The sequence below is a fragment of the Spinacia oleracea genome, chromosome 4, assembly GCF_020520425.1.
Source record: "Spinacia oleracea cultivar Varoflay chromosome 4, BTI_SOV_V1, whole genome shotgun sequence".
Taxonomy (NCBI): Eukaryota; Viridiplantae; Streptophyta; class Magnoliopsida; order Caryophyllales; family Amaranthaceae; genus Spinacia; species Spinacia oleracea.
In genome coordinates this window covers 36,199,898-36,271,986 of record NC_079490.1, presented here as the reverse complement: position 1 = coordinate 36,271,986, position 72,089 = coordinate 36,199,898, and the positions used below count along the sequence as shown (strand labels likewise).

Sequence of the window (72,089 nt, the reverse complement as noted above, 5' to 3'; positions counted from 1 at the left end):
CTCAAAAGTGATAAGCAGGATGTGCTTATGGTGCGTGGGGGCAAGTTCAAGAAATCTGGAAAGAAGAGGAATGCTAAGAAATGTGGCGACAAAGCCAGCCCAACTAAGCATACTGGCGCCAAATCTGTAAAGAGGAAGGTCAGTCAACCCACTTCTGAATCCGAATGCTTCTACTGCAAGAAGAAGGGGCATTGGAAGAGAGATTGCTTGAAGCTAAAGGAAGATCAGAAGAACGGAACAGTCGTTCCATCTTCAGGTATTTTCGTTATAGACTGTATACTTGCTAATTCAACTTCTTGGGTATTAGATACAGGTTGTGGCTCACACTTATGTTCCAATCCACAGGGACTAAGAAGAAGTAGAAAGTTAAGCAAGGGTGAAGTCGACCTACGAGTGGGAAATGGAGCACGGATTGCTGCATTAGCTGTAGGAACTTACTATTTGTCGTTGCCCTCCGGGCTAGTTTTGGAACTGGAAGAATGTTTCCATGTTCCAAGTCTTACTAAAAACATCATTTCAGTTTCTTGCTTAGATGCTAAGGGATTTTCCTTTTAAATAAAAGACAATAGTTGTTCGTTTTATTTTAAAGAGATGTTTTATGGATCTGCTAGATTAGTCAATGGACTTTATTTATTAGATCACGACAAACAAGTATATAACATAAATACCAAAAAGGATGATTCAGATCTCACCTATCTGTGGCATTGTCGATTAGGCCATATAAACTTGAAACGCTTAGAAAGACTTCAAAAGGAAGGAATTCTAGAACCATTTGACTTAGAGGATTATGATAAATGCGAATCATGTTTACTTGGCAAAATGACAAAGCAACCTTTCTCTAAAGTTGGAGAAAGAGCAAATGAACTATTGGGTTTAATCCATACAGATGTATGTGGACCAATGAGTACAAATGCTAGAGGTGGTTTCAGCTACTTTATCACTTTCACTGATGACTTCAGTAGATATGGTTATGTCTACCTAATGAAGCATAAGTCTGAATCCTTTGACAAATTCAAGGAATTTCAGAGTGAAGTAGAGAATCAATTAGGCAAGAAGATTAAGGCACTGCGGTCTGATAGAGGCGGTGAATATCTGAGCTATGAATTTGATGACCATCTGAAAGAATGTGGAATTCTATCAGAATTGACTCCTCCAGGAACACCACAATGGAACGGTGTGTCGGAACGGAGGAACAGAACCTTGCTAGACATGGTCAGGTCAATGATGGGTCAGGCCGAACTTCCATTAGAATTTTGGGGACATGCACTAAATACAGCTGCACTCACTATAAATAGAGCTCCGTCTAAAGCTGTCGAAAAGACTCCATACGAATTATGGTTTGGAAAGCCTCCAAATGTGTCTTTTCTTAAGATTTGGGGATGTGAAGTATACGTCAAACGATTAATTTCAGACAAACTTCATCCAAAATCTGACAAATGTATCCTTGTGGGCTATCCAAAGGAAACAAAGGGGTATTACTTCTACAATACATCTGAGAACAAGGTGTTTGTTGCTCGAGATGGTGTCTTTTTGGAGAAAGATCACATTTCCAAAATGACAAGTGGGAGAAAAGTAGACCTCGAAGAAATTCGAGTCGAACAACAAACTCTAGAGAATGCTCAAGATGACATTCAGGATGAAACTCAGAGATCTTTAGAAGAATCTGGTGAGAATCATGGTCAATCTAGAAATGTTACCCCGCGTAGATCGCAAAGATATAGATCTCAACCGGAAAGGTACTTAGGTATTTTGACGAACGAGAGCTATGACGTTCTATTACTTGAAAGTGATGAACCTGCGACTTACAAACAAGCTATGACGAGCCCTAGCTCCAAGCAATGGCAAGAAGCCATGCAATCTGAATTAGACTCCATGTCTGAAAACCAAGTATGGGATTTGGTCGATTTGCCAGATGGCTACCAAGCCATTGGAAGCAAATGGGTTTTCAAACTGAAAAAGGACAAGGATGGGAAACTTGAAGTTTTCAAAGCTAGATTGGTTGCAAAAGGGTACAGGCAAGTCCACGGTGTGGATTACGATGAAACCTTTTCACCAGTTGCAATGCTGAAGTCTATTCGGATAATGTTAGCAATCGCTGCATATTACGATTACGAAATATGGCAGATGGATGTCAAAACTGCTTTCTTAAACGGCGTTTTAACAGAAAATGTGTTTATGACACAGCCTGAAGGTTTTGAGGATCCAAAGAATGCTAAAAAGGTATGCAAGCTAAAGAAGTCAATCTACGGATTGAAGCAGGCATCCAGGAGTTGGAATATACGTTTTGATGAAGCAGTCAGTGACTTTGGTTTCATCAAGAACGCGGACGAATCTTGTGTATACAAGAAGGTCAGTGGGAGCAAAATTGCTTTCCTAGTATTATATGTCGACGACATATTACTTATCGGAAATGACATTCCTATGTTGAACTCTGTCAAGATTTGGCTTGGGAAATGTTTTTCGATGAAAGATCTAGGAGAAGCACAATACATATTGGGCATCAAGATTTACAGAGATAGATCTAAAAAGATGATTGGACTTAGTCAAAGCACTTATATCAATAAGGTGCTTGATAGGTTCAAGATGGCGGACTCCAAGCGAGGCTACCTACCCATGTCTCATGGAATGACTCTAAGCAAGAATCAGTGCCCAAAAACACTTGATGAGCGTAGACGAATGAATGGGATTCCATATGCATCATTGATTGGTTCAATAATGTATGCTATGATATGTACACGCCCGGATGTTGCGTACGCACTCAGTGCTACGAGCAGATACCAGTCAGACCAAGGAGAGGCGCATTGGACTGCTGCCAAGAACATTCTGAAGTACCTGAAAAGGCACAAAGATGACTTCCTGGTCTATGGTGGAGATGATGAATTAATTGTTAAAGGCTATACGGACGCAAGTTTCCAAACCGACAAAGATGATTTCAGATCACAGTCTGGGTTTGTCTTCTGCCTCAACGGAGGAGCAGTAAGCTGGAAAAGTGCTAAGCAAAGCACCATTGCGGATTCTACAACTGAAGCGGAGTACATTGCTGCACATGAAGCAGCAAAGAAAGCTATATGGCTAAGGAAGTTCATAGGTGAACTCGGTGTAGTCCCCTCCATTAAAGGACCAATAGCCCTGTATTGTGATAATAACGGAGCTATTGCACAGGCAAAGGAGCCTAGACACAACCAGAGAGTCAAGCATGTACTTCGTAGATTTCACCTTCTACGAGAGTTCGTTGAAAGAAAAGAAGTCGAGTTAAGCAAAATTGGAACTGATGACAACATATCAGATCCATAGACTAAACCTCTGCCGCAAGCGAAGCACAACTCGCACACTGCAGCTATGGGAATCAAGCATATTGGAGAATGGCTTTGATGTCTCTGTTTAATGTTTTAAAGTTTTAGAGTTTAAATCTTTGTAAAACATTATTGGTTAATCATTCACAGTAAATGAAAAGAATTCATTTTTCCATTTAATTTGTGGTTTATTAAATGATGAGTCCCTTCAATTTGACGATATATTCAAGATAGACTGTCAGGACCAGTCCTGTGACTAAGAAATGTCTATCAAGTGAACTTGAATGTCAAAGGTTGAAAATGGTCCCTAGTCGGAGTTTTCTATAAAATTGGACGCATAGAAAACGTTAGACGATTAGAATGCAAGATGACTAGTAGTTCTGTTTCTTGAACTATGTGGACATGGCAATGTCATAATCATTTGCATAGATACTTACTTTGGGAAGACTAGTATCGGACAAGACCTATGAAACTTTACTGTAAGAGATGAAAATCTGTCATAAGTAAATTTCATTAAAATTATTAGACACTAAATCCTCAATACCTGAGTGATTTGAGATTACTTGTTTGAGAACTGGTTGCTTTGACGTTGACCAACCGTCGCACCGTAAAAGGAGGCTATAAAGGCAACGCTCAGGTAATCACCTATCAAACGAAGTCTAATCTCAAGATCGCAAGATTGGGATTGTCCTCCCATAAATCGGGATGAGATGCTTAAAAGTTGTACAAGGCCACTCGGAGAGCTAGAAACTGTGAAATGCATGGCCGTGCTCGGATGAATCATAGGCTATGATTATCTGTTTATTTGATCAGTTGAACTCTGAAACCGAGAAACACCTCTGGACATAATAAGGATGACAACTCTTACCTTATGTTCAAGAGCAAGCATCGAGCGACAAAGGAATTAGGAAATGCACACTTGTCCCTAAGGACAAGTGGGAGACTGAAGGAAATAATGCCCTTGGTCCAAGTATGCATTCAATGTTAAGTCTAATAAATGCGGTTCAGTATTAATTAACAAGTTAATAATTCAGTGAGATCAAGTGAGCTGAATGCCTAGCTAGAGGCCGCTTCAGTTCAAGTGGAATTAATGATATTAATCCACAGCTTACTCTTGACTGAACCCGTAGGGTCACACAAATAGTACGTAAACGGATCAAGTATTTAATGGCATTAAATACTCCATCTATGGACATTCGGAATCGACGGATCTTGGTTTCAGTGGGAGCTGAGATCGTCACAGGCAAGAAATGAATACTCCGGAAACGATGATATTGCCGGAAACAGAAATATGGATCGTATCGGAAATATAAATATTATCCAAGTCGTAGATGTTGCCGGAAACGAAAACATGGTACGTATCGGAAAATATTATCGGAAATGGAAATATTGCCAGAATCGGAAATATTGCCGGAAACGGAAATATTGTCAGAATCGGAAATATTATCGGAATCGGAAAATAATTCCGGAAACGGAAATATTAAATATTTGTTCGAAACGGAAATTGATTCCGGAATCGGAAATATTAAATATTGTTCGTATCGGAAATGAATTCCGGAATCGGGAATTTAATCGGAAGCGTATCGTACGAATTAGCATCGGACGAGGCCCGCTAGACGAAGGCCCAGCACGAAGCCAGGCCGTCGCCCAGCGAGCCAACGCGCACCATCGCACGCCAAGCCTCGACCAGGCCCAGCGCAAGGCCAGGCCCAGCCAAAGCCTTGGGCGCGCGCGCGAGAGCACAGCAGTGGGCCGAGCGCTGTGCGCCTAGCGTGGGCCGCAAGGCTTGCGCGGGTGTACGGTGCTCGTGCAATGCTTGTGCGGGAATCCTGAAGCAATCAGGATTCGAAGTGTGATTAAATCCTAAAACTATTAGATAATGATTATTTAATTAGAGTCCTAGTAGGGTTATAATTAAATAAATTAGTATCCTAATAGGATTCCAAAACCCTTTCCATAACTCTATAAATAGGTGCCTAGGGTCACATATTTTGAGAGATAATTCAAGTATTCAAAGTGAGTTTTTGAGAGAAAATTCAGACACATTCCTTGACTAAAAGTGCCGAAAATCTTTAGTACCTTAAGGGCGATTCTAGTTGGTCAATCTTAAGGCGGATCCGGACGTGCTGTGGACTATCTACGGAGGGACGACACTTGGAGTCCTAAAGACTTGTTCTTGTTCGGTTCAGGCGCAGCTAGGGAAGGCACGCAACAAAGAGTATGCATCTAAACTATGCTATATGATTATGTGTAAATAAAATGTATTCCTGGCTAAATGGTTTTTCCGCATGATTTATGAATTGTCATATGTATCATAACCTAACAGAACTCTCGTAGAAGGTGAAATCTACGAAGTACATGCTTGACTCTCTGGTGGTGTCTAGGCTCCTTTGCCTGTGCAATAGCTCCGTTATTATCACAATACAGGGCTATTGGTCATTTAATGGAGGGGATTACACCAAGTTCACCTATGAACTTCCTTAGCCATATAGCTTCCTTTGCTGCTTCATGTGCAGCAATGTACTCCGCTTCAGTTGTAGAATCCGCAATGGTGCTTTGTTTAGCACTTTTTCAGCTTACTGCTCCTCCATTGAGGCAGAAGAAAAACCCAGACTGTGATCTGAAATCATCTTTGTCGGTTTGGAAACTTGCGTCCGTATAGCCTCTAACAATTAATTCATCATCTCCACCATAGACCAGGAAGTCATCTTTGTGCCTTTTCAGATACTTCAGAATATTCTTGGCAGCAGTCCAATGCGCCTCTCCTGGGTCTGACTGGTATCTGCTCGTAGCACTGAGTGCGTACGCAACATCCGGGCGTGTACATATCATAGCATACATTATTGAACCAATCAATGATGCATATGGAATCCCATTCATTCGTCTACGCTCATCAAGTGTTTTTGGGCACTGATTCTTGCTTAGAGTCATTCCATGAGACATGGGTAGGTAGCCTCGCTTGGAGTCCGCCATCTTGAACCTATCAAGCACCTTATTGATATAAGTGCTTTGACTAAGTCCAATCATCTTTTTAGATCTATCTCTGTAAATCTTGATGCCCAATATGTACGGTGCTTCTCCTAAATCTTTCATCGAAAAACATTTCCCAAGCGAAATCTTGACAGAGTTCAACATAGGAATGTCATTTCCGATAAGTAATATGTCGTCGACATATAATACCAGGAAAGCAATTTTGCTCCCACTGACCTTCTTGTATACACAAGATTCGTCTGCGTTCTTGATGAAACCAAAGTCACTGACTGCTTCATCAAAACGTATATTCCAGCTCCTGGATGCCTGCTTCAATCCGTAGATTGACTTCTTTAGCTTGCATACCTTTTTAGCATTCTTTGGATCCTCAAAACCTTCAGGCTGTGTCATAAACACAGTTTCTGTTAAAACGCCGTTTAAGAAAGCAGTTTTGACATCCATCTGCCATATTTCGTAATCGTAATATGCAGCGATTGCTAACATTATCCGAATAGACTTTAGCATTGCAACTGGTGAAAAGGTTTCATCGTAATCCACACCGTGGACTTGCCTGTAACCTTTTGCAACCAATCTAGCTTTGAAAACTTCAAGTTTCCCATCCTTGTCCTTTTTCAGTTTGAAAACCCATTTGCTTCCAATGGCTTGGTAGCCATCTGGCAAATCGACCAAATCCCATACTTGGTTTTCAGACATGGAGTCTAATTCAGATTGCATGGCTTCTTGCCATTGCCTTGAGCTAGGGCTCGTCATAGCTTGTTTGTAAGTCGCAGGTTCATCACTTTCAAGTAATAGAACGTCATAGCTCTCGTTCGTCAAAATACCTAAGTACCTTTCCGGTTGAGATCTATATCTTTGCGATCTACGCGGGGTAACATTTCTAGATTGACCATGATTCTCACCAGATTCTTCTAAAGATCTCTGAGTTTCATCCTGAATGTCATCTTGAGCATTCTCTAGAGTTTGTTGTTCGACTCGAATTTCTTCGAGGTCTACTTTTCTCCCACTTGTCATTTTGGAAATGTGATCTTTCTCCAAAAAGACACCATCTCGAGCAACAAACACCTTGTTCTCAGATGTATTGTAGAAGTAATACCCCTTTGTTTCCTTTGGATAGCCCACAAGGATACATTTGTCAGATTTTGGATGAAGTTTGTCTGAAATTAATCGTTTGACGTATACTTCACATCCCCAAATCTTAAGAAAAGACACATTTGGAGGCTTTCCAAACCATAATTCGTATGGAGTCTTTTCGACAGCTTTAGACGGAGCTCTATTTATAGTGAGTGCAGCTGTATTTAGTGCATGTCCCCAAAATTCTAATGGAAGTTTGGCTTGACCCATCATTGACCTGACCATGTCTAGCAAGGTTCTGTTCCTCCGTTCCGACACACCGTTCCATTGTGGTGTTCCTGGAGGAGTCAATTCTGATAGAATTCCACATTCTTTCAGATGGTCATCAAATTCATAGCTCAGATATTCACCGCCTCTATCAGACCGCAGTGCCTTAATCTTCTTGCCTAATTGATTCTCTACTTCACTCTGAAATTCCTTGAATTTGTCAAAGGATTCAGACTTATGCTTCATTAGGTAGACATAACCATATCTACTGAAGTCATCAGTGAAAGTGATAAAGTAGCTGAAACCACCTCTAGCATTTGTACTCATTGGTCCACATACATCTGTATGGATTAAACCCAATAGTTCATTTGCTCTTTCTCCAACTTTAGAGAAAGGTTGCTTTGTCCTTTTGCCAAGTAAACATGATTCGCATTTATCATAATCCTCTAAGTCAAATGGTTCTAGAATTCCTTCCTTTTGAAGTCTTTCTAAGCGTTTCAAGTTTATATGGCCTAATCGACAATGCCACAGATAGGTGAGATCTGAATCATCCTTTTTGGTATTTATGTTATATACTTGTTTGTCGTGATCTAATAAATAAAGTCCATTGACTAATCTAGCAGATCCATAAAACATCTCTTTAAAATAAAACGAACAACTATTGTCTTTTATTTAAAAGGAAAATCCCTTAGCATCTAAGCAAGAAACTGAAATGATGTTTTTAGTAAGACTTGGAACATGGAAACATTCTTCCAGTTCCAAAACTAGCCCGGAGGGCAACGACAAATAGTAAGTTCCTACAGCTAATGCAGCAATCCGTGCTCCATTTCCCACTCGTAGGTCGACTTCACCCTTGCTTAACTTTCTACTTCTTCTTAGTCCCTGTGGATTGGAACATAAGTGTGAGCCACAACCTGTATCTAATACCCAAGAAGTTGAATTAGCAAGTATACAGTCTATAACGAAAATACCTGAAGATGGAACGACTGTTCCGTTCTTCTGATCTTCCTTTAGCTTCAAGCAATCTCTCTTCCAATGCCCCTTCTTCTTGCAGTAGAAGCATTCGGATTCAGAAGTGGGTTGACTGACCTTCCTCTTTACAGATTTGGCGCCAGTTTGCTTAGTTGGGCTGGCCTTGTTGCCACCTTTCTTAGCATTCCTCTTCTTTCCAGATTTCTTGAACTTGCCCCAACGCACCATAAGCACATCCTGCTTATCACTTTTGAGCGTCTTTTCAGCGGTCTTCAGCATACCGTGAAGCTCAGTGAGCGTTTTGTCCAGACTATTCATACTGTAGTTCAGTTTGAACTGATCATACCCGCTATGAAGAGAATGGAGGATGGTGTCTATAGCCATTTCCTGAGAAAATTGCTGATCCAGCCGACTCATATTCTCAATGAGTCCAATCATTTTGAGAACATGTGGACTTACGGGCTCGCCTTTCTTAAGCTTGGTCTCAAGAATTTGCCTATGAGTCTCGAATCTTTCGACTCGAGCCAGATCTTGGAACATGTTCTTCAACTCACTGATGATTGTGAAAGCATCTGAGTTGATGAACGTTTTCTGCAGATCCGCACTCATGGTGGCGAGCATTAGACATTTCACATCCTTGTTGGCATCAATCCAACGATTGAGGGCTGCCTGAGTGACCCCGTCGCCTGCGGCTTCGGGCATCGCCTCTTCTAGGACATACTCCTTTTCTTCCTGCATAAGAACTATTTGCAAGTTCCTTTGCCAGTCAAGGAAGTTCTTCCCGTTCAACTTCTCCTTTTCGAGAATTGATCGAATGTTGAATGAATTGTTGTTTGCCATATTAAAAACTACAATTGAAAAGAATAAAAAAATAAATAACCATTCACAGTTTCTCTTAATAAACTTAAATTCTAGCATACATGCATAATTCAATGTTCATTAAGCATTTTATTCAAGTTATGTGTTCCGGCAGGTGTGAATAAAATGATTCCAAGATCCTAAAATCATTGAAGAACTAAGCACAGTTTGTCGACTTAATCCTAAAACATCTTAGGTAAGCAAAAGCCTTTTGCTAATAGTCTAGAAACTATTCTTGGTTGATAGGTACGTCTAAGAACTTATTAGGTAAACCTATCGATTTTGCCACGACATAAAAGGACTCCTTACTTATATCGTTGAGTTTCACCAAAATTAACATGTACTTACAATTATTTGTGTACCTTGCCCCTTTAGGACCAATAAGTAACACCTCGCTGAGCGAAAACTATTACTAGATTGATGTAAAGGATATCCAAGCAAGTGTATATTTTGGCATGGCACCTTTTAACTCAATTTTTAAGTTTGGAACTTAAGGCTCTTACTATGTTGGTTAGATTTTAAGTGAACTAAAATCCTTAATCATGCAACATAATCAAGCTTTTGATCTCATGCATTTTAAGACATATTTAAAAGCAATAAATAACTTAAAACATGCATAAGATAAATGTGATCTAGTATGGCCCGACTTCATCTTGAAGCTTTAACTTCAAAGTCCGTCTTGAAAATCTCCGTGGGAGGCACCATTTTCTTCAAATAGAATAAGCTATAATTAAAACTAATTACAACTATTTGATGGTACGCAGACCATATTTGAATTGAAAAACGACTTTGGTTCTTTAGACCAATTACATTCAAATTAATGGTACGCAGACCATATTTTCTATCCTATTTGGGCCATACTAGTCACTTCATAACCTGCAAAACAGTACATATACAATATATACCATTCACCCATTCATTATCATGAATGGCCCACATAGCTGGTTAGTAAAACACATTATGCATCACGTAAACATTTGCAGCAATTAATCAAGGGCACCAATAATCTACCAATTATCCAGTCCTTATTAATTCTAATCAAGTTGTTTTAACCTTAAGGATTTGTAGACCTAATCAAGAGTTTATGACTAAAAGGGGCTCCCACTTAAACCAATAAATTCATATGCTTTACTAATTTTAAACATAAAAATGTATTTCTAGTCTAACCGGAAACATACAAATTTAATTAAAATTTAAAGCTCATATAAATTTATAATTGAATCCAAAAAGTTTAATTTAATTTCAGTCGTATTTAAATTAATTCATGATTTTAATTTTAGTCAAATAATTAGAATAAATAAAATTTATTATAATTACAATATTCTTAAACCATTTAGGTTATGATACATATGACAATTCATAAATCATGCGGAAAAACCATTTAGCCAGGAATACATATTATTTACACATAATCATATAGCATAGTTTAGATGCATACTCTTTGTTGCGTGCCTTCCCTAGCTGCGCCCGAACCGAACAAGAACAAGTCTTTAGGACTCCAAGTGTCGTCCCTCCGTAGATAGTCCACAGCACGTCCGGATCCGCCTTAAGATTGACCAACTAGAATCGCCCTTAAGGTACTAATAATTTCGGCACTTTTAGGCAAGGTATGTGACTGAATTTTTCTCTCAAAAACTCACTTTGAATACTTGAATAATCTATGTAAATATGTGACCCTAGGCACCTATTTATAGAGTTATGGAAAAGGTTTTGGAATCCTATTAGGATACTAATTTATTTAATTATTATCCTACTAGGACTCTAATTAAATAATTATTATCTAATAGTTTTAGGATTTAATCATATTTCGAATCCCGATTGCTTTAGGATTCCCGCACAAGCATTGCATGAGCACCGTACACCCGCGCAAGCCTTGCGGCCCACGCTAGGCGCACAGCGCTCGGCCCACTGCTGTGCTCTCGCGCGCGCGCCCCAGGCCTTGGCTGGGCCTGGCCTTGCGCTGGGCCTGGTCGAGGCTTGGCATGCGATGGTGCGTGTTGGCTTGCTGGGCGATGGCCTGGCTTCGTGCTGGGCCTTCGTCTAGCGGGCCTCGTCCGATGCTAATTCGTACGATACGCTTCCGATTAAATTCCCGATTCCGGAATTCATTTCCGATACGAACAATATTTAATATTTCCGACTCCGGAATCAATTTCCGTTTCGTACAAATATTTAATATTTCCGTTTCCGGAATTATTTTCCGATTCCGATAATATTTCCGATTCTGACAATATTTCCGTTTCCGGCAATATTTCCGATTCCGGCAATATTTCCATTTCTGATAATATTTTCCGATACGTACCATGTTTCCGTTTCCGGCAACATCTACGACTTGGATAATATTTATATTTCCGATACGATCCATATTTCCGTTTCCGGCAATATCATCGTTTCCGGAGTATTCATTTCTTGCCTGTGACGATCTCAGCTCCCACTGAAACCAAGATCCGTCGATTCCGAATATCCATAGATGGAGTATTTAATTCCATTAAATACTTGATCCGTTTACGTACTATTTGTGTGACCCTACGGGTTCAGTCAAGAGTAAGCTGTGGATTAATATCATTAATTCCACTTGAACTGAAGCGGCCTCTAGCTAGGCATTCAGCTCACTTGATCTCACTGAATTATTAACTTGTTAATTAATACTGAACCGCATTTATTAGACTTAACATCGAATGCATACTTGGACCAAGGGCATTATTTCCTTCACTTCCCTTCCCTTCCCAGTTTATTTTCTTCTTGTTCTTCGTTTGTTGTCCATGGTTATATTTTCTCCCAATCTTGATAGCAAACACAAGGATAATTCTACTGTTATTCCCATTTTCTCCATCTTTCTACTCTATTTGGGCTTTTCTGTGTGTCTCGGTGTTATTTGAAGTCTTATACCTAGAAATGGCAAGAGATGGAAATTGAGGTGGTTAAGGTATACAAATTTCATCTTTGTCTTAATCTTTCTTCACTGCCCGATTTAAATTATATATTTTTATGGTTTTTGGATTTTGTCGATTTTTTAGATTAAATCTAGGGTTTAATTGATTGCTTCTTAATTTATATATTGATTACAATTTGTGATTTTAATTGACATTTTGTTGATGTTTCGACTGAATCTAGAGTTTCATGGGCTATGCAGGTGCTTTCCGTCTATGAAGGGGAAGCTTGGAGCTGTTGGTGTTGTTATTATGTTACTTTGAGAAGTCTAAGCTTGATATGACTCAAAAGTACACCCTATCTACCCCTGAGGTTTAGTACTCACTCCCTCTTTTTTACGGGTATGAATTTTTAGTTGGTGTTAAGAAATTGAATCTGTGGGATTGTTCTACGTTGAATTGCTTGAGGCCGTCTATTGTTCTTGATTTTTATTTGATTGTATGACGTGTTGCAGCTATTTGATTCTATTTTGTTTGTTGGAATTGTTCAGTGATTTTTTTACCCAAGTTTATTTTCTGCTTCTTTGAAGATCTGAACCATATTGGAGATGTAAATATACAATGAATAGACGCAGAACTGAAAATAGGTGAAATGCCAGTTTTCAGCAAAATGATAATTACCCTGTTTTATCATGTTGTTGAATGTAAATTTTATGATACCGGTCTTAGAGGGTGAGGCAATGTATTCATGTATGGCATGGAGATGGAACATTTCATTTGGCTTTCCCATTTCTAATGGTATAATTTAGTTTCAGATATCAAAGCTCGTTGAGGCAATGGGGTAAGGTTGCGTACGTCCAACCCCCTTGACCCTTGTTCTTGCGGGAGCCTCTTTGAGGCAATGGGGTAATGATAATAATGATATCAAATCCGTATGTTTAGTATTTGTTTGGTTAGTTGAACGTTTGATTTTCTTATTGTGTTGAAATTATACCCCAACTCCAGATTTGAGGTAATATTGCAGGGTTTATTCCAATTGTTCTTGCTGATACTCCGTACTATAGTTTTGAAATATTAAACTTCGTATTTTCAACTCATTGCATATTTTTATGGAGACAAAATGCCACTATTGCAATATCCAGACATTATAAAGGCTTTGATATTTTTGAGGAAGTTGAAGCGAACCAAGCTGCTGCAAAGAATGACAATGCCTCCATTGATTTCCAGATGATTTTTACAAAAAGGAAGGATTGACGCCATGTTCTTTGGCTAAGCTTCCGGATGATGTTGAGTTTCGTATTCATCCCCCTTTCCCTTTCGGCCTCCACTAACCTTATACTTTGATTTTAATCGAATTTAACTTTTTGTGATTTTGGGTTGGTCTAATGTGCAGGTTCTTGAACTTGTATGATAGAGACAGAGTTGAATATGTTGGATTGGATGAGGCTGCCAGTAAATTAGGTAAAGTATACCTGATAGTTCGTATTTTCCTTTTTTATTTTTCATTTTTCGTCAAATTTCACCGGTTTATGATTCTTGTTGGGTTCTGGCAGGAGTTGAGAGACGCGGGATCTATGATTTTGTGAATGTCTTATAAAGTGTTGGTTTAAGATTGATTTTCTTCTATACTAGTGATTTTCTTTAATTATTTCGCATATTTTTGTGGCTCGTCAAATTAGATGTGTGAAATTAAATTTTTTGAAGGTATCTAACTAAGACAATTGGCATCCACCTAAAATGTCATTTTGAGTAAGTAGTTAAAATAAAGCGCCTTGAGTTTGCATGTTTTTACCTCATTATCATTGATGGGTGTTAATTGGATTTAGGTACTATGCGTGGAAGGGGTTTTAAAGGAATTCCCAAGGCTCTTGCCGCGCTAAAGGTAACAAAAACCTAACATTTAATTGTAATGATCATCTCTGAAACTTAAAAAGGCGTGGAATATTAAATGCTTATCGATTTTTTGTTCTTATATTCTATTACTAGGAAGAGGGTTTGAGGGACTATTGAAGTTTTGAAAAGTACACAATATGATATGGAGTGAGGTATATATTGAGGTGTGCATATGCACTATGGCTTTTTCTATTCTAGATATTATTAAGGATGTGGTTAAACATTGCAAGATGCTGTCTAGGGTTTTAACTTGATTTTAAATTTTATAATTTTTCTTAACAAAATTTTAGAGGGACATAATTATAGCAGAAAAGTTCTTTTAGAGTTCATTCTCACCTATTGTTTCGAGCTTTCTCCAACTTCCTGTTCTGCTCCTCTGTTTTCAAGTAGAGAAGGCATCGAGGGTACAAAACCATTCCGCTTCTGTAGGGGGTATTTTTCCTCTCGTACTTTTTTGCATTTCCCCTACGAGAGTGGCTTTAGAACTTTTGTATTTTTGGATTTCGAAGGAGTCGCCACCAAACATTTTAAGGGTCCCGTTTGGAAAGACAAAAATTGACTCTATATTGGATAAGGCATTGAATCTTAGAAACGAATGGGTGAAATCCGGGCAAGGGAATGAGATGCTTATTCCGCGAGCCTTAGAAATTATATTCGAATGCATGGCACAAAACATTTTCGAACAACCCTAGTCGTGACACTATGTGGGTTTGGATTTAGTACTTGAACAAATAGAATTTCTACTTTGTATTGTGACCACTTCGCTTTAAAGTTAATTTGAGGGAACCTAAGACCGGTTTGTCCAAGAAATTATCTTCGTTAAGCATGGTGTAACCTTGCATTTTATTGTATTTAGCATGTGAGGTGATGAAAGCAATAAACAAGTAAAGCAACATCACAATAGAAAATAAATGCGTAATTAGTAAAAATACATCACCACCTAGAAAAGGACTAGGTGGGAAACCAGATTTCCTAGAAGGACTAGGCAAGTAAAGTTGCATAATAGTAAGTGCGGAATTGAAAGGTGCAATATATAAAGGCATTATTGAAATTGCGATATTGAAGTGCTTAATTGAAAGGCGTTATTGAAATTGTGATATTGAAGTGCATAATTGAAAGGTGCAATATTGAAATTGAATTATTGTATTTGAGATCCGAACGCCAAACGGTTTCTTAAGAATAAGTGCGTCTGACACGGATTCAAGTCTAAAAATCTCAACTTTAGGACAAGTTGCTCATCCTAAAGTGTCTTAGATTTTGACATAGAAATTGAACTTGAAATATTGAAACTTGAATATTGAACTTGAAATATTGAACTTGAATATTGAACTTAAAAGTCTTGAATCTCAAAGATTAGACCTTTTAATGTTGAAAAGGCTTCATCTTTGATATGCTCCATATGTTGAGATGCTTCTAGTTTAGGGAAGTGATTACAAACAACCCTAAACATCATTGAATCTTGAAACTTGTACTTGAATATTGAAATGGGGAGTCTTGAATCTCAAAGATTAGACCTTTTAATGTTGAAAAGGTTTCATCTTTGATGTGCTCCTATTTTGAAGTGGTTCTAGTTTAAGGAAGTGATTACAAACAACCTTAAACATCATTGAACCTTGAAACTTGAACTTGGATTTTGAAAAGTACGTGGAGTCTTGAATCTCAAAGATTAGACTTTTAAACATTAGAAAGGCCTCACCTTTGATTACTCCATGTTTTGAAAATGATTCTAGTTTAAGGAAGTGATTACAAACAACCTCAAACATCATTGAATCTTGAAACTTTGTATTTGTATCATAGAAAGTGTTGATTTTGTAAAAATATGTGATTGTGGTAAGTGACACTTTTAAGAATAAAAGTGCCAACTTTACTAATCATTTTGAAAGAGAAATTATGGAAACATAGTCGATTAGGATTGGGATTCAGAATTACCTTGAAACTTGAACTTGGATTTTGAAAAGTATGTGGAGTCTTGAATCTCAAAGATTAGACCTTTAAACATTAGAAAGGCCTCACCTTTGATTACTCCATGTTTTGAAAATGATTCTAGTTTAAGGAAGTGATTACAAACAACCTCAAACATCATTGAATCTTGAAACTTTGTATTTGTATCATAGAAAGTGTTGATTTTGTAAAAATATGTGATTGTTGTAAGTGACACTTTTAAGAATAAAAGTGCCAACTTTACTAATCATTTTGAAAGAGAAATCATGGAAACATAGTAGATTAGGATTGGGATTCATAATTACCTAGTTAGGTTTAAGTTAGAATTCCTCTTGGAGCTCCCAATTGCTTGAATATTTGAAGTCTGTATGGGATTTTTGAAGAGTTTTGTATTTTGATGTTTAGAGGCAATTTTTGTATTACGACGTTCTGTTTGTCAATTGCTGCCCTAAAGTGCTGGAAATTAGGGGTTTAAATAGGAAAATGAGTGGCTAAACGCCAGCTGACAGCTGCGTCCAACGCATCAACGACGCCAGGTGCCGCTGACGTGGCACAGAAGACGCCAAGCAAGGACGATGACGCCGTCCTTGCGTTTGGCTTGTAGTGGGCGTACCTTTGTACGAACTGTACGTTTTTTGGCAAGAAGTTTTGCTTGTGGATTAAGGAAGTTTGTGAATAAAAACTAGCCGTTTTGGGGATTTGAATTCGGTTTTACGGGACGAGGCCCGACTAGGGCTGAGCAAAACTATCTGAAAATCCGAAAATCCGAATACCCGATCCGCATCCGATCCGATTTTTTTGGATACCCGATCCGAAATTATTTTCGGATCGGATATCCGATCCGAAATTTTCGGATAGTGGATCGGATACGGATCTTGATTTTTCCAAAATCGGATATTCGATATCCGAAAAATTGTCAAATATCGGATACCGGATATCGGATATCCGACCCAATAAGATCCGAAACCTTTACTAAACTTTTAGTTTTTATTTTTAGGTTTCAAAACAAGCAAACCCTTTTGCCTAAAACTCAAACTCTTGTCATATCTCAGTATCTCACGCGGTCCGCCGCTTCTCTCACTTTTTCTCTCTTTTAGCCTTTTAGTCTCCTTTCTCAATCTCTCGCCGGCGACTTACACTCACTGGCCGCCCACTCCCATCTATCACCGGCAGCCCACTCTCAACGTCTCAGTCTCTGGTTTCACGGCAGCGTCTCGGCCTCTCGTGGTCCATCTCTGGTTTCACGACAGCCCACTCTCAATCTCTGGTTTCACGGCTGCCCGCTCTCAAAGTCTCAATATCTGATTTCCAATCTTGTTGCAATTCACCGATAATTTAATTTGTCTTACTCTTTTACTTTGTATTTCTTTAGTTCATCTATTTCCCTAGTAAGCTTGGTCTTTTAATTTGGATTCACATGGGAATCGAAATATTGATATACTGATGTGTATTAGAATATTTAATTATTTATGGTTATTGCCGATTTGTTGTATTGGAGTATTGTGGTTTAAGATTTTAAATCTTCAAAGTTCAATTGGCAAACAGTGAAACAAAGACTTGAATCCCATTTTTAAAAATTACACTTATTAAACTTGGTAATGTGTGGGTTTGTGTTAGTTCATTATCTTTTATTTTATTAATCACTTCATAAAGTTCCTAACACATGGGATTTGTTAATTTATTCAATCAAAATCAAATAATTAGTAGTCTAAACTTGGTTAGTTTGATATCTGGATGAGTGGGTTATAATATGAGCAGGAAAAGAAATTAACAGGACTTTTTTTGGATATTTGATATCCAGATTATCCGATCCGAAATATCGGATATTCGAATATCGGATATCCGAAATTTTCGGATCAGATACGGATATCAAATATCTGAATTTTCGGATATAGATATCCGATCCGAATGTTGATTTCGGATCGGTTATCCAATCCGCGCTCAGCCCTAGGCCCGACTTGCTCGCTTTTGTGGGTCGGCGCCCGAATTTGGATTTCTTAGTGTCATTTTGACTGGAAAAGGCCTTGTAAAACCAATGGAGTGGTCCATTGGGTGAGATTGTACTTGGATTTTGAAGTTGATTTTTGGAAATTGAATTTTGTACCGAGTTCTGGAATGGGAACGGTCTCGGGGATTGGACTTTGGCTCTTGGATTTTGGAATATATTCTAGCAATCGGGACTTCCGCACGGAATTGTTCCAACCACCTAGCAAGGATAATGGTATCGTCATCATCCCAATGGGGGGACACGATTCAGGTGTCTACAGAAGCCCCCACTTTGACTGAGCGTTCGGTTAGGAAAGCGCAAGTCAAAGTTTTCGACTCGGGACGGAGAATGGTCAAGATGTTCTGCAATCAAGAACATTATTTGTACGCCGGTACCTGCACAAGACAGGCGTTAAAAAAAGGATAGAGTCTACCTCCGTGCGGTTGTGACGACTCTGATTTGTACTTGTATTGCTTTTTCGCCTTTGGTTCAAGATGGAGCTTGGCATCGAAAATTTTGAATTTTGAATTCTTGAATTTTGAATTTTTGAATACCCGGAGTTGATCCGCTGGGGATAAGCTTCACTGGGGAGAAGAGAGTTTTATTGGTTCTTAAAATTTTGAAATTTCGGCTGACTTTCTTGGTGCTTGGGTCCGTTTGGAGTCGAACGCCTGAATTCTTGTATTTTTCGGACTTTGTATTCTTGAGATATCTATCTGTTGGTGTTTAGAGACACATGTATATACCCGTAATTTCGGAGGGTAGCATGATTTGATGTTTGATGCCTGGTGCAGAAAACTGTAGCAGCAAAGAACGTGCAATCAGCAAGGAGGACCGCGCGCTGAAGATTCCGCGCATGCAGCAGCTTGGCGCCCAACGCGCTTGGTGGCGTTTGGTGCAGGGGTTGGCTATAAATTCCCCCTTTGCCGTGCCATTTTGAAGAGCAAACAATCTCATTTTCTTGCTTTTTCTTTCTCAAAGGTCGACTACTCTCCCTTAATCTTGTTGTTCTTGCCTTGTCCATGTAAGTATATATTTCATGTTTTGTTTATGAAATAATCTCTAGGATTGCATGTAGATTTAATTTTTGTACTTTTAAATGCTTGTTGATATGATGCTTGTATGATAGTAGGATTCTTGAATCTTGTAGAAAACTGTTTGATAGCCACTTAAACTTGAACTGCTTGAACTTGTAGATTTTTGAACTTTTGTAGAATCTTGAACTTTGTACTTGGTATTTGTAGATAATGATCTCACTCGTGACCTTGTTGGGTCTCGCGGGAGAGTAGGCTAGCTGTAGACACCTACTTTTGTCCCCATTCCCGAAAGGGAAGGTTCGATGATGAAAGCGTAAATCTCCACTTGACAACGCATCTCCTATAAAATAACGGATCTCAATTCCCCTTTTCATTTCACCCGAAACATGCTATTTATGGAAACCCGCTAAAAATAGTAACTGCTGTAATGGGTAATTGTTAAAAGTGGCAAGTCATAAAAGATAGAAACCTGTCAGAATTAGGTGTTGCACTCCAACATAAATCCTAAATGAGATAGAAATTGCGAGAGAATCCTATTCCTAATACGATTCGAAAAGAAGAGTTACGTATTAATTAAAATCCTAACGAGCCTAGAGTTCGTAACGGGCGCAGACGCATCCCGTCACAAGGTTAATACGCATTAAAAGACTCAATTAAATCTCAAAAACTCCGGATTCTAGGAATCCGAAACTGACTAAGAAAAACAGCCCAGATCCTATTTTCAACGCCTGGTTCTGGGCGCTGAAAATACCTGGTACGTGTTTTTTCCTAATTCCTTGTGGATTAGAGTTCTACAATTCTATCTTTCCACGAACTCTTTTCTATAAAAAGGGCCTTAAGTGCGACGTGAAAAGAACAACAACAACACACACAACACACAATTATATTTCTGAGTATTGACTCTAAACCCCTAAGCCTAAGCCTCACGCTGCAAAACTGATCACGCGTTCTGTCGCAATCGATCCATAAAATCGAACAGAACGTATCCTGTCCCATAATTTGAGATTCGTTAAATAAAAGGAGAAATAGCAAAGTCAAAGTGGTTAGTTTTCTGAGAACCGTGACGCACCTCTCAAGGGTGCGTCGTAATGTGTCCCTTTTCCATGGTTTAATTGCTTTCCTCGCCCTTTTATGAACTGTTAAACTAACTAAATCTGATTGTTCGATCACGCTTAATAGATATGATATTTTTGGGAAATTGGATTATCATGCTAGGTCCCTTAAAACAATCTAAATCAGATAATCGCGCTCGATCTAGTACTATATGTTGCATATTGTTAAAATCAACTCAGATTAGTTTAATAGTTAACGCATGTCCCTTCAATTATTTATGCTGAGCTAGTAAGGATATCCTGCCTCTGGAGTTATCGAAGAGCGAGTACTCCTCTCGGTAGTTACAGTCCCCCGAACCCTCAATCTCTACCCTGCGGGTGTACGTTGAGCGATCCCCACCACCAGGGATCACAAGGGAACCTACGGCTGTCGTGGTCAAACATAATTGCACTCCCTTTATGTCACGATAACCGGGTTTTGTCAGTTTTTCTCCTTGTCGTTAAAAACTGAATGGCGACTCCTATATTACTAGTTAATTGGGTGTAAACTCACAGGAAATCCAATTACACTTGATTTGACAAAAATAAGCGTCACACCCACGAGGGACGAGGTCACGCATTAGCCTCGTGCTTTTTCGACCCCCTCACAGTGGCGACTCCACTAGGGATAGTGAAGGAAATACTCGTGCTCGTAGGTAATCAAAGTAGCCGAAGGGTGAAACGATCCTACCCCGCGTTTATTTCCCCATCAAGTTGGGACGACCTGAAAATCAGCATATTAATGTGAACGGACAGAACCGCATGACGAATCTTGGCTCCCTTGGTGTTTCATCTCGGGAGTTGGGACTAAGGATACCCATCGCCAACCGGGGGGTGCATACGCTTCGAATGTTGTCCACTCGGCACTTTCGCTAGTAGTACACCCGTCCCAAACCCAATCGCTCGCCCACTAGATCCCTCTCGCCTGCATGCCCCCTTGGCTTGCACTTGCGGGTTGGCCTTCTGGGACAAAATTCTTCTGTTGAAAGCACTACCCCGACCGGGGCATGTGGTGGATCTGCGATAGAAGCGGTACCAAGCCAGGCGCGAATAACTACCCATAGAAGCCTATCATAAACTACATGACATATTATTATTGCCTCATGATGGAACGTTAGTTATGTGTAGCGAAATATATGATTGTGTGTGACAAACTATCCTAGAAAAACCAACGTCCTTAAAAATTGCCCAAACATTATTAAACCAATTTGCCAAAGAGTTATACCGAAATACGTGTTCCGCAAACCCGAACGATCGCCACAAAAATAAGCGACGCTCAGGATGGCCTGTAACGAATCCCACAAACGCTGCACAACGCGTAAAGGACGTTATTAAGCAAACACGCAAAATCGAAGTCGCATAAACAAAAGTAGACGCAAACAGAAAACGAGAACCAGCCAGGGACGCATTTTCAACGCCCCTGGCTGGGCGCCAGAATTTCTCACGCCCTACGCTGGGCGCTGAAGTTGCTGCTTGGCCTTCTGGTCGGGCGCAACAGCCTCGGTGCCCGCGCAAAAGGAAAATACGTAGCACAAAAAAATACCGTTCGCAAAAAGAATTGCTACGAGGGAGTAAGAAAAGCACTCGATTCTAAAAGCGACTCATAAAAAAGAATAACTCTTTGCGTCGTTGTTAGGCCTCCTACGATGACAATGCTCGGCACCAAAACCGAGCACGCTAATTGAAATAACCTTGAATGTCACATGAGCAAATTATTCAAAAAATAATGTTCAAATGAAGTTTTCAAGAAAAAAAAATAATGTTCGAATAAAAATAAATAAATCCGAGTCTAGACTAGGCTTGCCAAAGTACAATCTAAATCCTAAGTCTTAGTTGTCTTATCCATAGAATCGGTCCTAATGCTTGGTGTCGTTCTGCAAGTTAAAAGGTTAAACCATATTGAGTCTCCCTTCCTAACATTTAAATCATTAAGCACCCATATGTAATTATCATCCCTTGCTAAGAATCCACGGCCTCAATACTCTCTCTCACCAATAAAAAGAATATATTATATTATTTGCAAAATGGAAACAGTCACATTCTGAAAATCATTCCTCCATAGTCGCACAACCCCCAAAGTGAACCTAAGGTATCAATACCATTAACAAAAATTAATGGCCTCAAGGCTTATGATCACATTGGGTCACGACTATCATAGTCCTCTCGAGCCACTCGTTCCTTTAAATACTCCTAAGTACGGACTAAAAGATTTTCCATGAATGCAACATGACGAACCATGAAAATACCCAAATCGGCATATCATAAGGCTACCATTGGGGTCAAGCAATACACACTAAGAGGGAAGCCTCACTAATGATTCTAGTCTTGCAAAAATAAAAATTCGATCTCCCCAACTAACTACCTTGCCAACATTAAGCAAAATGGCGCGTGACAAATGAACACCCAAGGGTTAAAATCTAAAGTGTCAACCAACGAAAGTTATGGTCCAATTAGCCTAAGTCAGAGAGTTGCTTGGTCAAGTATTATAGGCTTACGCCACATCATTATTTTGAGTCTAGGCCACTTCCTTGTATTCATACACGGGTTATAATCAGAAAGATTAATGAAAGTTCGAGTCTAAATCACAACTTCCAGTTAAATCCCGGAAACCGGAATCTGAAAAGAAGCAAAAATTATCTTCGATGTAATTCTTTCGTTAAATTTCAATAAGGTAAAAATAACATTTTGAATCTACGCTATTTGCACATTCTAAGAAACGACTAAATACGTTTGCAAAGTAAGACAATTTAAAGGTCCACCCTAGGCCCGCTAAAATTAAAGGCCCACTATAGGCCTACCAAACGAGGCTCACTCAGTCTCGCCTCGTGACTCTAAAACCACAACCATTTACCTTTTAGCCCAAATAAAAATTTTGAAGGATTTATGTTGGAAATCCCAAGAAAAAAGAAAAAATAGAAAGAAAAAAGGGAGAGCGAAAAGAGCAAGCCATGAAATACTTAAAAAGAAAGAGAAAAGGGAGAGCGAAAAGAGCGAGCCATGAAATACTTAGCCCGTACCTCCCAAAGCGCGAAATTTACCCAAGTAAACGAAGGAAAAGAATTGAGTCAACCAATCCAAATCATAAAATTCTACGATGTCTACCATTTCCAATCCTTATGCTATTAGACGCCTTCGCTCTGGGGTCCCTTTTCAGCTCATTTAACCCATCCATGTTCTCATTGCCATAACCCAAGAAACCATTACTTCATCTCTTGTTTCTGAACTTGTTATCAACTGCAAACCACGTACGGCCATTGACACGTGCGTCATACCCATTATTTCCGAAACCTGCTCTTACACCACCATTAGCATAATGATCATATAACTTGTTTGGATACATCCTGTTGATATACCCTTGAGCCGTCCCCATACTATTCATTGGCCTTGGTTGATGTAATCCTCATGCTCGACTAATACCTATACAACTCATCCTATCTCATTCAACCCATCTTTCAAGCCGTCTTGAGTCACAAATAAAAAAGAGACAAATGAAGAGTACATTCTACGCTCAACGTAAAAATAAAAAAATGTGAATAATAAAAAAGAAACTTTGCAAAGCGCCTCTAAAGTTAGTCTAAAAAGAAAAAAGAAGCATTTAGCGCACCAAAAAAGATCTGCCCAGAAATAATTTTCAGCGCCCACAGCTGGGCGCCGAAATCTTTAACGCCCTAGCCTGGGCGCTGATTCTCTCTGCTCGCCAAATATTGTCCAGAAGTGCTTGTTATTTTATCTGCACATGCACGGAAAAATAACGAACACTTGGAGGGGTACAACACGTATTCAGATATACGTACCACCAAAAAATACATGTACTCAAAAAAAATACATAAAATAAATTTTTGGCTTACGGCAAGGCAGTAGATTAAAATAATAATAAACTTCACTTATTCCACCGTTTCAAATAATACGTTTCCACCTCAGAACGTACTTGTTTAAAATCGGCATTCTAAAAAAACCATTTTCTAGGCTAAGAACTACGCAAGACCTGATTCCAAATTAAATCTATTTAAGGCGGATACGTAGGCAATCCATGATTCGGTCCAACCAATTTGCAAAAATATTAAATCCTATAGAATAACAAGAATAAGAAATAAAGTCCCTTATTGAAATTTAATTACTTGCAATCCAAGTCGAAAGAAAAATTTAAATCAAAGGAAGAATCCAAGTCATCAAAATGCCAAAATTAATGAGCACACATTGAAAAATAATAAGGGCACGTACCCTTGCCAGAAAGAGCACTCACACTCCTAGGCACCTAGCCAAGACTCAAAAGATCGCTTTGCCTCAATTAAGTGGGGGCTAGCGCAAGCGTCCATGACCTCTAAAGTACTCGACTTGACCCTCCCTAAAGCGAACTAACTCACTTAAAGACTTTATTTCACCACTAGACATGGTCGTTCGCTTAAAGACCTTCTTTCACCACTAGACACAATCATGATCGCCAACAAGTAGTAAATGCAGTAAGCTTGCAATAAAGAGAATTGTTCTACGGCGTCGCCCCATCGTTCCTTCGAACTCAGGGCACCCGTCCATGGTAATTCAAATGCTTGCGAATCCCCTTTGAAAAAAATAAAACAGACATTGTCAATAGGACTTGGCGCTTAACCAAGGCTCACCCTACTCAGACATATGACACGGGCATCTAAAATCGAAATCTAAAAGCATCATTAATGGGAAGACATAATAGCAACTGGGGGCTAAAAGTTGAAATGAAAAAACTAGGGAAAGAACTAAGTATACCTTGACCTTTTGTGCAGACATACACCAAGTAAATCTAAGTCAATTTGAAAACGGTTTATATTCCCGCAATTCTGGAAAAGATGGCCCTAAAAGCCTAAAAGCATATGCCAAACGGGCACAAGTAATATCTTGACACCTGCACCCTGGCTTCCAGCAAATCCTTAGACAGCATTCCAAAAATCGTAACAGTATTTTGATTCACTCATGTGATCATGTACGAACCCTTCTATAAGCCAACTTGCTTAGGACACCTTGGATTGTACACAATAGGACTCGGATTTTAGATAATTTTCAAAGACTTCTTCGAACAAAATAAAGTGTCGTTGGTTTAAGCTAAGTATGCGTTTATCTCAATGTTGCAAGTGAGTCAAAGACTTCAACATGTGACTACTTTGACCATGGCAATGTCGCACAAATACGACATTTACAAGAGAAGTAGCAGATCACTACTCGAACGTACCTCGCACTAAACTATTCATGATCCATGTCATCATGAATGCATAAGGACGTATGCAAAGCATTATAGCACCAAGCCAATCCCGTAGCTACAATTGGGGGCTTGAGAAAAACACTCTAAAAATGCTCGAAATGACGATTTTATCGCAAATTCTCGACGCTAATGCTATACATCATAGGGGCACAATCCTAAGCTTTAATCGTGTAAAACGAACCTTAGAATGGCTACAACCCCTCCCAAATTCTAAGCACCACTTAGAATATATAAAGTCACCCCACTAACAAGGGTAACTGAAAATCGCGAGTCACCGAAACTCCGATCCAACTACTGCATATAACGCTCGCCCTACAAGCGCTCGTTACACAGTCTACCTCGTTCCAAAGCAAAAGCAAAAGAAAAAAAAAAATCAAAGATAAGAACTGTCAAAATATACCCAGAAATCATTTTCAACGCCCAGAGCTGGGCGCCGATATCTTTAACGCCCCAGCTCGGGCGCTGAATCTTTCTGCTAGCCAAGTTTTGCCCAGATATAAAAATAAGAAAGAAACACCTATGAATCCTCGCATCGAACGAAGTAATAAGCCGTGCAAACCCATGCAGAAGGTGCTACACTTGTTCGAACACCTGAACGAGGCATGCTGAAGTACTCCAATGCAAAAATAATAATGATATCCCAACGCCTGGAGGAATGTTCTAAGACACGCCGTTAGGCCACACAAGCCTATGTTGCACCATAAGTTCAACCGTCCCACGGTACAAGCCTAAAAAAAGGAGAGTAAGGCATATTGCACTAATGTAGGCACGACCAAGAGCATGTGTAAAAGAGGCAAAGACTACTTATCGCCCAAATTCAAAATACAAGCCCCACGACTCCTACATTAAAGGGTAGCAAAATATTATCTACCACGGAAGTGATAACTCGCACCTACACGAGCGGAACCCCAAGGCGTCTTTCTCGAAAGAACCTACAAAAATCGTACGCCAAAAGGAAGCATCCCAACATGCATACTTGGGGGCTCCAAGCTACGAAACAACCATAGCAAAATAAAAAAAAATCTCGAAGGAAATGTTTGAACAATCGAAAGGGTACGATGTTTGAGCCCACTTCATGAATGGGCCTGAACCCTATCAAGCTTCTAAGCAAACTATTCAAAATCAGTCATTGCCCAAAAAAAATGATTCAAACAAACTGATTAATGGACCGCACACAACGACCATTCTATGAACGCTCGTTCGCACATACATATCATCTTTCTAAGTATCGAACATTTACGAACGCGTTCAAAAGAAAAAAGAAAACGAACGAACAAAAGGCCAACTGTGTCATCAAAAACCTTGCCAGAAATCATTTTCAGCGCCCAGCGCTGGGCGCCGGAATCTTTAACGCCCAGGCATGGGAGCCGAAAATGATCCCAGACCCAAAAAACAGCTCTGACTTCTATAGGGCCCTGCCATATTCATTCGACTTGAAAATTGCCGATTTCTTTACTGAAAGTCGCACCTCACAGCTTTGTTAAGAATAGCACACCACTACAAAGATCGCTCGCACTTACGAGCACGATCCCCAAACACGATCAAGGACCTTACATAATGCGTGTCCCCAAGGAACCCCCCTTTGACAAGAAATGACCGTCAAGCACGAATGCTTGGGGGCTCGAAAGAAAATATATATTTCAAAAAAAAAGTATGCAAAGTTAAAACAGTATTCCCAGACTACGCTGTACAAAGTCCCGTGTTTGGATAATCTCAAAAGAAAAAGAACCGGTTTACGACCTCAAGACAAAGGTCGCCGTTGATACTTATGCATGGTCCCCAATCAAGGACCCAGGTAGTGGCAAAATTGAGCCGTAAGGACTAGCTCAAAACCATGAAGGAAGATGACCACAAGACAATGGTTCGTCTAAGCACGTTGCCAACCCACATTCAGGTTACAACTAAATCCGAGCATCCCTCGAAAGAATTCGCTCCTACAAGAATGAATAAAAAGAAATTCTCAAAAGAAATCACAAAGAACAAAAGAAATAGGAACTGGCCCATCTTCAGTTGGCAAGATCGCATCACGAACCACGCGAGTTCCCAAATCGAAAAAACGAATTCAGGGACGTCCACCCTCAGCGGACAGGGCTCGCCCACCCTCAGCGGGCGGGGTCTGCGTCACTAGCCGCGCAGGTCCTCAGTTTTCTAAAAATAGAATCTTCAAAAAAACAAATGAAACAGGCTCGCCATCTTTAGCCGGCGGGGTCTACGTCACAAACCGCGTAGGTCCTTATTTTCAAAAAATAAACACAAAACAAATTTCAAAATAGATTCGCCCACTTCTATCGGACGGGGTGTCCACCCTTAGCGGACAGGTTCGCCATCTTTAGCCGGCGGGGTCTACGTCACAAGCCGCGTAGGTCCTTATTTTCAAATTTCAAAAATAGAATCGTCCACTTCTATCGGACGGGGTGTCCACCCTTAGTGGACAGGCTCGCCATCTTTAGCCGGCGGGGTCTGCGTCACTAACCGCGCAGGTCCTTAGCCGCTGCAGCGATAACTTTTTCTGGTTTTCCGTTTTTCCAAAAAAGAACGATGTGAGTAGCTTTCCCTTTTTCCAGAGATTGGTTTTCCGTTTTTTCCAAAAAAGAGCGATGTGCTGGATTTTCCTTCGTTTTACGTCCCATAAAAACAAGGGGGTTTTCTCGTCTAGCTAACCCTGAAAATGAGAATCTTTAAAAACATTTTTACCTCGTGATTGGGCTTGGCCAGGCCCAATTACACTTTATAGCTTTGATTTCGAAAAAATCTGTAGCTACTCCCAATGACAAAGTGAGGGAGTTTCTGCGCACCTTTAGATCCTTCCAATGACAAAGCGAGGAAGTTTCTATACTATCCGTTGGCAAATCCCAATGACACGTGAGGGATATGTCGACACTTCAAGTGATGACCCTTAAGTCAAATGTTGTCACTCGGGGGCTCGTGAGACACTCGCCAAAACAGGTCACCATGGCTTGTGCGACGCACTCCGTCTAATACTTTGACCATCGTCTTACTCCAAGACTCAGTCAAAGTGGGGGCTAACTGTAGACACCTACTTTTGTCCCCATTCCCGAAAGGGAAGGTTCGATGATGAAAGCGTAAATCTCCACTTGACAACGCATCTCCTATAAAATAACGGATCTCAATTCCCCTTTTCATTTCACCCGAAACCTGCTATTTATGGAAACCTGCTAAAAATAGTAACTGCCGTAATGGGTAATTGTTAAAAGTGGCAAGTCATAAAAGATAGAAACCTGTCAGAATTAGGTGTTGCACTCCAACATAAATCCTAAATGAGATAGAAATTGCGAGAGAATCCTATTCCTAATACGATTCCAAAATAAGAGTTACGTATTAATTAAAATCCTAACGAGCCTAGAGTTCGTAACGGGCCCAGACGCATCCCGTCACAAGGTTAATACGCATTAAAAGACTCAATTAAATCTCAAAAACTCCGGATTCTAGGAATCCGAATCTGACTAAGAAAAACAGCCCAGATCCTATTTTCAACGCCTGGCTCTGGGCGCCGAAATCTTCGGCGCCCAGGCCTGGGGGCTGAAAATACCTGGTACGTGTTTTTTCCTAATTCCTCGTGGATTAGAGTTCTACAATTCTATCTTTCCACGAACTCTTTTCTATAAATAGGGCCTTAAGTGCGACGTGAAAAGAACAACAATAACACACACAACACACAATTATATTTCTGAGTATTGACTCTAAACCCCTAAGCCTAAGCCTCACGCTGCAAAACTGATCACGCGTTTTGTCGCAATCGATCCATAAATCGAACAGAACGTATCCTGTCCCATAATTTGAGATTCGTTAAATAAAAGGAGAAATAGCAAAGTCAAAGTGGTTAGTTTTCTGAGAACCGTGACGCACCTCTCAAGGGTGCGTCGTTATGTGTCCCTTTTCCATGGTTTAATTGCTTTCCTCGCCCTTTTATGAACTGTTAAACTAACTAAATCTGATTGTTCGATCACGCTTAATAGATATGATATTTTTGGGAAATTGGATTATCATGCTAGGTCCCTTAAAACAATCTAAATCAGATAATCGCGCTCGATCTAGTACTATATGTTGCATATTGTTAAAATCAACTCAGATTAGTTTAATAGTTAACGCATGTCCCTTCAATTATTTATGCTGAGCTAGTAAGGATATCCTGCCTCTGGAGTTATCGAAGAGCGAGTACTCCTCTCGGTAGTTACAGTCCCCCGAACCCTCAATCTCTACCCTGCGGGTGTACGTTGAGCGATCCCCACCACCAGGGATCACAAGGGAACCTACGGCCGTCATGGTCAAACATAATTGCACTCCCTTTATGTCACGATAACCGGGTTTTGTCAGTTTTTCTCATTGTCGTTAAAAACTGAATGGCGACTCCTATATTACTAGTCAATTGGGTGTAAACTCACAGGAAATCCAATTACAATTGATTTGACAAAAAGAAGCGTCACACCCACGAGGGACGAGGTCACGCATTAGCTTCGTGGTTTTTCGACCCCCTCACACTAGGATGCCTAGATGTTGGTGTAGCACTTGTATTCCCGCTTCGGCATGGATAGCCTAGGTGTTGGTGTAGAACTTGTATACCTGCTTCGGCATGGATAGCTTAGGCGTTGGTGTAGAATTTGTATGTTGAAGTAGAAGTCCCTGACTGAACTTGTACTGCCAGTGGGGATTTTTAAAACCTTGACCTTTGTACGGGCTAGTATAAGATAGCCCCAAATCTTGAATGCTGATATTTTTGTATTTCGAATGACATAGCATGCCTCGTCACACCCGGAGAAAGCTTGCTGAATGTTCGGCGGTTCGAGCAACTATGGAGGATGCTTCGGATGACGAAGAGACTGCAACGAATGTGCCGGAGCCGAGCATGGTACCGCGGAGAGTACCTACCTTTTACGGTAATGGTTGGCGGCCTTCTGATCTTGCGTTTCGACTGGAGTTTCATTTGTCCCAGCGGCCTCGCGCTGGTTTGGTGAGTCTTGTACTGTGCTTTGAATTTTGTCTTTTGAACTTGTATAGGTTTCGAACTGATCCGCTCATCTGTAGGCTGACGGGGAGCCGTTGCGCACATTTTGGAATCTGAAGGATCTTTATGATGTTTTCCCGGCTGTCTATGACAACGCGAAGGCTCGGGCGATCTGGTTGCAGACGAGCCTGGTTGATTTTTGGCATGCTTTGGGAGATGCTCAAGGGAGGAAGGGCGTCAAAGCCCGACTACAGGCCATGTTGGAGAGGTGGTGGGATACCACCAACACTTTTCATATGGTATGGGGGGAGATCACCATTACCCCTTTCGAGTTTGCTATGATCACAGTCCTCCCATTTTCAGAGAGGAATGTGACTTTCGATTCTGAGTTGAAATGGGATTCGAACGGTGTCAGGGAGTGGATTGGCCCTGTTGTTGACTTGATGACGGATGACACCCGTGCTCCTGTGACGGTGATCATGGATGGGATCCGCAGTGCGGACATATCTGCGGAGTAGAGGGTTCGACTCTTCCTCTTGGCTCTTGTGAGTAGAGTGATGGCCACGAGCAGGAGTAGCCGGGTGCTGATTGGCTTCTTGGAAGCTTTGAGGGATTCGAGGGCTGTTTCAGGCCTCAACTGGGGTGGCCTGGCATACATCCACCCTTTGTATGAAATGAAAAACGCCTCCAGGACTTCACCGGAGAGCAAGGCGAGCGTTGCTGCTTTGTGGAGCGTGCTGGAGGTATTTAGGACTCCTTGTACTTTGTATTTTTTACTTGTATGTTTGTATTTTGAACCTTGTACACATAGGACTTGAACGATGCTTTTGCTTGCCTTTTTGAAGATTTGGATGTACGAGCATTTTCCGACTTTGGCGTCGGCTCGTACTAGGGTTGCGGCTTACCCGTATGCTGCCTCTTGGGTAGGAGCGGTGCGCAGGAGGGTGTCTTTGGCGACCTTCCGCATAGCTTTGCAGGTTTTGCATGTTGAGGAGGTATGCCTTTGTATTGTTCTGGTCTTTTGTATCTGTTGCAATTGTATACTTGTCTGAGTTGTCTGTTCTGTAGGTGGTTTGGCGTCCTTTTGTTGGTGCGCCTATACCTGTTTCGGCCATGCTGGCCCACTTCTTTTCTGGACGGCGGGTCTTGCTCCCGGGTGTGTATCGCCATATGTGGTACCTGGGGGAGCGAGTGTCCCTTCAACATAGTACGAGGGACAGGCTTGTCCCTAAGGACCCACCGGAGACCATGCTGGCACGAATTGAAGATGTCGCCCGACTCTATTTGGATGCTGGGGGCGATGCCGTTTGTATCCCTTGGGAGAATTTTGTAGATAGGAAAGGTAGTCATGAGGGCCTTTTGGCGAGACTTGCTCCACCTGTACGCTTCGTACTGTCGGTGAGATTTTGAATTTGTATCTTGTATTCTTGTACTCTTGTACTCTTGTATTCTTGTACTCTTGTATTCTTGTATTCTTGTATTCTTGTATTCTTGACTATTGTAAGAATATTTGTAGGAGGAGGAGGTCGACCCCGAGGATGTTCCCTATGCTGATAGGGTCGTCCGCTATGTTGACTCGGACGGAGAACAGGTGGGGGTGGCTGTTCCTATAGCTTCTCCTCCACATCGGAGGTCGTATGATGCTGTACCGGAGCATTATGCAGCTGTAAGTACCGCTGTATTTTCTCGAAGTTGATTGTAACCTTGCATTTGGAGATTGGCTTTGAATCTTGTATGCAGGCGCCTCGGGCGAGAGTGCGTCGCTGTATGCTTGTAATTGATTCCTTGAAGAGGCAATGTGCCAATATGACCAAGAAACTTACTGGCCGAGACAGAGAGGTGCATTCATTGGCTGTGAAATTTTTGTATTTTGGAAATTTGAATATGGATGTCTGATTCTTTTGAATTTTGCATTTTGTATAGGAGCGCCGTCGAGGTCCCAGAGATTCCGTTGAAAGGGAGCCCCAGGTGGAGACTTTGGTAGGGTAGGAGGGACCGAGCTTAGGTCTGGGCCTGGGTTCTGGTACTAGTACTTAACAGAGGCATTCTGATGCTGTTAAGGGAGCTGCTCCCTTTGCATATGCTGAGCCTACCAGGCAATCCTTTGGAGGTCCGGGCAGTTCGATGCCTTTTGTGCCTCCCCCTGGTCTTTACTTTGGAGCGAGTAGCTCTCAGCCCTGGAGTGCAGATTCTTGGGATTATTGGCAGGAGATGGAGCGGATGCGTCAGACCCAGGCTTTTGAGATGCAGCCCCAGTTCATGGCGTTCCCGCCGCCTTATCACTATCCTTCCCCTCAGCAGGGAACTCATCGTCCTCCCGATACTCTTCGTATTTCGGAGCAGGAGCCTGCTACCCCTGGGACGGAGCTGGATCAGGATCTGGAGCGTTATAGGAGCCAAAAAAGGAACAAGGAGTCCGTGGTGGACATTACGGTTGATGATGACTCGGACTGATCCTGCATGGTAGCGAGTTCCAGCTTGCCTTGGTTGGATTTTGTATGGATTGTTTTTGTATGGATTTTGTAGGCTTGTATTTGAAATTTGAATTTTGTATGGTTGTATGGTTTTGTACTTGAATTTTGTAAGGTTTGGAATTTTTGGATCTTGTATGGATGAAAATTTGAATTTTGCATGGTTGAAAATTTGAATTTTGTATGCGTTGTGTGTGCCTTTGAAATTTGTAGCTATATGTATGCATGCAAAATTTGCAAAAATTTGCCCATTTTTTCGGGTGTACATACCCACTATAAGCCCCCACTTTGAATGAGGTTTTTTGGTTAGAAAAAGCGCAAGTCAAAGTATATTCACCTTTTGCTTATGCATATGCAGACTCGACTTAGGACGCCGATCTAGGACTTGAATATTTGAATTTTGAAGAGATTGACCCGAAATAGACTTGAAGCGCTGACTCGGACTGCTTGAAATTGCGCGGCTTGCGGCTTTGGAATCTTGAATTATTGGGGCTGCACCTAGCTGTCCAAAGCTATAAAGAGTGCGTACTCGAAATCATAAAGGGGACGGTGGCCTCGTCCTTGTTGCACACACCTGCGCTTGGCGCAGGCTTCGGCGCCCGGCGCCTGCGTACTACCATAAATGCCGGTTTTTGTATAAATAAGGAGCTCTCCGGATCATACTTTGCGTCAATCCTTCCCTTCTTTTATTTTCATACTGTTTCTTCACGAAAACAAAAAGAAAATGGCCATGTCTTTTGAAAATGCCTTGAACTCTTGGCTTGGTTCGCTAGGCAAATTGGAGAAAAGGGAGCTTAATGGCATGCATCTTGGGGTGCTCGCCTCTTTCCGGTTTGTGAAACTTGATGTGCACGTCATGTTAGGTTATGATACATATAAACGAATATAAATCATGCGGAAAAACCATAAACGTCAGGATTCCAAATTAATTGCCACATAACAATTAGCATAATTTAGATGCATACACTTTGTAGCGTGCCCTCCCTTGCTGCGCCCGAACCGAACAAGAACAAGTCTTTAGGACTCCAAGTGTCGTCCCTCCGTAGAAAGTCCACAGCACGTCCGGATCCGCCTTAAGATTGACCAACTAGAATCGCCCTTAAGGTTCTAAAAATATTCGGCTATTTGTGGGCAAGTGTATGACTGAATTTTTGCTCAAATTCTTACCTTTGAATACTTGAAACTCGTTATAAATTATGAGCCATGAACTCATATTTATAGGCCATGGAATAAGTAATCGAATCCTACTAGGATACGAATTAATTAAATTAGAATCCTAGTAGAACTCTTTATTTAATTAATTTATCTTTTAGGATTAGGAATTTAATCATCAATCGAATCCTACACGCTTTAGGTTTCGTATGTGAACACAAACACACACGCACGCACAATAGCCCACGAGGGGAGCCATGCGCGCGCTCGCACAGCCCGAGCAACGCAGCCCTTTTGCCACGAAGCCCACGAGCTGTCGTAGCCTTGGGCGCGCGCTGGGCCTGCCTTGCGATGGGCCTGGCGCAGCCTTGGGCTGGTGTGTTGTGGCGCGCGTTTCCCTTGCTGGACGTGGGCCTGGCTTCGTGCTGGGCCTTCGTCTAGCAAGCTCGTCCGATGCTAATTCGGACGACGCGCTTCCGATTAATTTTCCGATTTCGGAATTCATTTACGATACGAACAATATTTAACATTTCCGATTCCGGAATTAGTTTCCGTCTCGAACAAAATATTTAATATTTCCGTTTCCGGAATTATTTTCCGATTCCGATAATATTTCCGTTTCCGGCAATATTTCCGATTCCGGCAATATTTCCATTTCCGATAATATTTTCCGATACGTACCATGTTTCCGTTTCCGGCAACATCTACGACTTGGATAATATTTATATTTCCGATACGATCCATATTTCCGTTTCCGGCAATATCATCGTTTCCGGAGTATTCATTTACTTGCCTTTGACGATCTCAGCTCCCACTGAAACCAAGATCCGTCGATTCCGGCTATGTATTAGATAGAGTATTCAATGTCATTAAATACTTAATCCGTTTACGTACTATTTGTGTGACCCTACGGGTTCAGTCAAGAGTAAGCTGTGGATATCATTAATCCACTTGAACTGAAGCGGCCTCTAGCTAGGCATTCAGTTCACTTGATCTCACTGAATTATTAACTTGCATAATTAATACTGAACCGCATTTATTAGACTTATCATTAAATGCATACTTGGACCAAAGGCATTATTTCCTTCACTTCATTCTCGCTGCTCTGGAGGATTGGGATCCAAATCACCATGTATTCCTCTTTGGAAATAATGAGGTATGTCCCCTCCCTGAAGAGTTTAGTGCTATATTGCGGTGGTTCTTTATGACAGAGCCATGCATGCCTAGTGTTGAAGAACACTTTTTCTTGGGTTTTGAAAGATATTTGGGCTTGATGCCCCTCTTCTGAGTGCTGTTGTATACGGCCGAGGGGTGGATTTGTCCCTCCTTGTTACTTACTTTGCTGGGCTTGACGTCCCCAAGGTTTTCCGCTTGAGGGACTTAAGTTTTTGTATCTTTGCTCGCTTCCTCTTTTCGAAGCAAGGGTTTGGCAATGGCGATGCCTCCCTAATAGAGATTGTAGACACCTAATTTGTGTCTCCCCTCTGGGATGATGACGATACCATTATCCTTACTATGCGGTTGGAATAACTCCAGGCGGAAATCCCAATTGCTAAGAACATTTCCAAAATTCAATTCCCGAGGCCGTTCCCCTTTCGGTTCTCGGTACAAAATACAACTTTCAAAAAACCAATTTCAAAATCCAAGTACAATCTCATCTAGTAGACCATCCCTTACTAAGCCTTTTCCACTCAAAATCATATAAGGCAAGTCAAATTCGGGCGCCGACTCACAAAATCGAGCATGCCGGGCCCCGTCCCGTAAAACCGGAATATAAAACCCGAGAAAGGCTTGTTTTTAGACGAAAAATAGTGCCTTAACCTTCAAGCAAACACAAAACGCCAAGCCTAGTACTATTCGTACAAAGGTACAACACTACAAGACGAAACAAGGACAGAGCCCGCGTCCTTGCTTTGGCGGCATTCACGCCACGTCACCAGCGCCTAGCGCTGCTTTGGCGTGCTACGCTGGCGTGTGCTGGCGTCTTGCACCCATTCCTCCTATAAATACCCCTCATTTTCAGCATTAGAGGAGGAGGAGATAACAAATACAACGTCGTAAAACTGACATTACGCCTCAAAATACAAATAAAAAAACCCTTCAAAAACACATTCAAAATTTCTAATTCTAAGCAATTGGGAGCTCTAAAAGGAATTCTTGCGTAAACCTAAATAGGTAATTCCGAATCCCACCATATTCAATCATGTCTTTTTGATTTCAAAATGATTAGCAAGTTGGCTTTTTTATTATTAAAAATGTCACTTGCAACAATCATACATCTTTTCAAAAATCCAAACTTTTCAAAATACAAAAATGCAAACTTTTAAGATTCAAGGATGTTCAAAGTTGCTTGCAATCACCTCTTTGAACTAGAATCACTTTCAAGCTTGGAGTAATCAAATATGACACCTTTTAATCCTTAAAGGTTTAGTCTTTTGATATTCAAAACTCCATTTTTCAATATACAAGTTCAAGTTTTCAAATTTCAAGATCCCACCATGTTTAGGGTTGTTCATGACTACTTCCCTAAACTAGGATCCTTTCAATTAAGAGCATATCAATGAAGGAAATATGTCCTTCACCCAAGGTGCATTAAGTCTAATACCAAGGTTCAGATTAATTGTGAACAATTAATTCAGTGAGATCAAGTGATCGGAAAAGCTAGCTGGAGCAATGCTTCCGATCAGTGAGTTCTAATGAATACTAAGCTCACAGCTTACTCTTGACTGAACCTACAAGGTCACACCAATGACACGTAACAGATCACCAGATTAAATGAATCGGAAATTCATTTAATAGCTTTTCGGGAATTAGTTGGAAAACGTATTATACGATACGACCTTGCATCGGAATCGTATATCGTATCGCGAATATTGGTAAGCTAGGCGAAACGAATAAATCGTATCGTACGGCGGTGATTCGTCGTATACGAAACGATAAATAATATATCGGAAATATATTAATCGCGAATACGAAGAGCGGCCCACGAGTCGAGTGCACAAAGCACTCAAGGCCCATGGGCGCGCTGGGCAAGCAAGCAAGGCCACGGCAACACGGCAGCGCTGGCCCATGGCTGAGCGAGCTGCGCGTGTGCGCGCGGGCAAAGCAGCGACACAGCCCCAACAGCGAGGCCCATGGCCCAGCTCGCTGTGCTCGTCTTGCGCGGGGCTTGCTGGCCGGCCTTGCCTCATGGCTTGGTCGGTTAGTAAGGTTATGTTAATAACCTTCTAACCCCTTTTCCAACACAACACAATTCAATCACACAAAAACCCTAGAGTCACAGAGAACCCTAATTCTCTCTGTGCCTCCAAAGTGTGTTCACCCCAAAAAGCAAAACTCTTGATCGATTGTCTAAGCTACGATAATCAAGACGGATCTGATGGTGTCGGTGAACCAAGTAGAGGAACGACAAGTGGAGTTCTAAGTTCGTGTTCGTTGACAATTTGTGGAAAACACGCTTCAAACGTTAGTATGCTTAATCTGTGCTTTATACATGCTTCCTGGCTTTGTGGATTGTTTCCGCACATGTTATTATGTTTAACTGTATTCCCCAACAGTGGTATCATGAGCCTTATGTATTCAAAGCATATTTTAGCATGATTTATCTGCTTTTGCATATGTCGAAAATTTTGAATTTTTTTGTTGAATTTTCGGAATTTTTACGAATTATTGGATGGATTGCGTAATAAGCTGTTCCGAAATCAAAATATTCGTTTTTTCGAATTTTAAAACCCTAATCTGATGGAAAACGATTTTCTATGATCAACTCATGAGAACTGAATTGCAAAAACAGGCCTCGAAGTGTCGTTTTTTGGGCATTTTTGTTAATTTTTTAATAAAAATTAAAAGTGTCGGACAGTAATTCAATTAAAAGGTCGACCTAAACTACTCAGAATTGCTTGAAATATTCACACAATGATGCTGGGTATATTCCTGATTAATGGTAAAAGTTTCAGATTTTTCCGATAAGTATAAACCCTAATTTTGCCTTTCCCCAATTCGTAAAATTTGGAACCCTAATTGAATTTTAGTTAATTTTGGTTTAATAATTCGGTTAATTGGGAAAGGGGATACAATTTCATGGGTCAGTGGCTAATTTTAAAAATTATTAGATTAAAATTTTGAATGGTTTCGTTAATTTTAATCGCACTTAAACCTAATTATTAAAATCTAAAATTTAAATGTTAATGAACGATTTAAAGTTTTGGATATTATTATTTAAAAGTTCAAATTTTTAATGTTGATTCGTTCGTTCTTAAAATTTTGAATAATGTTAGCCTTGATTTAATAATTTTACGAATTTGGATTGTCGTTGAAGTTTATTAAATCGTTAAAAATAAAAATCTTGAAATTAAATTTTTCGAAAATAAAAATCGTAACTTTTTGAAAAATAATTTTAATGCAAGTTCGTGAAATTAAATTTATTTTAATTGAGTTGGTCCGTAGGCACGAACCAAAGGCACGAACACGATGTGTGGTGGACGTATGGCTCGACGAGCCATACAGGCTGCTGCACGAGAACCGAGCCACAGCGACACGGGCAGCAACAAGCATGCTGCGTGCCTCGTGCGCGCTGGGCGAGGAAAGGGCAAGCATTGGCTTGCAGGTGCTGCGACGAAGCAAGGCGCAAGGCCATGCGATGTCCAGCGCAACGATGGCACGACGACGAGCGCGCAGGGCAGCGACGAGCTGTGGGCACGCGCGCGCGCCAGGCTGCAGGGTGTGCGAGCTTGCTCGTGCGCCTCGTAGGCCACACGCAAGGGAAATGGGCTGGGTGCAAGCCTAGCCCAACTATGCACATGAACCTTTTTTGTTGAAAAATTGTTTAATTCGTTGGGCTTCGCATGTTTGCATTAATTTGGGCTAACGAGATATTTAATTTAATATTTTATTTGCTTGGGCCGGGCCGCGAGTTTTAATTTAATATTTCATAATTAATTATCCGGAATAATTATTGGTTTGAGTGGGAGCCACTAAATGAAATTAAAATGAAATAATTAATTTTAATTATTTTCGTAGGTCGCATTATTTTAATTAAATTCGATTTTAATTAGAATAAAGTCTAAGGATTAATAATTTGGAAATTGATTAATCTTTTAGGACGCGTTTATGTGAACGTGAATTTTAATTAATTCACGTAAATACTTGCATATTTACATGGGCCATTCGTTTTAGCATACGAATGGATGAATGCATAGAATATATATATTTTATGTAATGCAGGTACTCCAAGTGACTAGTATGGCCATTTAGGATAGTTAAATACGGTCTGCGTACCGTTCTATCTTTGAATGTAAAGTTTTAAATATGGTCTGCGTACCATGGAAATTTTGATGTAATTTATTATTTTCAAGTATTTCTAAGTTTAGAACTTTAAGTTAGCATTTGAACGAAGATTCAAGACGATGCCAAGCTAACAAGGAGGTGATGAAGATTGGATGCTTCAAGACAAGATGTTTTGGGCCATACTAGATCACCATATATATATATTATATTATGCGTGAATGTATGAATGTATGTATGCTTTGCATGAATAGGTTGTTTCATATGACTCGATTAGATTAAGTTCACTAAATAATCGAACCAACATAGAAACAACTAGGTCCAAAGTAATATTGAGTTTAAAAATTGCCTTCCAAATCAAGCACTTACAAAAATCTAAGGATCTAAGGTAGTAGGTTTACGCTAAAGCGAGGTGCTATTTTAGTTGACTTAGGTGGTAAGGCGTCCTAAAGGAGCACGTTGATTGTGGTTTCAACTCAAACAACAATGGAATTATGTTGTGGCAATGGGATAAATTATGGTATTAATTTATTAACCAAGAGTAATTTGGAGATTACTAGCAATAGGTTTTGCTTACCTAAAATATTAAACTACTTAAGACATGCTAAAGCTGCTTAAGGATTTAGGACTTTTGGGGTCTTGGAATCGTTTCATTCATTTTGGACCATATTTTTTGCTTTTGCATGAATGAAATGTTTTAATAGCTTTAATGATTGCATGCTTGCTTTTATTTCAAAGTTATTGAAGTTTATTAATGGTTATTTATTGCAAATTCTTTTCGGTTGTAGTAATCAAAATGGTCGCAAACATAATAACAATCATATCAGCTGAAATTCTGGATGTCGAGTTAGACTTGACTAATTTTCTTGAATGGAAAGGGAAACTTGTCGAAGTTTTGAAAGTTAATGGCATACACTATGTCATTGAACAACCTTTTCCTAGCTATGATGCGCGAGGCATGACTCCTGAAAAGTACAGAAGTTGGGCACTTCACAAGTACCTTGTCACGGTGTTCATCCTTAAGTCTATTCCTGAGAGTTGGAGAGGGAGGTTCATTACTTTTGAGCCTCATGCTCTCCTAAGTCGCCTCGAGGATAGATGTTGTGCGGGTTTTCAACCCATGTGCCAAACTGGTGGCAAAAGGGTTGATGAATTGGCTAATTCAATGAGCAATCTCAAGCTCATCACCCCGCACAAATCGTGCCTAGAAATCGAACTTCTAGAGGCACAAAGGCGCATTTACTCTGTCAAGATGGACAAAAACACATCAATTCGGTCTCATGTGGATATGATGTCTGGATTATTTTTCACAATCGAGAGACTTGGTGGTTCCATCAAAGAGTCGATAGCTATTGCGCTAGTGCTAAATTCTCTTCATAAGGATTATGAGGGTTTCAAGATGCACTATCTCTTTAATCAGAAAGAGAGCACATTCTGTGAACTTGTGGAATTACTCGTAAAATTCGAGAAAATCCTTAAGTTCAATCAAGACCCTTTGAATGTGAGGTGCACTAAATTCAAGAAAGTAGGCAAGGGGAAGAAAAGCAAGGCTGCATCTTCGTCCACTCCCGGAGGGCATCTAGCGCCTTCCAAGAGCAAGATGAAGAAAAATGCTTCTCCTTCCACATCGCAATGCTTCAATTGTAATGAAATTGGTCATTACAAGCGAGATTGCCCCAAACTAAAGGAAGAGAAGAAGGAAGGAAACGTTGCTTCTCCTTCAGGTATGTATGTTATACATTGTAATCTTGCTAATTCTACTTCTTGGGTATTAGATACTGGTTGTGGCTCACACTTATGTTCCAATTCACAGGGACTAAGGAGAAGTAGAAAGCTTGATAAAGGCGAGATGGATCTACGCATGGGAAATGGAGCACGGATTGCTGCATTAGCCGTAGGATCTTATTTTATTTCTTTGCCTAGTGGGTTTGTTTTGGAACTAGAAAACTTTTACTATGTTCCTAGTATCACCAGAAACATCATTTCTGTTTCAAGTTTGGATTCTAAAGGTTTTAGTTTTCAATTTAAAGACAATAGTTGTTCTTTTTCTTTGAATGGAATGTTTTATGGTTCAGCACAACAAGAAAATTGTCTTTATGTGCTAGATACGAGCAAACACATTTATAACATAAATACCAAAAAGGCTAAAACTGGTGATTCGGACCTCACATTTCTGTGGCATTGTCGATTAGGCCATATAAACATAAAGCGCATGGAATTACTTCAACGGAAAGGAATTCTAGAATCATTCGACTTAGAGAAGATTGATCAATGCGAATGTTGTTTACTTGGCAAAATGACAAAGCAACCTTTCTCAAAGGTGGGAGAAAGAGCAAGCTAACTACTAGGGCTAATACATACGGACGTATGTGGGCCTATGAGTACGAAAGCTAGAGGTGAGTTCACCTATTTCATAACGTTTACGGACGACTTCAGTAGATATGGCTATATTTACTTAATGAAGCACAAGTCTGAATCGTTTGAGAAATTCCGAGAATTTCAAAATGAAGTAGAGAATCAACATGGCAAGAAAATCAAAGCTCTAAGATCGAATCGAGGAGGTGAATATCTTAGCCACGAGTTTGATGACCATCTAAAAGAATGCGGTATTCTTTCTGAATTGACTGCTCTAGGGACACCTCAATGGAATGGAGTGTCGGAACGGAGAAACGGGACCTTACTCGATATGGTCAGGTCAATGATGGGTCAGGCCGAACTTTCTTTACAGTTATGGGAACATGATTTGCAAACTGCAGCACTCACACTGAATCATGCTCCGTCAAAAGCTGTTGAAAAGACTCCATACGAATTATGGACAGGGAAACTTCCAAAGTTGTCTTTTCTGAAGATTTGGGGTTGCGAAGCATATGTCAAGCGATTAATTTCGGACAAGCTACAACCAAAATCTGACAAATGTTTCTTTGTTAGGTATCCAAAAGAAACTATGGGGTATTATTTCTACAACAAGTCAGACAACAAGGTTTTCGTTGCTCGTGACGGTGTCTTTTTGGAAAGAAATCATATTTCCAAATTGACAAGTGGGAGAATAATAGACCTCGAAGAGATTCGAGACGAACAACGAACTCAGAACTCTTTAGAAGCAGTTCAGGTTGATGAACCTCCAAGGTCTTTAGAAGAGCCAGTGGGAGTAGTTCCTCAAAACGTTGTTGCCCCTCGTAAGTCAAGTAGAACTATTTTTCAGCCGGACAGATGGACAGGCGTCCTCTTGACTGAAAAATTAGACGTTCTCATATTGGATAGTGATGAACCTATGACTTACAAGCAAGCTATGACGAGCCCAAGCTCTATTAAATGGTTAGAGGCCATATAGACTCCATGTTTGAAAATCAAGTCTGGGATTTGGTTGATTTGCCGGATGGGTTCACACCTATCGGATGCAAATAGGTCTTCAAGTTGAAGAAAGACAAAGATGGAATTGTATACATATACAAAGCTAGATTGGTAGCAAAAGGTTACAGGTAAGTTCACGACGTTGACTACGATGAAACCTTTTCTCCAGTCGCGATGCTTAAGTCTATTCGGATAATCCTTGTGATTGCCGCTTTTCACGACTATGAAATATGGCAAATGGATGTCAAAACTGCCTTCTTGAATGGTGTTCTTGAAGAGACTGTGTTTATGACGCAGCCGAAGGGTTTTGTCGATCAAAAGAACCAAGGAAAGGTATGCAAGCTTAAGAAGTCCATCTACGGACTAAAGCAGGCATCAAGGAGTTGGAATAAACGATTTGATGAAGCAGTCAATAAGTTTGGCTTCATCAAGAATCAGGACGAATCTTGTGTATACAAGAAGGTCAGTGGGAGTAAAATTGCATTCCTAGTCTTGTATGTTGATGACATACTGCTTATTGGAAACGACATTCCTATGTTGGAGTCTGTAAAGACTTGGCTTGGAAAGTGTTTCTCAATGAAGGACTTAGGAGAGGCACAATACATATTAGGCATCAAGATCTATAGGGATAGATCTAAGAGGATGATTGGACTAAGCCAAAGCACTTACATTGACAAAGTGCTAGCTAGGTTCAATATGATGGAAGCCAAGAGAGGCCATCTACCCATGTCACATGGCACATATCTAAGCAAGAATCAGTGTCCCAAAACATCTGATGAGCGTCGAAAGATGAGTGGAATTCCATACGCTTCGGCTATTGGATCCATCATGTATGCTATGATTTGTACAAGGCCGGATGTTTCGTTCGCACTCAGTGCAACGAGAAGGTACAAGTCAGAACCAGGTGAGGCACATTGGACTGCTGCCAAGAATATCCTAAAGTACCTGAAAAGGACTAAGGATCAGTTTCTGGTTTATGGTGGTACAGAAGAGTTGATTGTTAAGGGCTATACGGACGCAAGCTTTCAAACCGACATAGATGATTTCAGATCACAGTCTGGGTTTGTGTTCTGCCTCAGCGGCGGAGCAGTAAGCTGGAAAAGTGCTAAGCAAAGCACTATTGCGGATTCTACAACTGAAGCCGAGTACATTGCTGCCTCAGAAGCAGCAAAGGAATCTGTTTTGATTCGGAAGTTCATCGAAGAACTTGGGGTTGTCCCCTCCATTAAAGGACCAGTGGCTTTGTATTGCGACAATAGTGGAGCCATTGCCCAGGCAAATGAGCCTAGGAGCCACCAGAAGTCCAAGCGCGTACTGCGGCGATTTCATATACTTCGGGAGATCGTTGAAAGAAAAGAAATCGAGATTTGCAAGGTTGGAACTGACGACAACGTCGCAGATCCATTGACTAAACCGTTGCCACAAGTGAAACACAACCCACAGGTAGCAACCATGGGAATCAAGCATGTTGGAGAATGGCTTTGATTTTCTAAGTATTGTTTTAGAACATCTGTTAGATCTATGTTGAAAACAATTGGTTTAACCATTTCTTATTTAGGAAATTTATTATTTCATATTCATTAAATTTTGGTTTAGTATTAAATGATAATTCCATATCATTCAAATTATTCAAATGGGATGTCAAGATGGATTCTTCACAAAGAAACACCCATAAGTGAACTTGAATATTGAAGTCACAAAAGGATCCCTAATCCAGGTCATTGAAAGGTGGACGACCAATGACTATTGAAGATTAGATTGCAAGTAGATTACATAGTTCTGTTTCTTGAACTAGAGTGACTGGATGTCAGAATCTTTTGCATAGATACTTATTGGATCTTGTATCGGATTGACCATGAGAAAACTTTAAGAGATTAAAGTCATGTCATAGGTAGTTCTCATTAATGGTGATTAGAAACCGTTCCTCAGAACATGAGCGATTATGTCTGCTCGTTTGAGAATTAGTTTGCTTTGATACTAGCTAAACGTCGCACCGTAAAAGGAGGCTATAAAAGCAGTTATTGGGCGTACTATGAATCAAAATGAGTGTTCATAGATTGCAAGAATGGATTGTCCTCCTATCTTTGATAGGATATGGTGTTGTTGTGTAACAAGGCCTCTCGGAGAGTTAGATACTGTAAAATGCATGGCTGTGCTCAGTATGGTTAAGGCTTAACCTTCTGCAAAAGTTTAACAGTCGAGCTCTGTAATCTGAGAAACACTTCTGGGCCTAATAAGGATGGCTTGGATCTTACCTTATGTTCAGTAAGTAACACTAAGTGACAAAGGAATGTGAATGCACACTTGTCTGAATGACAAGTGGGAGACTGAAGGAAATATGTCCTTCACCCAAGGTGCATTAAGTCTAATACCAAGGTTCAGATTAATTTCGAACAATTAATTCAGTGAGATCAAGTGATCGGAACTGCTAGCTAGAGAAATGCTTCCGATCAGTGAGTTATAATGAATATTAAGCTCACAGCTTACTCTTGACTGAACCTACAAGGTCACACCAATGGCACGTAACAGATCACCGGATTAAATGAATCGGAAATTCATTTAATAGCTTTTCGGGAATTAGTTGGAAAACGTATTATACGATACGACCTTGCATCGGAATCGTATATCGTATCGCGAATATTCGTAAGCTAGGCGAAACAAATAAATCTACGAAACGATAAATAATATATCGGAAATATATTAATCGCGAATACGAAGAGCAGCCCACGAGCTGAGTGCACGAAGCACTCGAGGCCCATGGGCGCGCTGGGTAAGCAAGAAAGGCCACGGCAACACGGCAGCACTGGCCCATGGCCGAGCGAGCTGCGCGCGGGCCAAAGCAGCGACACAGCCACAACAGCGAGGCCCATGGCCCAACTCGTTGTGCTCGTCTTGCGCGGGACTTGCTGGCCGGCCTTGCCTCATGGCTTGGTCGGTTAGTAAGGTTATGTTAATAACCTTCTAACCCCTTTTCCAACACAACACAATTCAATCACACAAAAACCCTAGAGTCACAGAGAACCCTAATTCTCTCTGTGCCTCCAAAGTGTGTTCATCCCAAAAAGCAAAACTCTGGATCGATTGTCTTAGCTACGACAATCAAGACGGATCTGATGGTGTCGGTGAACCAAGTAGAGGAACGACAAGTGGAGTTCTAAGTTCGTGTTCGTTGACAATTTGTGGAAAACACGCTTCAAACGTAAGTATGCTTAATCTGTGCTTTATACATGCTTCCTGGCTTTGGGGATTGTTTCCGCACATGTTATTATGTTTAACTGTATTCCCCAACAATCAAAGATCTAACCTTTTCAACATTAAAAGGCCCGATCTTTGAGATTTAAGTCTCTTAAATTTCAATATTTCAAATACAAGTTCAATATTTCAATTTCAAGTTCAAGTTCAAGCATTTCAAGTTCAATACTTCAATATTCAAGTTTTCAAGTTCAAGTTCAATATGCAAAGTCTAGGATATTTGGGTTGAGCAACCTCTCCCAAGTTGAGATTTTTGGCTTTGAATTCGTGTCGGGCGCACTTATTTTTAAGGAGCCGCTTGGCGTTCGAATCTCATGTGCCCAAGTACAAGTTTCAATTATGCACCTTTCAATATTGCAATTTCAATATTGCACCTTTCAATTCCGCAATTTCAATACCGCAATTTAAATACCGCAATTTCAATACCGCACTTTCAATAACGCACTTTCAATTCCGCAATTTCAATATCGCACTTTCAATTCCGCAATTTCAATATCGCACCTTTCAATTCCGCATCTTTACTTGCCTAGTCCATTTCTAGGCAATGTGAACCTACTCCCTAGTCCATCTCTAGGGGGTCTTGTATTTACTAATTTCGCACTTTATTTAGTATTGTGATGTTGCTTTATTTGCTTTACTGCTTTCATCACCGCACATGCTAAATACAACCTAATACAAGGTTACATCACGCTTAACAAAGATAATTTCTTGGACAAACCGGTGTTAGGTTCCTTTAAATTAATCTTTAAAGCAAAGTGACCACCATACAATTAGAGATTCTATTTGCTCTAAATTCAAACCCACATAGTCTAATCTAGAGTATATTTTCGAAAATGTTGTGCCAACGTACTAGAATATTTCTAAAGCTCGCGGAATAAGCATTTCGTTCCCGTGCCCGGATCTCACCCATCCGTTTCGAGGATTCAAAGCCTTATCCAAAATAGAGTCACTTGCGGTCTTTCCAAACGAGACTTTAAACAATGTTTGGTGGCGACTCCTTCGAGGTACAAAAATACAATGGTTTTCTAAAGAACCGCCCCTCTTATAGAACGGGAAACAAGTGGCACAAAAAAAAACCCCCTACAATTCTGGCGACTCTGCTGGGGACTTTACTAATTTCAATTTCGAAAATTCGAGCAGATTTCGAGCAGCAAGCCACTGATCTGCTTAAGTACTGGATGCCAGCACTGGCGCTAGGCGCAGCCCCTGCGCCCAGCACCGCTGCCTGCATCCAGGGCAGTGGCTCACAGTGGCTTGTTGCCCACTTTTGCTCAACTTTTCTTGTTGGGAGTCAGTCTATTTTTGAATCTGGAAGGACGCTCCCAAACCTCGTGAATGAATGTCGAAAAACGAGCTTTACAAATACAAATTCAAGTACGATTTTCAATTTTCAAATTCTAGACATTTCATGCATATTTCGAAAACCATATTGTGCAAAATGAATTTCTACCTTTGCCCGAACGGATGTGTTCTACATTCGGGCTATCCCCGGGGGCAACGAAATGGTGACTCTCCATACGGTTCCCGACCAAAGTGTGTGACCATTTCCGCGCCTACCGAAACTTGGCATTTACTTGACATTCCCGATGTCAAGTATGGAGGTCGTCTGTCGACACATACTTCCCTTAGACGGATGTGCAAGATGTCTCCGGATCCGTCTCTTAGTCGAGTACCTTTTGACACCCTAAGCTGACCACTTGCATCATACAAAACTTAGACCGACCTTAGGTTGAGAACTTTGCATGTCGCATTCATATTCATGACTAGTGTGACAACGTGCTACTTGTGCATTGTGTGGGCGTCTTTGCACGCGTGAATGACTAACCTCGAGTTCTAGCTTGCCAAAACCAATTAGCCTCTAACTAGGAAACCAAACCCCTAGGAGCATCATTCAAACCTCATGCGTCTAAATCACCGATTTTAGGGTCTTTAGGAGTGCCACTCCATTTGATTCAAAACCCTCAAACACGCCTCACGCACAAATTCCAAATTCAAAATTCAATCCAACGGCGTCATAATGCCGGATTTTCGAGTCCAAATTCCCAATTCCAAATTCAAAATTCAATCCAACGGCGTCATAATGCCGGATCCTCGAGTCCAAATTTCAAGTTCAAAGGTTCAAAATGCAATCCAACGACATCATAATGCCGGATTTTCTATTTTCAAAACCTCAATTTTCAAGTCCAAAACCAACGGCGCCATAATGCCGGATGTTCTAGTCCAAATCTCGAATTCCAAATTCAAATCCAAATTTTCTAGTCCAAAACCTCAATTTTCAAGTCCAAATCCAATGGTGCCATAATGCCGGATTTCCTAGTTCAAATTTCGAGTTTCAAGTTTCAAGTCAAGACTCAATCCAGCGGCGTCATAATGACGGATTTCCTAGTCAAATTTCAAGTTCAAAACTCAAGTCCAACGGCATCATGCCGGATTTCCTATTTCAAACATTCAAGTCTTCAAATCTCAAATTCAAGTTGTCAATACCAATATCAAAGCCTCAAGTTCAAATGTCAAAACTCATGGCCGACGTAATGCCAATTTTTTCGAATCAATCCTTCAATCTTCAAGTCCTATACTCAATGTGTCTAGTTCCAAATTCATGCCGTCGTAATGCCGACTTTTCTACTCTATATTTCAAACCTCAAGTTCGGAGTTCTCAGTTCAATCTCAAGTCCAATACTTCAAAATTCCAAGTCCACGGCGGCATAATGCCGGACTTTCAAGTTCCCAAATTCAATCCCTCAACTCCACGGCGGCGTAATGCCGGAGTTTTCAAAATACAAAGCCTCATGTTCTATATACAAAAGGGCGTCTTTTCCATTTCAAAGTTCAAACTTCGAGTCAAATTCAAATTTGAAATTCATCTTCAAGTTACAAAAAACTCTTTCTTTCTATTGCTCCCTAGTACAAAATTCAAAACATTTCCAACGGGTTGAAAACCCCCTGAAATAATACAAGTCCAACACTTCCAATGGGTTGAAAATCCCCTGAAATAATACAAACCCCATTTCCAAATACTTCCAACGGGTTGAAACTCCCCCAAAATACTTCGAAATCCCATGGGTTGAAACTCCCCTAAAATAATACAAGTTCTAATTCTCCAACGGGTTGAAATTCCCCTAAAATATTGACGGGTTGAAATTCCCTTGAAATAATACAAAATCAATTCCCTTTCAATTGGGTTGAAACTCCCCTAAAATAATACAAGTTCCAATTCTCCAATGGGTTGAAATTCCCCTAAAATATTGACGGGTTGAAATTCCCTTGAAATAATACAAAATAAATTCCCTTTCAACCGGTTTGAAATTCCCTTCAAATACTCCAAGTCCAATGGGTTGAAATTCCCCTAAAATATCGACGGGTTAAAATTCCCTTGAAATTAGACAAAATTCAATTTCCTAGTACAAGTCCAATTTCCAAATTCTCAAGCGGGTTGAAATTCCCCTAAAATAGTCCAATTCTCAATAGGTCGAAATATTCTTTCGACATTCCAAGTTCTAGTACAAAGAGTCAACTTCCACAAAAGAATGAAGGCTCCTCTCAAACACTTCCAACGGGTTGCTAATCCCGGATACAAGTACAAAAATTCAAAATCCCGAATCTTCGGAGTGGCACTTAGAGTCAAGTCTAGGTCTCATTCATTGCATGCATATCATATCATGTGTCGAGAAGTCCAAGTTCTAAAATCGTCTGGTGTGTTCTAAATAGGAGTCCAAGGATCCTGTGGGTTCGCCGAAGAGGAGAGAGGTTGAAAAGAAATCCATCATCCCTAGCCTCCCTCATAGCCGGCATTGAACGAGCAACCAGTTCATCTCCTACAAATCAAACTTCTAGCCCCATTCAAGAAACAGTCCAAATGTCTGCTTCTAATCAACTCACTCAACTCCTAGCGGCTTTCGCCAGCCTCAGCACCAATGTGGAGAACATAAGCAACCGATTGGGTGCCGTGGAACAGGGCGCGCCCACTGATGATTTAACCAAGAAGATTGAGAGTCTTGTCAGTAAGGTTACCAATCAAGAGAACTACTTCGACACCTCAATGGAGGACAACTTCAAGGGGAAGGCAAATCTGCCAGACAAATTCTCCGCCAATGATATTCCATAGTTCAAATCAACTAACAATCCCAAATACCATCTCAAGAACTTCAGAGCTACCATAGCCATCAAGGGGGTCGAACTCGAGCTATACCCAGTGGTATTCCCTATGTCTCTGGAACCTGTCTGCCAGAAGTGGTACTATTCACTCAAGGAACATCAAACAAATACATGGGAAGCGATTGCTCGAGCATTCATGGAGCAGTATCAACCCAACATTCAACTCCAAACTACTCTAAGGAACTAGAAGTTCTTAGGCAAGGGCCTCAGGAAGGCTTCACTACTTACCTCAACCGGTGGAGAGAAATGGCATCCCAAATGGTGACCCGACCCTCCGAGAGAGAATTGGTCAAGATCTTTATTGCTGGTCTTCTTCCGAAATACAATGCTCACATGAAGTACCTAGGCTTGGAAAGCTTCAAGAGAACCTACGACATCGGGGTCGACATAGAGGATGACCTGATGAAAGCACCAGCAACCCCAGCTCCGCAAGCTGAAAAGTGGAAGGGAAAGAGACTTGAGACAACACACAAAGTTCACGAGGTTAACGCCCTAGAGACTCCTCCAGGTCCAAAGTCAAACAACTTCAAAAGCAATGCTAATCAGTGCAACTATCAAGGCAGGCCACCAAGGGTCTTTACAAACCTCGGAATGTCTTACAGTGAGGCATTCGATCGGCTGGTTGAAAAAAAAGTCATAGCACCAATCGGTCCAACACCTGATCCTCCGGTCGACAAAAGATCCAAGAGTTGGGATCCGACAGCCCATTGCAAGTACCATCAAGGGAAGGGTCATGACATCGAAGACTGCTACAAGCTCAAGCACTTGATCCAGAACATGGTCGACAACAAGACCTTACCCCTACCTCCCAGAGCCAAACAAACTCCCTCGGTCCAAGCCATCTCCTATGACTGTGAAGATGAAGAAGAGGAATTTCCATGCAATTTAATCTCTACGATATACAAGCCAGGTTACGAGCTGATAGTTCCAAGATTTTGCCATCTACTTCCAAATGCTCAAAACTGGGTGATCCCCGAACCTAGGGTAACCACCGACATCAAAGAAAACATCTTTCCACTCGCCACCTTGAAGGCTTTGGGGTTCTCCGAGTACGATCTCATGCTGAGTGCTTAACAAACTGTCAAACTCCAGGAGGTCACATACAAGGTCCTGGGAGTCCTCGAACTAGTCTTCTCCTTCGACACTTATCATAGCAATGCTGAATTCCTAGTTGTCGATGTATCTGCTATCTTCGACCTACTATTATGAGAGACTTAGTTCGAGGAAATACGGGATGGCCCTGCCTGCCTCACCCTCAAAGGTTCAAGCTTCCGAGACACTCTCATCAAGCAAAAGCCGGCTGTACGCCAGGAAAAGGACGAGTGCATTCAAGAATACCACCGCAGATGGGCAATCTCCGCTCGTACAATTCAGGCCGAGCTGCCAGAGGGAAAAATGGTAAGAATGTTCCTCTTATGGCTCAATACTTCATGCAAAGGCAGCTTCGCCGCATTTCCTTACAACACATGGAATCAAGTCTGGGATCAAGTCCTGAAAATATGTGCATGCAGCCCCATCTTCGATGATTATGACGATTATGACACAGATGTCTGGGAATACCCTGAGAACTATCTTTACGATTAGTGTCTTTGTCCAGGTCCAGAGTATGTCTTTCAATTTCTGAGTCTAGCAATGAGTCCAAGTGTCTAGAACTAGAGGCTTGCATCAATCAAGAGCCTCTAAAGGCCGAGCTTCAAGTCAAAACAGTCGATGTAATGATTGCTGATTTCAATAACACTTCAATTTCTACTTACTCTTCGAGTCCTACTTCAAAACACAATCCTAATCCAAACAACTTTGCTTCACTAGAAACTGACTTTGAATTTCTAAAAGCTATCGAAAATCATGAAAACAGGACGCCCATAATTGAGGAAACAGAAAAAATCAACCTTTCTACCAACAGTGATTCAAAACTAGTTCAGATTGGTTTAACTCTTTCTCAAGCAGAGCGGGACGATCTTATCAAGCTACTTTCAGAGTATGTGGATGTCTTCGCATGGTCCTATCATGATATGCCAGGGGTTGATCCAAGCATCGGTCAGCATACAATCTCCCTTATTCCAGGTTCAAAGCCCATCAAGCAGAAACTCCGCCGCATGAAACCGGTTGTTTCCCTCAAAATTCAAGAAGAGGTCTCCAAGTAGCTAGAGGCCGGGTTCTTTCGAGAAGCAAAATATCTAGAATGGATTGCAAATGTCGTCCCAGTTCCAAAGAAAGATGGCAAAGTACGAATGTGTGTGGACTACATAGATCTTAACAGGGCCAGCCCTAAAGACAGTTTTCCATTGCCTCACATCGGCATCCTGGTCGACAACAGCGCGAATCATGCTTTACTCTCTTTTATGGACGGGTACGCAGGCTACAATCAGATTCCCATGGCAGAGGAGGACATGGATAAGACAACCTTCATCACTCAGTGGGGCACATATTGCTATACAGTTATGCCGTTCGGACTAAAGAACGCAGGAGCAACTTATCAAAGAACAGCCACAACCATCATGAGCGATATGATTCACAAGGAAATTGAGGTATATGTCGACGACATGATTTTCAAATCCAAAAAGCGACACGAGCATACCTCAGTACTTCGAAAGTTTTTCAATAGGCTCAGACAATACAATATGAGGCTCAATCCTCAAAAGTGTGCATTCGGGGTAACGTCAGGCAAGTTACTCGGATATGTTATCAGCTCTCGGGGCATAGAGGCTGATCCTTCGAAAATCAAGGCAATTTTGAGATGCAACCACCAACGAATGAAAAGGAAATTCGGGGTTTTCTCGGCAGACTACAATATATCAGCAGGTTCATTTCAAGACTCACAATGATCTGTGAACCGGTATTTCGAAAGCTCCGAAAAAGCGAGCCCAAAGTGTGGGATGACGACTGTCAGCATGCATTTGACACATTCAAAAGCTACCTTTCCAACCCACCAGTACTAAAGCCAGCCATGCCAGGGATTCCCCTAAGGCTCTACCTCACAACAACAGATTCATCGGTTGGGGCTATGCTTGCCCAGGAAATTGAAGGCAAGGAGAATGCCGTATACTACATAAGCAAAAAGCTGATCAAGTACGAGACCAAGTACACTCAGCTCGAGAAACTCAGCATCGCCTTGGTTTGGGCCACAAAGAAACTACGGCACTACATTCTCTCCCATACAGTACATGTGATCAGCAAAGCGGATCCTCTCAAGTATCTATTCAAAAAACCAGCACTCAACGGACGGTTGTCCAGATGGTTGGTCATGCTAGCAGAATTCGACCTCAAGTACATTCCACAGAAGTCTATCAAGGGTTCAGCAGTCTCAGATTTCCTAGCCGACTGTCATGTCGAGGCAGAAGAGGAAGATTACGACTTACCCGACGAGCAAATCTTAATGACCAGTGATGACAGTTGGTCAATGCATTTCGACGGCGCTTCCAACCAGAACGGATGTGGTGTTGGAGTAATCCTAGTGGCCCCAGACGGCACTCACATTCCTATATCAGCAAAACTGCAATTCAACGTCACAAACAGTGCGGCAGAATATGAAGCATGCATCATGGGCCTGGAAGCCGCCTTAGCATTAGGTGTCCAGAAACTTCGAGTGTACGGGGATTCCTCCCTAATCATCAATCAAATTTCCGGAAAATGAAAAGTGAGGAGCGAGAGCTTGGCTCCATACCAGTCCTACCTTGAGCAGCTGTCTGAGCAAATACAAGAGCTTCGTTATACATACCTCCCAAGAGAGGAAAACCAATTCGCCGATGCAATGGCAAAACTGGCCTCAATGATCAACATTCCAAGCGGCATGGCCGAAATGCCACGTACAATTGAAACACGTCAAGAAGCAGCATACGTCCATGCTATTGATGACGTCGAGCAAGACGAAGATGAATCTTGGTTTACGGACATTCAAAGGTATCTACAAAATTTAGAGTATCCCCCACACTTCTCAAGCAAGAATCAAAGGGCTCTACGATTACAATCAGCCAATTTCGTCATAGAAGGCGGCATTCTATACAAAAGGTCCCTTGGCGGTCTTAACCTCTGATGTGTTGACAAGCACGAAGCTCAAAGGGTCATGGAAAACATACATGTTAGAGTCTGTGGCACCCACATGAATGGGAAAATGTTAGCCCTCAAGATCATCAGGGCTCGATACTACTGGACTACCCTCGAACGGGATTGCTACTTCTTTGTCAAGAAATGTCCTACATGTCAAAAGTGTGCGAATCTGAAGCACATTCCTCCATCATTGCCATACTCTCAGTGATCACCGTGGCCATTCTCAGCTTGGGGTATCGACGTCATCGGCAAAGTCACTCTAACAGGCACCGGGGGTCATGAGTTCATACTGGTCGCCATCGACTATATCACCAAATGGGTCGAGGCCAGGTCATTCAAAGTGTTGGGTTCCAAGCAAGTGGCCCAGTTCATACAAGAAAACATCATATGCAGATACGACGTTCTCCTCACGAGTTCATCAGTGACCAAGGAACCCATTTTCAAGGAGAGTGTGAAGACCTATTCACCAAGTACAAGATTCAACATCATCGCTCTTCACCTTATCGCCCACAAACAAATGGGGCAGTCGAAGCAGCCAACAAGAATGTCAAAACCATCGTCATGAAAATGACTATCAATTACAAGGACTGGCCCCAGAAGCTGCATTTCGCATTGTGGGGATATCGAACTTCAATTCGCACTTCAACTGGTGCAACTCCGTTCTCATTGGTCTATGGAATGGAAGCAGTACAACATATCGAGCTAGAGATACCTTCTCTAAGGATAGTCCTCGAAAGAAAAATCCCATAAGCCGCATGGGTACAAGCCAGATATGACGAGCTAGTCATGCTCGATGAGCGTTCGGCTTCAAGCCGCTCACCATGTACAAGTCTATCAGCGCCGAGTGGCCAGACATTTCAACAAAAGGGTCAGAACCCGAAACATCAAAGAAGGCGAGCTTGTCTTGAAAGCCCTTCACAAAAGCACCATGGACCCAAGGGGAAAATTCAAACCCAACTGGGCAGGCCCATACATTGTCAAGAAGATCCTCTCCGGGAGCAGTCGAAGTAACAGACATCGATGGAACAGAATTCAGATCTCTGACCAACCTCGATCAACTCAAGAAGTTCTATGTCTAAGTTCCACGTTCAAATTCAAGAATCCAAATTCAAAGTCCTGTAAGGTAGTCAGAACTACGTCCGACCTGATTCCCTAACGGGACACGTAGGCAACCCCATTTCGAGGCCCGACCACTTTAATACAAAAAAATTCAAAATTTCCTCAATTAAGGGCATCCTAACAATCAAATCAAATCAAATCAAATTTCAAATCTCAAAATTGTTGTTGTCTTTATTCCAAATGTGCCAATTCAAAGCAAAGCATGTTCAAGCGGAATTTAACACAATAACTCTTTATTTGGCCCTAAGGCCTTCAAAGCTAATTCAAATACAAAGTCGGGACCGAGTGAAGTAAAGTTCAAAAGCCTTTTCACTTCCTAAACACATTTCCTAAACACATCTTCCAAACACATTCCAAACACAATTCTTTCCAATAAAATTTCAAACACATTTAGCCTACAAAGATCTAGGGTCAGGCGACTATGCTCTCGAGTCTTGGCACCTTGAATACTATCCCCTGACTCCTCCCGCAATCAATCATCAATCTCCCCCTTGCCCAAGCGGCGGGAGAAGGAACTTGCAAGCCTTCCAAGACGGGAGGACGACGAACCTCCTTTGGATTCCGAACGGTCAAGCACCGGATGGGCCACACTCCCGTCACCTTCCTCATAGTCAGTTGATGTAGGACGTCTAGCTTTAGAACCTCGGACTCTAGCTGGTCCGGAGAAAGAAATGTCCCTCTGGCTTAGGCCTCTCATCCATACAATGTACCCCACAGACAGAGTAACCGGCTCAGGTGGAAACTGAATACTCAAGAATGGTTTGGCAACCCAATACCGCCTCCAAACTTCAAGACTATTTGCATTCAGCGCAACAGGTTTCTTGTTCTCTTCAGTACAGTCCTGGATCTCTTGTTTCAAGCCATACTGTCTCATCACTCGAGCAGGAGAGTAGAAGACAAGCATCGAGAGGCTTGGCACCCTCAAAGCAGTAGAACCAGAGGCATGTCTCAAAGCAGCAATTCCCCACCAAGGAACTACCCACCTTATACAAGATTCAATCCCAGAGGGTGCGCATCGCCACTCATCCAATGAAAGCCGGCCATACAACATGGGCCGCACAGTCAATCCTTTTCTATTATAGCTCTCCATGTTCTCTGGTGGTGCCACCAGCATGAGCCTCTCCATAAGCCAAACCTTGGGGTACAAGAAGTGCATTTCAAAATTCAACATTCAAAATTCAAATACAAGTACAAATTCAACATACAAGAAGGCTCTAGACCCTTACTTGGAGTAATACCGGACTTCCCAACGGCAGAGAAGAGGGGTCCGACTTCAGCATGTCAAGGCCCATCAATGTTTAGCAAACTTCTCTACAATCTCTATTAGGGAGGCATCACCATTGCCCAACCCCTGTTTCGAAAAGAGGAAGCGAGCGAAAATACAAAAACTCAAGGCTTTCAGACGAAATACTTTGGGAACATCAAGCCCAGTAGGTGACAAAGAGGGACAAATCCACCTCTCTGCCATATACAACAGCACTCAAAAGTGGGGGCTTCAAGCCCAAATACCTTTCAAAACTTAAGAAAAAGTGTTCTTCAACACTGGGCATGCATGGCTTTAGCATAATGGGCCACCCCAATATAGCACTAAATTCCTCAGGGAGGGGACATACCTTATTATTTCCAAAGCGGAAGACATGATGATTTGGATCACAAGCCTCCAGAGCAGCAAGAATGAAGTGCAAATCCAATTTTACAAACCGGAAAGAGACGAGCACCCCAAGATGCATGCCATCAAGCTCCCTTTTCTCCAATTTGCCTAGCGAACCAAGCCACGAGTTCAAGGCACTTTCAAAGGACACATCCATATTCTCTTTTCTTTTTGAGAGGAAGCAGTATGCAATGATAGCAGGGAAGGATTGATGCAAGAAGTGATCCGACAACCTCCCTATTTATACAAGAGTCGGCTTGCGCGACAGCCCACATACGCCAGGCGCAGGGGCCTGCACCGAAGGACGAGGCCACCGTCCTCTCTTATGGATCCGAGTACACACTCTTTAGTGCTTCGGACAGCAAAGTACAACCTCCATTATTCAAGATTCCAAAGCCGCAAGCCGCGCAATTTCAAGCAGTCCGGATCAACGCTTCGGGCAGATTTCGGATCAATTTTATTCAAAATTCAAGCTTTCTAGTCCTAGATCGGCGTCCTAAGTCAAGTCTGCATGTGCATGAGCAAGAGTTGAATATACTTTGACTTGCGCTTTTCCTAACCAAAAAACCTCAGCCAAAGTGGGGGCTTATAGTGGGTATATACACCCGAAAAAATGGGGCAATTTTTTATTTTTTTTTTCAAATTTTTTGCAAAATTCTCATGCATGCATCTAGCCACAATTTTCAAGACACGCACATCGCATACAATTCCAAACATTCAAACATACAAAAACCAATCTTCAAAAATGTCAAACCAATTCAAGTTCAAAACTATACAACCATTCAAGTTTCAAGCCGTACAAATACAATACAATCCAGCCTATACAAAATCAACCCAGGCAAGCTGGAACTCGCTACCATGCAGGGTCAATCTAAGTCATCATCAACAGTGATATCAACCACAGGCGCCTTGTCCCTGTTCCGCCTCCTGAGGGGCTCCAGATCCTGATCCAGCTCCGTCCCAGGGGTACTAGGATCCTGCTCCGAGATACGAAGTGTGCCAGGAGAGGGATGAACTCCCTGCTGAGGAGAGGAATACTGATAAGGCAGCGGCATCGCTATATACTGGTATGGCGCAAACATCTGAGCCTGGCACATCCTCTCCATCTCTGCATAGTAAGCCCATGAATCTGCACCCCAAGGCTTAGGACCACTCCCTCCGAAGTAGTAACCAGGGGAAGAAACAAATGGCCGTGAACTGCCTGCACCTCCAAACGAATGCCTGGTGGGATCAACATGTACAAAAGGGGAAGCTCCCTGCTCAGCATCAGAATGCTTCTGATGAGCACCAGCACCGGACCCCTATCTCAGCTCCAAGCTCGGTCCGTCTTGCCTCAAGGGCGTCTCCACCTGGGGCTCCCTGTCAACGGAACCTCTACGGTCTCGACGGCGCTCCTATGCAAAATACAAGTTCAAGAATCAACATCCAAGTTCGAATTTCAAGAATACAAGTTTCAAGATCAAGTAAGGCACCTCTCTGTCCCGGGCAGAAAGCTTCCGGGTCAGCTTGGCACAATGCCTCTTCCAGGAATCAAGCAAAAGCATCCAGCAACGCACTCTCGCCCGAGGCGCCTGCATACAAAATTCAAGATCAATTTCCAAATACGAAATTACAATCAGCTTCAAGGAAGTGCAACAGTACTTACAGCAGCATAGTGCTCAGGTACAACAACATATGATTTCCGGTGCGGAGGAGAAGCTACAGGGATGGTCTCCTCCACCTGTTCGCCGTCCGAGTTCTCATAGCGGAGGATCCTATCAGCATGGGGAATGTCCTCAGGATCAACCTCCTCCTCGTACATACAATTATACAATCATCCAATCATACAAGAATACAAGAATACAAGAATACAAGATACAAGGTTCAAAAGGTCACCGGCAGTACGAAGCGTACTGGTGGAGCTAGCCTCCTTAGGAAGTCGTCGTAGCTACCCTTCCTGTGTACAAAATCCCTCCAAGAGCGGCAAACAGCATCACCACTAGCATCCACATAGAGGCGGGCAAGCTCTTCATCCGACGCCAACATGGACTCCGGTGGGTCCTTGGGGACAAGTCCATCCCCCGAATTGTGCTGAAGGGACACTCGCTCCCCTAGGTGCCATATGTGGCGGTACACCCCTGGAAGCAAAACCCGCCGCCCAGACAAGAAATGGGCACGAGCAGCCGAGGCAGGTACAGGCGCGTTGGCAAAAGGACGCCATACCACCTGCAAAGCAAACAACTCAGGAAACAATACAAATATAAATACAAGAGAGCAAAACAGTAAAAAGATTACCTCATCAGCAGGTAGAACTCTCCAAGCTCTACGGGAGGTCGCCAGAGGCACCCTCTTGCGCACCGCTCCTATCCAAGAGGCAGCATACGGGTAAGCCGCATCTCCAGTACGATCCGGCGCCAAAGTCGGAAAGTGCTCATATATCCAAATCTTTCAAGAAGCAAGCAAAACATCAGTCAAGTTCAAATACAAACATACAAGTACAACGTACAAAGTACAAGGATTCTTAATACCTCCTGCACACTCCACAGAGCAGCCATGCTCGGGTCGCTCCCCAGCGCAGTCCAGGAGGCCTGCTTCATCTCATACTAGAGGTGGCTATATGCCAAACCACCCCAGTTGTAGCTCGAAACAGCCTTCAACTCCCGCAGAACGGACAGGAATCTGATGTGCACCCGACTGTTCCTGCTCGGGGACATCACTCTGCTCACCAAAACTAGGAGGAAGAGCCTAACCCTCTGCTCCGCAGACACACCCACACCGTAGATAGCCTCCACAATCACCGTCACAGAAGCATGGGTGTCGTCCTCCTATAAATCAACAACAGGGCCGAGCAAGTCCCTGGCAGCGGCTGAGCGCCACGTCAGCTCCGGATAAAAAGTCACATTCCTCTCAGAAAAAGGAAGACCCATAATCATAGCAAACTCAAAGGGGGTAATGGTGATCTCCCCCCATGCCATGTGGAAAGTGTTGGTAGTATCCCACCACCGCTCCAACAAAGCCCACATCCGGGGTTTGATCCCCGTTCTCCTCGAAGTTCTTCCCATTTCACGCCAGAAATCGGCCAGGCCCGTCTGTGGCCAAATCTTCATGGCCTCTTCATCAGCACGAAGAGCTTTAAAAGCCTTCTGAACCTCCACCAAGGACCAGAAAGTACGAAACGACTTTCCATCGGCCTACAGGTGAACGAGTCAGTTCAAAACCTATACAAGTACAAAACACAAACTCAAAACACAGTACAAGACTCACCAAGCCAGCACGAGGCTGCTGAGACATGTGCCACTCCGGCCGAAACACCAGGTCGGAAGGGCTCCAACCAGTACCAGCAAAAGTGAGCGCCTCCCGGGGAACCATACCCCCACCTAGCGCGTTTATTGCAGCCGCTTCATCATCCGAAGCATCCTCCTCAGCAGCTCGAACCACCGACGATTCGGCTGTTAGGTTATGATACATATGAACAACATAAATCATGCGGAAAAACCTTAATGCCAGGAATCATATTAGTTGCACATAATCATATAATTAGTCTAGGATGCATACACTTTGTAGCGTGCCCTCCCTAGTTGTGCCCGAACCGAACAAGAACAAGTCTTTAGGACTCCAAGTGTCGTCCCTCCGTAGATAGTCCACAACACGTCCGGATCCGCCTTAAGATTGACCAACTAGAATCGCCCTTAAGGGGCTATTATTTTCGGCTAGATAGGCATGGTTTATGGCTGATTTTTCTGCTTAAAAATCCTAGCTTTTATTGTTTGAATACTTATTAAACTCGTCTATAAATTTGTGACCCTAGGCACATATTCATAGAATTATGGAAAAGGACTTAGAATCCTATTAGAATACCAAATTATTTAATTAGAATCCCTTTAGAACTCTATGTTAGGTTATGATACATATGACAATTCATAAATCATGCGGAAAAACCATAAAGCCAGGAAAACATATTATTTACACATAATCATATAGCATAATTTAGATGCATACTCTTTGTTGCGTGCCCTCCCTAGCTGCGCCCGAACCGAACAAGAACAAGTCTTTAGGACTCCAAGTGTCGTCCCTCCGTAGATAGTCCACAGCACGTCCGGATCCGCCTTAAGATTGACCAACTAGAATCGCCCTTAAGGTACTAGAATTTTCGGCACTTTTGAGCAAGATGTGTGGCTGAATTTTTCTCTCAAAAACTCACTTTTGAATACTTGAAAACTCGTTATAAATTGTGAGCCCTAGCCTCATATTTATAGGGGTATGGAAAGGGAATCGAAATCCTACTCAGATACAAATTAATTAAACCTAGAATCCTACAAGAACTCTAATTTAATTAATTTATCAAATAGAATTAGGAATTTAATCATTAACCGAACTATGCATGTTTTAGGAAACGTGCACGAACACAAACACTTGCACACACACGCACGGCAGCCACGATGGGCCCCCATGCGTGCGCGCGAGCAGCAGCCCACGCAGCGCCCGCGCGCGCCGCGCCTTGCGCGTGCTGTGCGCGCTGCGCAGCCTGCTGGGCCTGGCCTTGCGCTGGGTCTGGCAAGGCTGTTTGTGCGGCGCGCTTGGCTTGCTGGGCGATGGCCTGGCTTCGTGCTGGGCCTCGTCCGGCAGGCCTCGTCCGATGCTTATTCGTACGATGCGCTTCCGATTAAATTTTCCGATTCCGGAATTCATTTCCGATACGAACAATATTTAATATTTCCGATTTCGGAATTAATTTCCGTTTCGAACAAATATTTAATATTTCAGTTTCCGGAATTATTTTCCGATTCCGGTAATATTTCCGATTCTGACAATATTTCCGTTTCCGGCAATATTTCCGATTCTGGCAATATTTCCATTTCCGATAATATTTTCCGATACGTACCATGTTTCCGTTTCCGGCAACATCTACGACTTGGATAATATTTATATTTCCGATACGATCCATATTTCCGTTTCCGGCAATATCATCGTTTCCGGAGTATTCATTTCTTGCCTGTGACGATCTTAGCTCCCACTGAAACCAAGATCCGTTGGTTCCGAATATTCATAGATGGAGTATTTAATGCCATTAAATACTTGATCCGTTTACGTACTATTTGTGTGACCCTACGGGTTCAGTCAAGAGTAAGCTGTGGATTAATATCATTAATTCCACTTGAACTGAAGCGGCCTCTAGCTAGGCATTCAGCTCACTTGATCTCACTGAATTATTAACTTGTTAATTAATACTGAACCGCATTTATTAGACTTAACATAGAATGCATACTTGGACCAAGGGCATTATTTCCTTCAGTCTCCCACTTGTCCTTAGGGACAAGTGTGCATTTCCTAATTCCTTTGTCGCTCGATGCTTGCTCTTGAACATAAGGTAAGAGTTGTCATCCTTATTATGTCCAGAGGTGTTCCTCGGTTTCAGAGTTCAACTGATTAAATAAACAGATAATCATAGCCTATGATTCATCCGAGCACGGCCATGCATTTCACAGTTTCTAGCTCTCCGAGTGGCCTTGTACAACTTTTAAGCATCTCATCCCGATTTATGGGAGGACAATCCCAATCTTGCGATCTTGAGATTAGACTTCGTTTGATAGGTGATTACCTGAGCGTTGCCTTTATAGCCTCCTTTTACGGTGCGACGGTTGGTCAACGTCAAAGCAACCAGTTCTCAAACAAGTAATCTCAAATCACTCAGGTATTGAGGATTTAGTGTCTAATAATTTTAATGAAATTTACTTATGACAGATTTTCATCTCTTACAGTAAAGTTTCATAGGTCTTGTCCGATACTAGTCTTCCCAAAGTAAGTATCTATGCAAATGATTATGACATTGCCATGTCCACATAGTTCAAGAAACAGAACTACTAGTCATCTTGCATTCTAGTCGTCTAACGTTTTCTATGCGTCCAATTTTATAGAAAACTCCGACTAGGGACCATTTTCAACTTTTGACATTCAAGTTCACTTGATAGACATTTCTTAGTCACAGGACTGGTCCTGACAGTCTATCTTGAATATATTGTCAAATTGAAGGGACTCATCATTTAATACTAAACCAAGATTAAATGGAATATGAAAACACATTTCATATATGATAAATGTTCAACCCCAATGTTTTACAACCATGGGCCTCTAACCCATCTTTAAAACATTTCATGGAATTCAAAGCTATGTTTGATTTCCAGTGCTACAATGTGAGTGTTGCTTCTCATTTGTTGCATAGGTTTAGTTATCATGCTTTGCCAATCTTAACATCCTTTTCATCGAATGTTCTTTGAGATATGATGATAAGATCTTTTCGAGTTTGTTTATTATGTGATCTAGTCTTTCTTACTACATTAGTGGTTCTACGCATTTTGCAATGAAGAACCATTAAGTTAGCAGACGTTTTTCTTGCTTCAAGAGTGGTTCCACGCATTTTTCAATGAAGAACCATCAAGCCAGCAGATAGGTGATCTACCCAAGTTCAGTGAAGAACTTTAAACAACCCTGTTTTATTGCTTCTTAGGCAATAATTACTTTTACTTCAACTGTTTAGGTTGCTAGTGATGCTTTGTTTGGATTTATTATCCAAGCAGTTCACAGACACGTGGAAGACTTTCCAGCTGTATCTTAGAACATAGAAATTAATATTTTAATTTCCCACGCAACAACTCATGGTCTCCAATCCATGTTGCCATTTCGAAACACGATGCTCTATAGCTCGTCTTTATTAATGATTAACTCCAAAGGGTCTTGCTTGATCCTTTGCCAGTGTTTATGCGTGTAGCATCAATATTTAGCATATCTTTATTTCCTTGAATCAAGAACTATTCCTATGTACCTTTTCAAGTACCATAAGTATTCTTGATCTTAATCTAGTTGATCTTCACTTAGATCAATAGAGATTGGTATATGTTCGTCATGCCTAAAGTCATACGATACATTTTTGGCGATCCTCATATTATATCATACATGATAAATTCTTTTGCAGAATAATTCCCAATTGAATTCTATTCATGTAACTTTAGCTTATCTAGTTTCAGTAGATACTAAATTCAGCTAAATTCTTTGACATATAATATAGGTTAAGAATCTTATTTAGATCCTTTGATGTTTAACTTAGTAAATGCTTATACATAGTTCAAACATCCTTTACTTAGATTTATTCACATGGGTCGAATATCTCCAATGGAGACTTTCGTGTTTGATTTAGTAAATGCCATTACTTAATCCAAAACAATATCATAAGATCTTTGTAAATAGATCTTAATACCCAGTATGTACTAAGTTTCGCCATGGTCCATTATTGATGAATAATTTCAAATCTAAGTCATTAGCATTTGAATGTTATTTCACAATAGAGAGATATGTGTGTGATACACATAGGACCAATTAAGTTTTAAGTACTCCCACTAAACTTCTTATATATCTATAAGAATCATGTATATTTTATGAAACTAAAATACTTATTAGCTTCACTAAAATACAGTTCTAATTCCCAATTGCTTGCTTAAATCTGGACTTAGATTTCATAAGCTAGCTTTCTTTTTCAAGCATTTATTTGGATCCACAAATCCTATGACATACCATGTACATAGTTTATTCCAACATTTGATTGAGGAATACTTTTGTCATCCAATTGCCATATTTACCAATATGCAATCATTGCTTGAATTATAGACTTGAAGCATTACGATTTTGCATGAGGTTTCAACACAATCCACATCGTGAATTTGCTTGTAACTTTTAGCAACTAATCTAGCTTTGTGTGTGAACACAATTCATGTTTGATGGTTTTTATCCTTAAAACAAACTTGCAACCAATAGGTGAGAAACTATTCTTGCAAATCAACAAAATTTCAATTTTGTCATCAAAACATTGAGTATGTTTTATGGCCTCTAACCATTTAAAACATTTGAGTCTATATATGGCCTCTAACCTTTTTAGGGAATCTAGGTTTCGTCATAGCTTTCTTACAAGTCATAAACTCATTAATCTACATGATAATAGTTTGACTGCAAGTTGTAGGTTTCTTCACTATCGAATAGAAGAATCTCATAGTTTCATTGACCAGAACTCTATGTTTCCTTACTATCTAATAGAAGAATCTCATAGTTCCAGTGACCTGAACTCTATGCCTACTTGGGTATAGAACATCAAACAATAGAATATCAACAGGAACTTTGAGAGTCCTTTGAATATTCTATTCTCCTTGAAGCACTTGTAAAGTCTTCTAAGAGATGTCTATTCTTTAAAACCACTTCTAAAGTCCTTAAAGAATAAGTTCGGATTTTCTGAAGCACTTCGAAAAGCCTCCGGAATGTCCGTTTATGTTTGTTGTTCGCCTCGAAAACTTTCGAGGTCTATTTTCTCCCACTTGTCATTTTGGAAACGAATCTCCAAAAGGACATTATTTCGAGCAAACAAACATTATGTTCTCCAAAAATTCGTGGTAGAAACAATACCCTTGTGTCTCATTTGAATAAATCACAATGAAACATATATCTATACTTGGGCCTTAGTTTGTCGAATGACAAACACTAAGCTCCCACTGAGTTTTGCAACTCTCTAGATATATTTTATGAAAAGTTATTCTGAAATTACTTTTCAATAGCTTTGACGAATTTGGTTTAGTTTGGTGGTAGTTGAGCATTTTGTTTTAGAAATTATAGGAAAAGTCTTTATGATTCATCATTGATCGAATCAAGTGCTAATTGACTTCGATTATTCCAACTAAGATATGCCATATCTTATGGACCTAGATTGTGAAATTACAACACACAATCATTGATGATCATATTTGGTCTCAAGTAATCATCAACATGATCTAACCTAGATCTTTATGATTTCTTGCCAAGTGGATTTTATACTTCTGAATCTTTGAACTAGCCAAACAGATTCAACTTATATCACATTTGAGTAAATAAACCTATATTCACTCAAATCCATGTGAAATAATAAAGTCATAAAACCTTTCTTTAGCTTTGAACTCTATCGTCTAGGCGTTCTAACAATAGTTCATATTCTTTTGTTACTTTCAACAAGTAAGACTAGCTTGTCTTAAGTTGATCTAGAAATCAACCAACTTTCAAAAGTCCATCAAAATAGAGCTTATGAATGTTAACTTGTTGATATGGTCTAAGCAACAATGCCAAAGATTTAATGGAACTCAAATCAAGGGTTTGATTTGAACCTAGTAAAGTTCTTTAAAGAGTTGTTTGTTTTAATCAAGCATATTGACTCAACCAGTAATTGACCATTTCATTCAAATAAACAAACAAACAAGCATTGTTTTTGTTCTTCTGAATGTGAGTCTTTCTGTGTTTGAAGCAGAAATTTAGGTATGCTGATTATGGAACAAAATAGCCATTAAGTTCCAGCCTTTGAAAGGACTTAAAACAAACTAGATGACCCTACAACTAATGTAGCATTGCCATGCTTCATTTCCCACTTGTAGGTCATTAGTGTATCCTAGCTTCCATTATTTGAGTTATTACCGAAGTAAGAACCTCAAGCGGTATATGATACCAAGGAAGTTTGATTGCTAGGTCACTTCTCTTTAAACATAAATTTATAGGTAGAAACGGAATCGTAAATTCCTTTCATTTGTTCCTCGTTTTCCTATTTCTTGTACCCTTTCTTATAGTCTTAAGAATTGAATTCTTTAGTGTTGACTTTTATACTTTGTTAGACATGTCCAATGTCACCAACAAGGTTCTTTACCATTTTAATTTATGTTGAATATTCTGTTTCAACTAGATGATCTTACCAGAAGCTTCTAAAGTTCTCTAAGCATCGATCTATTCGAATGTCTAGGAACTAGACTCATTCGAGAATTAAATGGAAAAAGGATTTTAGGTTGTTAACCATTGGTAAAGCTGAGCGTTTAAACTCAATGCTTTATGATCTCAAAACCACATTGTATTTTGAATTCACAAGCACCAATCGGTTTGCCATTCGACTTTGATACTCGAAAACAACCATAAAAGTCGATATAAGAAACGTACATTTTAAATTGCTCACTTTCTCTCATTTCCGTGAATCGTTCTTGGATTCACTACCAATCGAGGAAATTTACTGTTACCTTTAGGATTTATTGCAGTGCAAGATATTTAATTATAAACAATAATTAAAACATACATTGAAGCATGCAAAGTCTAAACATTTATCATGAATAATAACTTGAAATTAAAGCAACCATGCAATTCAAACAAGTTATTAGCATTTTATTCGATTTTATTGTTCCGGTAGGTGTGAATAAAATGATTCCAAGATCCTAAAATCATTGAAGAATTAAGCACAGTTTGTCGACTTAATCCTAGAACATCTTAGGTAAGCAAAAGCCTTTTGCTAATAGTCTAGAAACTATTCTTGGTTGATAGGTACGTCTAAGAACTTATTAGGTAAACCTATCGATTTTGCCACGACATAAAAGGACTCCTTTCTTATATCGTTGAGTTTCACCAAAACTAACATGTACTCACAATTATTTGTGTACCTTGCCCCTTTAGGACCAATAAGTAACACCTCGCTGAGCGAAAACTATTACTAGATTGATGTAAAGGATATCCAAGCAAGTGTATATTTTGGCATGGCACCTTTTAACTCAATTTTTAAGTTTGGAACTTAAGGCTCTTACTATGTTGGTTAGATTTTAAGTGAACTAAAATCCTTAATCATGCAACATAATCAAGCTTTTGATCTCATGCATTTTAAGACATATTTAAAACAATAAATAACTTAAAACATGCATAAGATATTTGTGATCTAGTATGGCCCGACTTCATCTTGAAGCTTTGACTTCAAAGTCCGTCTTGAAAATCTCCGTGGGAGGCACCATTTTCTTCAAATAGGATAAGCTATAACTAATTACAACTATTTGATGGTTCGCAGACCATATTTGAATTGAAAAATAACTTTGGTACTTTAGACCAATTACATTCAAATTAATGGTACGCAGACCATATTTTCTATCCTATTTGGGCCATACTAGTCACTTCATAACCTGCAAAACAGTACATATACAATATATACCATTCACCCATTCATTATCATGAATGGCCCACATAGCTGGTTAGTAAAACACATTATGCATCACGTAAACATTTGCAGCAATTAATCAAGGGCACCAATAATCTACCAATTATTCAGTCCTTATTAATTCTAATCAAGTTGTTTTAACCTTAAGGATTTGTAGACCTAATCAAGAGTTTATGACTAAAAAACGCTCCCACTTAAACCAATAAATTTATATGCTTTACTAATTTTAAACATAAAAATGTATTTCTAGTCTAACCGGAAACATACAAATTTAATTAAAATCTAAAGCTCATATAAATTTATAATTGAATCCAAAAATTTAATTTAATTTCAGTCGTATTTAAATTAATTCATGATTTTAATTTTAGTAAAATAATTAGAATAAATAAAATTTATTATAATTACAATATTCAAAATTAAAATCCAAGAAAATAATTTAAATTATTAATTTTAAAATTAATTAAAATTACGTGAACTGGAATTTTCAAATTAAACATTCAAAACGATCTTTAATCGTAACGCAAACACCCTACGCGTTGCACGCCCATGGGCCGCACGCACACAGCCATTGCTGGCCATGTGCGCGCAGCCCATGCGCTCGTCGCATAGCTGCTGCATCCCCATCGCAAGCCTCCGCACGCATTGGTGCTCGCTGCGCGCGCCAGCGCTCATCGCACGCGAGCTATCGCTCGCAGTGCGCGCGCGACATCGCTCGCTGGGCGCGCGACATCGCTCGCTGGGCGCGTGACATCGCTCGCTGGGCGCGCGAGCCATCGCTCGCTGGGCGCGCGACATCGCTCGCTGGGCGCGCGAGCCATCGCTCGCTGGGCGCATGACATCGCTCGCTGGGCGCGCGACATCGCTCGCTGTGCGCGCGAGCAATGCTGGGCGCAGCGCTCGTGGCACGCGAGCTTGCGCTCGCTGCGCGCGAGGCTGCGCGCTCTTGTGCGAGGCAGCGCGCGTTGTGGCGCAGCTCGCTTGCTGCCCACACGCGACTGCCTTGGCTCGCCCTTCGCCCATGCCCATTCGTCCATTGCTCGTGGCACACGACACAAGGCAGGGCTGCTGCCTTGTGCTCGTGCACTACGCCCTTGCTCATTGCATTCGTGCCGCACGGGCGACGAGCTCCCTTTGTTGTTCCTAAGTTTTGGTTGATGACACACACATATTGCAAACTTCCTGATTATGGTTGCTAAATGACTTTGAACAGGCATATGCCCAAGTTTCTATTAGGATAGGAACTTGAATAAACTGGTGAAGTTCCTGAGGTACACTTGGAACAATCAATGGAGTTTCAGAGCTGGAAGTTGTATCTGTTCCAGTTTGAAGTCACAAGAGGAGCAACACAGTTACATATCAAGAGTTCCGAATATCCACAAGAACTATTACAGACTCATAGCCAAGAGTTCCTGTGTTAGCTAGAGAGGAACTCATCAATGTTCCTTGGCTGGAACGTCTGAAGCTTCTGAGTTGCAAGTTCCAGACAAAGGGAAGACATGAAGTCTAGGTAGTCCACTGTACTTAGAATTTTATGTAAATATTAATTATGCTAATGGTATATAGAGTACTCAAGGAACTTATGATTTAATTAGGCCATTTATTTTATTGGAAGCGATTTTTATGGAAAACATTTTCATAAATAAAAACAAGTTTTGCATATTTAATATAAAATAGATTTACGTTTTATTTTATTTAAACAAAACTTATTTTCCTAAAAATTCTCCTAAGTTTTTGTAGATAAATAAAATCTGTTTTAAAGAAATATTTTAGGGTTTGATTGAGTCAAATCACTAACTGCTTTATGGCTGAACGTGGGAAGTGGTCTTCCCCTTGTTCCTCAAGTCAAGGGACGTGGAGACCAAAGTGCTGGCAGTTAGCAGTTGAGGTTTTGAAGGGAACTAACCCTAAGGATAAACACTATAAAAGGGAAATCGTTTTTGGTTTAAAGTACACAAACATTCTGAGAGTTCTTGCTTTCCTAAAAACGTTTTGTCTAAGATTTTCTAAAACAGTTTGTGTCCTAGTTAATTCAAAGTTCCTAAGTTCCTTATATCCACACAAAAGCATTATTAATATCTAGAGTTATCCAAACACGAATTATATTTTGTATTAGTAAGGATAGAGTTATCCTGTTTAGACTTAGAGTTTAAGTCTGAGAGAGAGAAGTTAAGGAGTTGTAATCGAAGTAGATTACTGTGAGGAACACGAGTTTGAGAGGAACTTGTGTTGGAGAGATTATTGTAATCGAGGCATTACCATAATAAAAGAATTCTCTTCTTGATTAGTATCAAGAAGTTTTCACAATTGTTGTTATTGTCTTCTCTATTCTCAGTTTCTTGATTGTTTCTTAGGTTCCGCAAGAAACTTTATCAAAGTTCTAATTACAATTCACCCCCCCCTCTTGTGCGTGTTCCTACTGGAATAACAGTTGGTATCAGAGCCAGTACTCACCAAAACACAGGAAACCCTGTTTGAGTCAAGTTCCTGAAAGTATGAACTCACAAGAGAAACTGGAAGAAGGTTACTCGACACAAAGGCCACCTATGTTCAATGGCAAGTTCTACTCATACTGGAAGAATAGAATGGAGATATTCATCAAAGCTGAAAATTACCAAGTTTGGCGTGTAATTGAAGTTGGAGACTTCGAGGTAACAAAGACCAATGCTGAAAACGAGGTAGTTCCTAAACCAATGTCTGAATTTTCTAAAGAAGACTTTGATAAATATGAGATGAATGCCATGGCTGTCAAAATCTTGCATTGCGGGCTTGGACCTCATGAACACAACAGAGTCATGGGGTGCAAGAACGCAAAACAGATTTGGGAACTACTTCAAGTAACCCACGAAGGAACTAATGAAGTTAAGCGTTCCAAAATTGACCTTTTGATGTCTAAATATGAAAGATTTGAGATGCTTCCAAAAGAAACTATTCAAGAAATGTTCACTAGATTTACTAACATAACCAATGAATTAGTTTCTCTTGGTAGAATCATTCCCACAGATGAACAGGTAAGAAAAATACTAAGAAGCATGCCACAAGATGATCGCTGGAGAACAAAGGTCACTGCACTGTTTGAGACCAAGGACTTCACCAAGTTCAACATTGAACAACTTGCTGGTTCCTTGATGACACACGAACTGCATCTTGGAGCTGCTGTTCCCGAGAGCTCAAGAAGTCGAGGACTTGCTCTAAAGGCTGAGGAACTCGATGAATCTGAACCAGATGAAGAAGAGGCTGCCATGCTGGTCAGAAGAATGAGAAAGCTCTATAGGAACTTCAAACCAGGAAACCAGAAAGGAAGGAACTTTGCCAAGAAAATCACTAGTTCCAAAACTGAGCAAGGTTGCTTCAAATGTGGAGAAACTGATCATCAAATTCGTGAATGCCCTCTGTGGGAGAACGACAAGACCAGAGGAAAAGGGAAGGAACAGGTCAAAGATCGCTTTAACAAGTCTACCTTCAACAGACCAAACTTCAAGAAGGCCATGATAGCTGCATGGGGCGAAGCAACAGACTCAGAAGACGATGAGGAACAACCAAATGAAGAAACTGCAAATCTCTGCCTTATGGCTAGAACAGAAGGAACTGATCAAGTTCCATCAGAAGAAGTAAGTTCCTCCACTCTTCAGTGTCTCTCAAAGTCAAAACTAATTGAACTGTTGCTAGAAACTCTAGATGATTACAAAAAGCTAAGTATATTAAAAGCACAAAGTGATAGAGCCTTGGAACTCAGTAAAGACCACATAAATTATCTGAACAATATTAGATCTGATGTCCAAGGCAGGTTCTTTGAATTACTAGATAGAAATACCTCTATTAATGAGTCATTCGAAAAAATTAGAAATGAAAACATCCTTCTACAAGTTCAACTCAGTCAATATAAGATGTTTAATTTAAGTTTAGATCCTACAAAATCCTTGGAAATCAACATGGGAATTTTTAACATCGACTTAGAAAATTTAAACAAAGATCTGATCACCACAAAGGAACAAAAAGAGAAACTGGAAAGGGAACTATCCATGGCCAGGGCACAGAGACAACCACCTAAAGTTCCTCCCAAATGGATTGAGAATGCTCAATCTAAGAGAACAGAAGGATTGGGCTTTAACCATAAAAATAGTCATAAGAAGAAGTATGTGGATCTT

The 72,089-nt window shown here is 40.9% G+C and overlaps 2 protein-coding genes across 14 annotated transcripts; both read left to right on the top strand.

Moving 5' to 3' along the window:
* The first annotated feature begins 12,010 nt into the window (after positions 1 to 12,010).
* LOC110778742 (uncharacterized) lies at positions 12,011 to 33,085 on the top strand. 13 transcript variants are annotated; one of them, XM_056843806.1, is made up of 13 exons: positions 12,011 to 12,378; positions 12,586 to 12,695; positions 13,550 to 13,613; positions 13,716 to 13,783; positions 13,876 to 14,204; positions 18,938 to 19,124; positions 30,257 to 30,470; positions 30,545 to 31,207; positions 31,310 to 31,459; positions 31,533 to 31,862; positions 31,981 to 32,130; positions 32,205 to 32,303; positions 32,388 to 33,085. In XM_056843806.1, the coding sequence occupies exons 8-13, from the start codon at positions 31,022 to 31,024 to the stop codon at positions 32,451 to 32,453; spliced, it is 981 nt and encodes a 326-aa protein (XP_056699784.1). In that variant the 5' UTR covers positions 12,011 to 12,378; positions 12,586 to 12,695; positions 13,550 to 13,613; positions 13,716 to 13,783; positions 13,876 to 14,204; positions 18,938 to 19,124; positions 30,257 to 30,470; positions 30,545 to 31,021; the 3' UTR covers positions 32,454 to 33,085. The 13 variants fall into 13 exon arrangements, with proteins under 13 accessions (XP_056699784.1, XP_056699779.1, XP_056699780.1 ...); XM_056843801.1 differs by having other exon boundaries at positions 13,465 to 13,613; XM_056843802.1 differs by having other exon boundaries at positions 13,438 to 13,613.
* Positions 33,086 to 33,215: 130 nt separating this feature from the next.
* On the top strand, positions 33,216 to 41,435 carry LOC130472528 (uncharacterized). The gene is made up of 2 exons (XM_056843798.1): positions 33,216 to 41,094; positions 41,184 to 41,435. Exons 1-2 carry the CDS (start codon positions 40,125 to 40,127, stop codon positions 41,198 to 41,200), a joined length of 987 nt encoding a protein of 328 aa, XP_056699776.1. The 5' UTR covers positions 33,216 to 40,124; the 3' UTR covers positions 41,201 to 41,435.
* Positions 41,436 to 72,089: the final 30,654 nt, after the last annotated feature.

Coding starts and splice junctions, on each gene's coding strand:
- LOC110778742 (XM_056843808.1), top strand. CDS start 31,022: ATGGCCACGAGCAGGAGTAGCCGGGTGCTGATTGGCTTCTTGGAAGCT. Junction 32,131..32,204: donor TACCGGAGCATTATGCAGCT/GTAAGTACCGCT, acceptor TCTTGTATGCAG/GCGCCTCGGGCGAGAGTGCG. Junction 32,304..32,387: donor TTACTGGCCGAGACAGAGAG/GTGCATTCATTG, acceptor CATTTTGTATAG/GAGCGCCGTCGAGGTCCCAG.
- LOC130472528 (XM_056843798.1), top strand. CDS start 40,125: ATGGTTATTTATTGCAAATTCTTTTCGGTTGTAGTAATCAAAATGGTC.